This window comes from Agelaius phoeniceus, chromosome 12 (genome assembly GCF_051311805.1).
Source record: "Agelaius phoeniceus isolate bAgePho1 chromosome 12, bAgePho1.hap1, whole genome shotgun sequence".
Classification (NCBI taxonomy): domain Eukaryota; kingdom Metazoa; phylum Chordata; class Aves; order Passeriformes; family Icteridae; genus Agelaius; species Agelaius phoeniceus.
In genome coordinates, this window is record NC_135276.1 from 12,174,330 (window position 1) to 12,246,184 (window position 71,855).

General features: G+C 44.6%; 2 protein-coding genes across 2 annotated transcripts; one reads left to right on the plus strand and one right to left on the minus strand.

Moving 5' to 3' along the window:
- Positions 1-16,004: 16,004 nt before the first annotated feature.
- Positions 16,005-31,817, minus strand: LOC129125520 (uncharacterized). The gene is made up of 9 exons (XM_077185214.1): positions 31,641-31,817; positions 31,243-31,506; positions 29,645-30,340; positions 28,943-28,998; positions 28,346-28,472; positions 24,659-24,763; positions 23,771-23,935; positions 23,438-23,569; positions 16,005-16,215 (listed from the first exon to the last, which is right to left on the minus strand). Exons 1-5 carry the CDS (start codon positions 31,815-31,817, stop codon positions 28,397-28,399), a joined length of 1,269 nt encoding a protein of 422 aa, XP_077041329.1. The 3' UTR covers positions 16,005-16,215; positions 23,438-23,569; positions 23,771-23,935; positions 24,659-24,763; positions 28,346-28,396.
- On the plus strand, positions 31,636-34,883 carry IRX5 (iroquois homeobox 5). Its single transcript, XM_054640960.2, has 3 exons — positions 31,636-32,064; positions 33,290-33,695; positions 33,943-34,883. The coding sequence occupies exons 1-3, from the start codon at positions 31,816-31,818 to the stop codon at positions 34,707-34,709; spliced, it is 1,422 nt and encodes a 473-aa protein (XP_054496935.2). The 5' UTR covers positions 31,636-31,815; the 3' UTR covers positions 34,710-34,883.
- The last annotated feature ends 36,972 nt before the right edge of the window (positions 34,884-71,855 follow it).

Consider the following 71,855-nt stretch of genomic DNA (forward strand, 5'->3'; position numbering starts at 1 on the left):
CTTCAGTGTTTAGAAATTAATATTTTCAAGGTCTAGATAACATTTATTTGTACAGTTCTCTCTGGCTTCAGCTCTGAATTTCTATAGAGAATAATCTGTGTATTTCACCCTTGCACAAGTAACGTGCCTCCCCTCTTCCACCCCAAAAGAAATGTAACAGCAACCTCAATCACCCAAAGAAGTTTGTAACATTTCCATTACAAACTTATTTCAACCTACAATTACCAAATTATTTAATTATCATAATTAGATACGAAGCTTTACTGTAAATCAAGATTAAACCGGGTTGTTGAAATAAATGCTACTATATTTAATTGTGGTAATTATTTTGGCTTCACTGCTATTCCTCAACAGCAAGTCTTCCAAGTCAGTATGACTGAATGATGTCTTTACATGGAGTTACCCAAGCTCACCATGCAGCAAACAGCAGCAGCTCAGTGTCTGAAGCAGAGGGCACTTTTCCCTGTGTACCTTGACTTCCAGGGAACAGATATTGATTTCCACTGGAAGCTAACAGCTCTTCATTTTTACCTTCAAGGTTTCAAATTAATCTGATAATGGTTGGAACCTATTCTCTTCCAAGGCATTACTGGTAGACACAAGGAGTTCCTCCCAGAAACGTGGACTGAAGCCAAGAGATGGGAAGTGAGCAGGTCTGCTCACACTGTGTGTGGCTGATGAGGAGAAGGCACAGCCCTAACAAAGCAAAAGGCAGCAAGGGACTGTTATCAAATGCACTTCTACCTCTGCCCTGTCCTGTCCAAATCTGCATCATGCTGCTTGTTTCAGCACTTACCTTTGAACTGAAGCACAATCCTAATTGTAGATAATAAAGGGTATTGCAAGGCTCACAGGAAGAGGTAACAAACTGCCTGGCCCTCACAACCTGTAGCAACATTTGAGGCCAGATCTCTGCTGCTGCAGCGGCCACACTGTATTAGCCAGATCCATGCTGTTAGCTTGTTTAATATATACTAAAGGCAGGTACAATAAATTTGATTTGCAACCCGTCTCATTTACATGATGAAGGCAGTGCAATAAAATACTTCTGACACATTACACTGGCCTATGACATGATGCCAATGGAAAATTACATGTCCCACCATGCTGAATATGATAACATTTATCTGAATATGTATGCTGCTTTTTTAAAATCTCTGAACAATTCTAAACTTAGCCAGAAAACATAAGATAAAGCATGGATTGAAAAAAAAAACTTCTTTTCTCACCATCTCACCTGACTCTTCAAAATTAGCACAAGGCTCAGCAGATGGGGTCAAGCCACTTTCAAAAGGCATTAAGAAGCCTTTAGAGATATTTTTAAAGTAAACATACAAAATTAATCATAAAATAGAAACATTTCAATATTTATTTTCAATATTCTTTGGGAATTTCTTTTATGCAAGTCCTGGAAGAGCACAGAGAAGATTTAGGTTCATGCTAAAAATGAACTCATCAGCCACAGTCTTTACCCAGGGCTGGGGAGCCAAGGCCTGACCTCAGAATCTGCACATGAATCAACATTAAGCCTTCATGGGCACGCAGCATTTCCCTCTAAAGGCCTGAGAACGCTTTATAAGCACTAATGAATTAAGTGTCCAGCACTTGTGTGAGATAGGGAAACACCATCCTTCTTTGTAGGGACTGTGGGCAGAAGGAGGTTAAGTGATTTGTACAGGGTCACCAAATAAATCTGTGTAAGGCACAGCAAAACTCGTGTATTCTGTCTCCAAGCCACCAGGCTTGGGGTGAGGCCATTCCTCATCTGCACCCCAGGCACACGAGGGCTGGTGCTGGAGTCACCAGGTGTGGGAGACAGAGCCTCTCACACATACATTTCCCATCTCCCCCTAATTACTGGTACTTTAGAAATACTCACATTTTTACTGCTTTCTTCCATGACAAAGTCTCACTAGGCTTGGAAAGGTCAAAGTAATTACATGTGAATGTGTCATATGTGTTATAACACCCTGCAGAAACCAGTCAGGACTCTTGAAGGCCAAAGAGATGAGGAGTGTGTAGGGGACTGGAAGAGGGTCCATCTGAGCCTGTCCTACCTGGCTGTCACCTGCAGACAATTCCCCTGGAGACACACAGGGTTTCAGGCTGCTGAGAGCATTCTGAGAAACCAGCAAACCCCTGCTCTGAAAAATATTTTGTTTTTCTCGCCAGCTTCAGTAATGAGATTAAATTAAAGAAAATTTTAAATTGAATACCCAGGGCAAGAAACCAACTTCCTGGTACTCTGATGTATTAAGCAAGGTAATCTCCCAGAGGAAGTGGCAGAGCCCAGATTGCTCAGAGCCAGACAGGGCCAAACAATCAGTTCCCTTGTCCTGAGACAGACAATTTCTCACCTGCAAATGGGCATTTTTCCAGCAGACAAGCTCAGCCTTTAACAAGATAGGATTTTTTTTTTCCCTTTTGTACACTTACAAAGATGAAAAGGCACAGCCAGGGGAAGGGAGACAGAGCAGCCAAGAAGGATCCTCTGAGCTTTCCCAGCACACCCACCCCAGCCCTCACCGGGGCAGGTGGGCTCACGCACAGGAGATGGCACAAATTGGTCAGTAACAGAACTGACTAAAGAAGTACAAGAAATCCACATAACCTCAAGTGAAAAAGATCATCTGTTAACTGCTTCTGTGACTGCATGCACGCAGCCAAGTGAGATTATTTTACACAACTTTTATTTACTATTCTTGCCGTATTTAATTAAAAATGCTTTCATTCATCCAGTTTCATTAAATTATCCATTACCTCAGAAAGGCCAGTTTAGACTTACATTTCAGTTTGAAAGCTCAGAAATCTACTTGTGATCTGCTAGAGCAAGCAAACCAGCAGGAAAAGTTGCAAAATCAGAAGGAATAAAACCCCAGTGCTGCTTATTCTCACTGATGGCAAACCCAATTTATTTAAAACACATGCAGAAATTCAGAACTACTCACAAAGTGGGTTTGAGCTGATGCTGGTGAATATCAAATGAATGGTTTTGCAATATGTAAAAGATGTACTGGGAGCCTGGTCTGGTCTGCCAAAGGCAGCCTTGGTAAGCTGATCTCCAGAATGTCAGTGACCCAGCTGCAGCACTAAACCCCACCAGGCACTGTGGGTCCTGTTACACCCAGCTGAAAGGCTGGGGCTTCAGAGGTTTGCTCTTGCACAGGGTTTTGGAAACCTGAAAGAATTTCTCAGATGCCTTTTCCAACAAAAGTTTTCACTGGAAAGGAAGAGAAGGCGAAGCAATTGACGTGATGCTACGTGGTTGTTTGTATTTATAAAAACAGTCTCTGTGCATTATTTTCCTCCACTTTTTAATCATCAGGTTTTGTCACACCCCTTATTCCCCAGCCACAAGGACCAAAGCAAGCCTTTGCTGGAGAAGCATGGATTGCCTGCACTCCCATGGGCAAGCTCCTGCAGAGATAAGGCTTTTCTGGGCACTGTAAGGAGAGGAAACAGTGCAAAGAGACCAGCTGTGAGACTTAGAATGATTTTCTACCATTTGTTCTTGATCATATTCCACAGATTACTTATTCAATCATTATTTTACATTAAAAAACATATAAAATCACTGTTAAATGACAGATAAGTTCAGAAACTAAAGCTAAGAAGTGTAGGGCATCCTGTGCTGTTGGTGTCCAGCCCAACTGGCAGGTCCTCCCAGAAAAATATCCCCATTTCTTCTGGCTAAACAATACTGACTACATAAAGCCAAATAAAATGTGGGACCAGAACCTGTGACTACAAATAACTTCAGTCAGTCTGGGAAGGGCAACCATCAGGCTTGGCAGCACAGGCTGTAAATATGTCCTTCACACACAGGCTGTCCAAAACCAGCAGGTTGTAGCAGCACTCTTAGTGGCACTGGGGACACCTAAGTGCAGCAAATTCCCAAGGGAGGTGGTTCTTCCCCTCTACAGGTTCTCATGAGAGCCCACCTGAAGCACTGTGCCCACCTTTGAGACCCACAGCATCGGAAGGACATGGACCTGTTGGACTGAGTCCAGATGAGGGCCATGAGGATGATCAGAGGGCTGGAACACACCTGTGAGAGCTGTGGCTGCTCAGACTGGAGCAGAGACAGGTCTAGGGAAGCCTCATAGCACCTTCCAGTACCTAAAGGGGCTCCAAGAGAGGTGGAGAGGGGCTTCAGGGGCATGGAGTGATGGAACAAGAAGGAACGGCTTCAAACTGACAGAGGGCAGGGTTAAATTAGATATGAGGAAAAAAGTACATAGAGATGTTTAGATGAGATATTAGGAAAAATTACCACAAGTGTGGTGAGGCCCTGGCCCAGGGTGCCCAGAGAAGCTGTGGCTGCCCCATCCCTGGAAGTGTTCCAGGCCAGGTTGGATGGGTCTTTGAGCAAACTGATCTAGTGGAAGGTGTCCCTGCCCATGGCAGAACAGGATGGTCTTTGAGATCTCTTCCAACCCAAACCATCCCAGGATTACTCGTGAGCTGCTCAAAGCTGCACATTTATCTGGAAGATCAGCCCAAATGGTCACATTGTCTCCTTTCCCCCACGGGCACCTAAACCACTGCCAAATCCAGCAGACAGAGCTCTGAAGCTCCTCCCTTTCTTTCTCACCTTCCTGACAATGACAACAGGCTCCATCCACGGTGTCTGCACAAAGGCCAAGGGGGTGCAGCCCCTCTTGCAGCACTGTCCTGCCTCAGCCATTCCCCCACGGTGGCACCTGCACCATCCCCAGCTGGGGCAGATCTGCCTGGCCACAGGCTGCACCTGAGGCACGGGGTCCTGCAGTGTCAGGGTCACAAATGCAGCTCAAATTAAGGGGTCTTGTCGAAATTTAGACTTTTGTCCTCCAGAGAGCTCAGCACATGTCCCAGCTGCTCCAGCTTCTCTTCACCATGGAGCTCACTGCAGGGTTTATGCCTATCCAAACCACAGGTTAACAAAACCCTACACCTCCTTCCTTTGCCTTACCCCAAAAGAAACCAACATCAGAGAGTGATTCTGCTTGGCTTCAGCAGGCAACCCAGATGCAAAAGCCCAGCCAAGCCTTCCTTGCAGTTTGCCAAATTTCATCCATTTCACTGCCTTAATCCAGGCTGGTTACAAGATTTCAGCTTTTTCAAAGTTCAGCAACAAATGTGTAATGTTTCTGTCTATCAAGAATGTTAAGTTCCTTTGCTGTATTGTGTCTGATGGGTCAAACCCCTACTAAATCAAGCTCATCGTAAAGCAATACTAGCACACATAAATTTGAGCCTTTTAGTGCAGGCCTTTCATCAAGTCATAATGCTGTCCATGCAGCAAAATCTAGACACTTTGGAAAGCCTAATTATAAGTTGAGGCTATGAAATGCTCATTTTCCTATTTAAACCTCTTTTTATCACCACTCCTTGTTGCCCTATGCTGTATATTGATTATATATATTATACAGCAAGAGATAATTGTGTGAAAAGAGCTGTGTGTCATTTGAGAAAAAGGGAAATAAATAAGTCTATTGGCAAGACTGAGACACACTGGGTGAGTACATGTCACTCTTCCTACAAAAACACACAGTGATTGCAGGCTCTGCTGTAACCTAAATTGTAACAATTACAAAAGTAATTGTTAAATTACAAAAAGACATCAAACTCTCAGACCTCCCGGGGACCCTGTGCATTTGGCCATCCTCAGCAGTAAAATGAAAGGTGGGTGTCCCCTTTGTCACCATATCATGAAAACCAGACCAGGTGGCTAATCCTCCTCAGGGAACTTGAACCTTGGCAAAGCATCTACCAGAGGCTGAACAGATGCTCAGGCACTCATTAACCAATTCATTTCACCGTCACGCACACAAATGGGAGTGTAACACTGAGAGCCTCCCAACTCTGCTTCCACCCCCACCAGTGAGACCCAAAGCCTGCCCCTTGCTCATTTAACATGGCCCAGGTCAGTGACAGGAGTTTAACTTTTCCAGCCATCTGGGAACACGCTGGGCAGCAGCACAACACAGCAGGAACCCAATTTCAGAGCTTTTGGAGCAGTTGGACGTAAGTTTTTGGATTATTTCAGGGACTAGCTGCTGTATTTATAACAAAACAGCAGCAAAGCCCTGAGATGCCAGCCTGCAAGCACTGTTAGATGAGTGCCACTGCCACAGCACTGGCAGGGGCACTGCTGCAAGCAGGACAGTGGCAGCTCCCACCCACACAGCACTGGCAGCTCTTGGGTTCAGCAGGAGAACCCAGCAGCAGCATCAGAACTGGGTCCTGAAGACTGCACAAAGCCTGAGGATGACTTGAAGCATCACATTACAGTGGCAGGGTGGCTCTAATACCTCTAGCAACTACCTGAGGATGGGATTGTTAAAAAGAAAAGGAACAACAGAAAAAACAATCAAACAAAAACACTCAACAGCAACAAGAAACCTTCCCACCTCCAAAAAAAACCACTGCAGGGGTGTGTTTACAAAATATAATTTCAATAATATAAATACAATAGGGGATATGAGCAGCAAGTCACAAAAAGCAAAGCAGATTTTTTTTTCCTAAGAGTAGTTTTAGAAGTTTAAGTCATTAAATAAGAGGCAATATCTAAAAGGGACAGAGAAAAGAAGTTAACCCGGCCTCAAAATATAGTTAGAAACAGAAAAACTCTTATCCAGATACTTAACTTTCATGTTAGACAATGACTGAAAGAAGAGCATCAGTATCAGCAGAAGAAACAAAAAGAGCAGGACTCCTGTACACAGTTCTACTTCACTTTCAGCTGATTTGCTTTCTCCTAGCATAACACCAACAGAGAGCTGCTCCATCACCTTGGTAAAACCAACAAGCCACTGGAGAGTCATTCAGCCAGGGCTGCAGGAAAACTTCCAGCGCTGCCCAGATATTTTTGCAGGTAAATCTCATTTTTTTACACTAGGTTCACTTGTTTAAACAACAGAAACATCCATCAGTACAATTCTGGATGTTTGGTCAGTTAGATGTTTTCAAAAAACGTGGCTATGACCAACACCACACCACTACCAACACCACTGCAGCTGCTTTGAAGGTGTTAGCCTGAGTTCATATTAAAAACCACACTTTGAACATTTTTTACTTCCTGAAATATTATCTTAATTGGTGAAGTGCAATGAAATGTGCTAAAACTAAACCCTGCCTTAGGCATCAGGGACTGTCAGAACAGCCAAGGCTGGACTGGAAGGAGGTCCCAAGGAAAAGTTTTGGTTTGTCTCTGCCTACCAGAGAGCTCAGAGCACAGTCATACCCACCAGGCAGCAGCCAAGGCTATGGAGAACCTTAGAAGCAATTTTAATGGTCTTTCACAGAACAAAACTTCTCTAAAGTTTGTATTTTTAGTCTATTTTTTTAAGGTAGAAGTTGGCGATGGAGTAGCTTGTAAAAATGGCTCTGAAGAGGCAATGCTGGTGGATTTTGGAGCCAAATAGGGGATTTTATCCTCAAAGGATGAGAAACCAGCAAAAGTCTGAGACTGCCTTTGTGTGTTTTACAGCACCGGGCACAGGGGGTACAGAGACTGGAAGAAGAGACTCCAAAGAACAAAAATAAAGCAGAAGGGAGAAACGCCTTTCCAGCTGTCAATCTCCAGGCAACTGAAGCCCACAGCCCCCCTCCCTCCCCATCCTCAGGGAGAGACAGACCAACTGCTGCAGGACTTACAGGAACTGATCCTGCCAATGACAGACACGACCCAAGCCTCAAAAACCTTAGGAAAGAGCAGCTCTGTAGACACACACTTTAAATAAATAAATTAATATCTCATCCCAGGCCAGAATAGAGACTTAGACCACAGATCACTGACAAGACAGGCAGCAGTGGTGCTACTGTCACGTCAGTGCAGCTGTTGGCTCATCCACAGGAGAGGCTCAGCACAGCTCCCAGATGCCAGCACAGAAAGCTCAGTCCAGGTGCAGCTCGTCCTGCTGCGAGTCAGGGCTGCTGGCAAGACCCAGCTCTATTCCCAGGCCTCCTAATTGCATCAAAGGCAAGGAGAGTGGGAAAATGCCACCATTTCATTTCTGAAAGCAAGAGCTGATGAGGATTATTTACACACAGCAGTAATTCACAATTACATCAAACCCTTGGGTACCTTAATTCTGTGCATCACACAAATTACTGAGCACGAAGGGTTTCTAATTGCAAGTCTCTGGGAAAAAGCTCTGAGAGCTGGATCAAAGTAGGTGGGATGGAAGCACCCAGGAAAGCTCAGAGATACTCCACAAGGTGTCAATGTACTCAAAAAATGCTCCTTCCTACACTCTGAGCCCATAATTCATAAACCTCTTCGACAAAAGCTGATTTTCTCAGGATTCTTCACTTCCCAGGGAACAAAACTGAAGCTCCTGATTGTCTACAGAGTGACCTGCAGCAGAAAAAAGTGCTTGCAAAGCAGGAGAGCAGCAGCTGGGGCATTGCTGCTGCTGGCAGTGGTGCTGGGCAGTCCCTGCTTGCCTTTCCCAATAAACAGGCTGTCCTGGGCCAGGGCCATCCACACACAGCAGCACATCCCTGCTGCGTGCTCAGCCCCAACACGAGCTCTGTCCTGCAGGCAGGTGCCAATGGAACAAAAACACCTTCAAGAACAAGTAGTCCATTCCTCTGCTCAATTGTCCTATTTCTGAGGAACAAATCAGTGCTTTAAGAAGGCCAAAGCATGCTGTGCCCAAGTACAGCTTTTTTTTCTCCTATTTAGAAGGTACACAAATGCCTTCAAGCTTTCCTCCTTCCCCTGCCATTCCAGGGGAAAAAGGCCCAGCAAAACAGAAGAGAAATGAAGTCAAATGTGCTTTATTACTTATTAGTTGGTAACATAATACTTGTGACAAGCTGAACAGTTGTAGCAGGCGGCTGTGGAAGTCACTACAGTGTTTAGAACAAAAACAGGAATGAGAGACAGCTCTGAAAGTGAGATTTTAAGCGCAGTTCAGCCATCCTACCGTGCCCAAACCAAGCACTGTTATTCAGTTAATTTAGTGAATGAATCCCTCAGGGTCTCCAGCCATCTACCACTACAGCTCATTAGAGCCCAATATCCGACTTTTCATGTTGTATCACTGAAAGCACTTATGCTTAAAACGTAATTAAAACAAACAAGGGCTGGTTCCCCCCCTCAGCTGCCCTGGGACGTGCCCCAGCCCTGCCCCACGGCCAAAGGCACCCATCTCTGCTGGGTTATTTGGGAAAACACCCCCTGCTTCCCACCCCACAGGCTGACATTTGCCCCAGCGTTCATCCTGTGAGCAATTAGAAATCTAAATACTGGGTGTAATGCTTGGCTGTTGGGATTTAGACTCTTACAAACGAGTAATGCAGTAAGACTTGCTGTCCAACGAGGTGTCTTATTGAAATATCCCAGGCTGGTTTGCTTGTCACAGCTGTCGTTTCAGCCATTTGCACTTACACTGTATTGCTTTCATTACAAAAATAGAAATTTGTGTCCTAAGTGCTGTTACATTACTAATGCTAAATATTTAATTCCCCGGGGTTCTAATTATGGTTGAGCACTGGCAACACTGATTCTACTTTTTAATAACAACTGTAAAAGCAGTTTGAGCATTTTTCAATTAATTAAATACATAGTGTACGAGTAACCTCTTGTCATTTTGCCCTCCAGGACCCGAGCTAATTTGCGTGGAATAAAATGTTTTGAAAATTAACTGATATCCTGGTCTGATCATTGTTGTTCTATTAAATTATAGTCTGCCAAATGAGTGGTGGATAATAGTTACATACTGTACCGCTCCCTTATTTATGATGGCATGGTGGTTTTGTGAAAAAAAACTTCTCCAGCACATTTCTGTAGAGCACACTGGAGAGGCCTAATTAGCAGGCAGGAGATGGTCTATGCACCACGGGCATCAGTAGACTTACAGTGCAGAGAGACTTCAGCAATGAAAAACAAAGCCTCTCTCCATTCTCCAGACCTCATTTTCACCTTCTTTCATAGCTGAAATTAAAAGTGTTAATTAAATGACTTTCTGCTGCATAAACTCCCATGGATTAGTTAGTAGTTTACACTTTAACACATGGGAATTGCCTCACGGTATTAAAACCCACGAGTAGCTTAGAAATGTTTGTCTTCAACTTGCAGAACCCAATGTGAAAAGACTTGTCCATAAAATGAGTTTTTTGGACTACAGACACTTAAAAATACCTAGCCTGCTCATGCAAACAACCAGGCATAAAACTAACTTCTCCTGCATACCTAACACAATGCTAAAATTATAAAGTGTATTTTCCATTTACACAGTCCTGGAAGTTTAGAACACTGACACACAACAGCACCTTCTGTATCCTGGTAAGGGAAACCTCTTGTCCAAGTCCCACACTGAAGACAGGGACTCAACCAGGAACAACTTCACAAAAAACCCTGAAATTTTGAAAATGTCTTTTCCACATGTTTATTCATAGCTGATGAAGAATGCTCTTTCAGCATGTATTTTAATAGTGTATTTTATTTTACAGTGTGCAACAACGGTAAGTTGAACATATTGCTTGAAAAATGCTTAAGGTCCAAACATTACAAAATACACAGGCAAAAGTCTGCTAGTTTTTGCCAAATAATCCAATAGTAATGACAACATCCTACTCTGAAATCATACGAAATACAGATGATAGATAAACAAGTCTATTTTTTCACAACTTGCAAAAGTATCACATGTAGAACATTGCACTCATCATAATGGTTAAAATGAAACCCAGCCTCAGTTTATGCTGAGTAAGATTCCTTGCTTGCTACCACAGCACTCACACAGTAAGAACAGCAACCCAAACTAAGCAGGGAGGTGTTCCAGTTTAAGAAGTAAATTAATTAAAAAGCCCCACAATATACTGCAGATTACTTTTCGTACCAAGAAAATTAAGATTCTTAGTCAGTATTAAAACACTTTTTGCCCCCCAAATAAATACTAAATAAAATATACAATCACTGTCAAATGAAAGTGCCCAGGTCAACCATTTGTTTGTAGGTGTACAAGTACATACATAAAACATACACATAGACAAAATACAGAGAACACGAGCAACGTATTGCAGTAACAGCTCTCTTCTTAAAGACAGATTTATATAACAGCATAAAACTTGGAAGTTATCTTTACTACTATTAAAAGCTCCCCAGTATCTCTAGAGGCCTGCCTTCAATAAATCCTGGAAACATTCTGCTCACATACTGAGTTTTAAGGAATGTGCAGCATATGTCAGCTTCAATAAAATCAGTACAGTTCTTTAATTACTCCATTCACCCAGCAGCTACTTTAACAAAGTATTTCTCTGAACTTGTAAAAATGTAAAATACCCAAAAAACCAGTCATCTATGTACAATAACCACTCAGCATCTAACAATAATGGATATACTGAAGGACAAAACCGTGAGTTGTGCCAAGCCCATATTTCTCAGTGACTGACTGTAAAGCACTTTGAGTCAGCGCTAAGCTTTTAAAACTCTAGCCCTAATCAATTGTAAACAAAGAAATAAAGATCTTGTCACAATATACATTGCAGTTGAGATGGCCACAATACACAGAGTATCACCATACCATTTCAGAAAGCTCTAAGCATTCCCCCAAACAGAGTAACACCTTACCTCATCAGAAGGCTTAAAGCATCTACCCATACACCACTTCAGAAGGCTGCAAACTTCTGTCCTTCTTGCTCTTTAGCCCAAACTTTTATACCCCTCATGTTGATGCCCTGCACCTGTGTGCCCCTAATGGTTCATGCACTGCACCTGAGTGCCCCTCACTGTTAATGCATTTCACCTGTGTGCCCCTCACTGTTAATGCATTTCACCTGTGTGCCCCTCATGGTTCATGCCCTGCACCTGTGTGCCCCTAATGGTTCATGCACTGCACCTGAGTGCCCCTCACTGTTAATGCCCTGCCCCTGTGTGCCCCTCACTGTTAATGCATTTCACGTGTGCCCCTCACTGTTAATGCCTGCACCTGTGTGCCCCTCATTGTTAATGCCCTGCACCTGTGTGCCCCTCATTGTTAATGCCCTGCACCTGTGTGCCCCTCATTGTTAATGCCCTGCACCTGTGTGCCCCTAATGGCTCATGCCCTGCCCCTGTGTGCCCCTCACTGTCCATGCCCTGCCCCTGTGTGCCCTCTGCTCCCTTTGGTGTTGCTCAGTGCCCCTGGGCACTCCATGGCTCATTGCTGTCAGTGCTGCTCACCTGCTGCTCACAGCTGCAGCTCATTGGGGATGAGGCTCAGCCCAGTCCCATCCCAATTGTCACAAACTGGGCACCTACAAGATCTCACAGTTATTTCTAAAATCTTAAACACTAGCACATAACTTAAAATACTTTTTCTGATTTGCACAGCATTCTTCCCAAGTAAAATATGGACTTCTGCATGAAAACAGGCTTGTATATACAAGCTGAAAAATAACAACACCTATTTAAACACATGAGCCAGTTATACCTGGCATTTTGGACTTTTTGGTGGTAATGTATTGATTGCCATAGAGCAGAACACATCCCTGCTGGCCAAAACCAAAGGTGCACAAGATTCAGAAATCTACATGGAGACAACCTCTCCCCTTCTCCAAACACTTCTGCCCAAAAGTCTTTGTGGTACAGGACAGCAAACACCATCTCCCCAGGCTGTAGGGCACTTGGAAAAGTACAACTTGCACTCATTTGGTGACAGCATGGCAACAAAAAGCCTATTAAACAGAAAAAAGGCAGATAACTGGATACAATCAACTTGCAATCATTTTCTTGTAATGCGTTAGTGAATGGATGCCAGCTAACTAATCTTAGTAGAGAGCAAACTTAATTTATCCACAGCAGGAAGTTGTCAGATTATTTTCAACCTAATAATTATTTCTAGCAGAAAGGCAATACTACACTTTGTAGAAGTAGACACTCTGTAGAAGACACTTGTCCTGAAAAAGATGTCCATGTGCTGTTATTAATGTGGATGGGGCAAGGATGGAGGAACCGTAAGAACCCACCTCAGCCAATGAAACACCCTTTAGTGGCAAGCAGTCAGGTGAAAGGGGATCTTTGAAAAAGGCATTGCACTAGGAGACAGGAACATTCCCAATGCCCCTCCCAGTCTTTTTTTGAAGGTAAGCTTAATTACCTTTGAGCAGCTTTTCAGTGGAAGCTGCTATTCTATAAAGATGTTTGCTACACTGAGACTTCTCACTCCCTTCCAAGCCACAAGGATGTCTAAGATGACCCAGTCTGGCCCCAGGTGTTGCAAAAGCCACAGAAGCCAGTGAGGAATTCCTCTACCACCCCCAGCCATTTGTTCAAGCATATACCTCTATAAAAATATTTCATCCTCGTTCAAAAGACAGAAAATCTAATATTCCCTTTCTCATAATTTCTAATGATTCATTGGTCTTATTAAAAGTTTGCTCCTTGTCATAAACTGATTTTTATCTCTGTGTATTGTCAACACATATTGCTGTAAAAATGTTGTGTTATGTCTGGAGTATGCAAACATATATATATATGCGAACATATAAAATCTAGTGCTCCATTACAGATGTAAAGATTATTGTCAGGAATGCACCTTTTATTCAATCAAGTTAGAACTGAAATTAAAGGAGTTAGAAAGTAACCATATAGTACCAGTTAAGAAGGTAAACTATGTTTTGTCCAACATATTTGTGGAGAACTTATATAGAAGTCATGTGTTTATAATAATAAACACACCATTATGATTGGGATTCCTGATAGATTCAGACCAAATTCAGCAATCACCAAAGAGCCAGGAAGTCTACTTGGAACCAACTTCTTATTTGGAATATTTATAAGAAGAAACTCTGCCTTCCCTGAAGTTTTACTTGGTTGGTTTTTTAGCACTACATAAACAGTATGGCAGTTTAACTATAGTATTTGATGGTTTTAAGTGCTTGGATGTAAAATTTTACTCATCAGCTTAACATCCATGACAGTGCTCTATGTAAGATGTTATTTTGCAGTACTGGTTCACCTGTGTATTACCACTTAGGCAGGCAAATAGATTCCTAGGCAATCACAAGTATTTCCTTAAACATTTCAATCTCTTTAATAATCCATTTTAAGATAAAAAGAGTAATATGGATTATGGGCTGTCTCAGAGAGCTGGGGAGGCCATTTGCACTTAGCTCATGGTCAGGGGAGACGTGTGCCATCACTCCTGAACCCAGCACTGAGAGCTCAGCCACGGCTCAACCCTGGGCTGCTGGAACAGGGCACAGCTCTCACACCTGGAACCACACCTGCCCCTTCCTCACACACCTGGCACTTTATTTTCTTCCCTTCCATGTGTGCAGTATGGCCACTGCATATTCCTCACTCTTTACCTTAAGGACAAATAAAAGATAATGGATAACTCACAACCTGAGCTGGAGGCTCAGTCCTTTCTGTGACTGTGTTCTTTTGACCTGGCAGTGCCCCAGGAGGAGACACAAGCAGTGCTGCTGCTCTCAGCTTTCTCTTGCTCTTTGTATGCCCAGGCTGGCTCTAGGAAGGCACCTACACTCCACAGCCTTTGCACAAGAAGGGTCAGTGTGGAAGGAGCTGTTCAGTGCACTGCTTTTACTCACTATGTCTCTGAGTACTAAAGATTATCCATACCATTCTAATTTTGGCACAGAGAACAGCAAGAGCTTGGATGCCTCACCAGACTCCAGCATCTACTGATTTAACACTGTAAAGAAGCAACAGCAGCCACTCGTGCTGGAGCTGTTCTCTCTCCTCCACTCAAGGCAGCTGATGTATCAAAAGCAGTTCTCCTGAGGCATGTGCTGGCTGAGGCAGCCTCTTTGATGAGTAAAGTAAAAAGTGTGCTCTCTAGATAATGCAAACACTTGTACCATTCCCACACCTTGACCAGATACATTTTCCTGAAATAGGTGCCTGGCATGTACACACACACACACACACCAGTTCTCTCCCCTCATACTAGCACACACAAGGACTAAGTCAAAGAGCACAGGTTTATTCTGCATTCTCCAGGGTGTCCCTGGAATGTGAATATTATGTGTGACAGATCTGCACAGCTTTCTAACACGTCCAATTTTTACCACATCTGAGAGATGTAACTGCACCTGCTGAAAAGGCGACACAGCAGGGCCAGCCCTCAGCAACTCTTGTCAACACAGCACCCTTCCCAGACATGACGTCTGCACAGCTGGTCTGTGCATGCCCTGTCCTTTCATCAGACTGACCCAGGGCACTGATAACTAATATTTGATAACAGGATTCACTTTGGCTGAAGTCAGTCTGCGTGTGCTCAGGGAAACGGCTCCGTCTGCTTCCCTAGCAGGGAGAGAATGAGCAAGCAAGCGTGCACGAAGCCTCCTTCTTTAAGCAGCACAGCTGCTGACAAAGGAGCCTGTATCTCTCGCCTTCTCTGAAGTTAATCCCAGCAGTTTAAAGCAGACTTGTGAAAAAGCATGAATCTGAAGTTACTCTGAAATGCTACTCCAAGGACACATTAGTTCCACTAGAGTCAAAGTATATGCCAGACGCAATAGGTCGAGTTCTAGTCGAAGAGATTGCACAGAAAGTAAGAGCTAATAATTCTTAATTTGGCATAACATGACATTCCCACCAGCTTCTCTCTCTCCTTCCAGTAATTGTATCTTGGCAGTATACATATTAAAAAATCATTGCACAAAAGACATATGATGTTGGGAAAAAAAACCCAAAAACCAAAACACCTTTCTTTGTGTTGTGTCATTCCAAAAAATGAAGACACTTTCACTGAAAGGGAAAATATGCTGATCAAAACAAAAAGGGGACAAAACCTCATTCATTCCTTATTTGTTTAAGAATTACTAAAAAGAAACATTTTTGTAGGAGGCTAGGGCAACAATAATTTAGACATTAATAAATTGAGCATTGTAACAATAACTATTCAATTGAATAAAAGAATTCTGGCAAGAAACTTTTCACATGGCATTCAACAGATATTAAAATAAATGAACAAAGTATGCAAGTTAAATTACTTCAAAAATAATGACTTTACAGCATTTTACCATAATGACAACATCCAATAAAAAGATACAATAGCACTGTGTAGCCTAAAAATTGTCAGTTTTATTTTACAAAGATGACTTCCAAAAGCATCTTGTCATGACAATTGAGTTTTGAGGAAAGACAACCTGAAAAATAGAAGAAATTAACTGTCATTAAAGTCACTTAAGCACTCCTCCTTCCTGTTATCCTTCTCATCTTGGCAGTAAATGATAAGAAGATTTTCAGGGAGGCTCAGTCATTGATGGCAGGATCTAGAAAAGAAACAATTTTACATACAGTTATTCCCAGGTTCCAGTTATTGCATTTCACTAACCTGCACTCAATTGGCTTCCTTCTGCCCCTGGCATGGGCACAGTGGGCCATGTACTTCATACAAATCACTGCTCCCTGTTACACCTTACCCCATGAAAATATCCAGGTGGCTGCAATCCTGTGGCGTTAATATCACATACAAAGGTAACAGTAACAAAGGTAACAAAGTCCCAGTAACAGAGCCCTGTTATCCACCAACTGTGAATTGCAAATACCAGCCAGTGCTTTAGCCAATAGGGACCAGACATTGCTCATTATCATGCAGTTCATTGCTTATGGGACATGGTTGAACTTGAGCCTGTAACTTCTGGAAAATGCACCACTCATCCACAGGAACATACCAACAAAATAAATGAAGGACCAGATGCAATGGTTACAGGAGAATTAGTGAATAGGCAAACTACAACAGCACATTTCCTTCCCCTGTTCCCTCCCAAAAAACATTACCCAAGATTTTTTCTGACTAAGCAAGCAGCTTCAAGAGGAAAGGAGGGCACGGATTGGGCAAAGAAAAAAAGCTCTGAGCCTTGCATATCCAGGCTAAGTCCCGTGCAACCCAGGAGGTTGTGTGCATGGCAACCCCACTTCCAACACACAGAGTAATTAATTGTATTCCCACATTAAAGCTACCATGGCACACCTCCACCTTGGCAGATTTCTAGCTGGCTTTAATCCTTTCCACCCTCCACATGCCAGGTTCCTCACACCAACTGGCCCTCAGTGACAGCTGAGTTTTCAATGCCATACAGTACCTTGATGCAAATGGGTTTTGCCCTTTTTTCCACCTTTTGCTAGGCTACACTGCCACTTAGTCACTGCACTGACATAACAACTCCACCTTCTCTGCTGCAGTGCAGCTGTACATCCACTGATGTGACAATGGAAGTGAGGGCTTCATCCCTACAGGAACAGAGCTGCCTTTCAGTTTGCAACTTGCATCATTTTCATGCTGAGGACAGAGCATATGGTCCTTCGAAGGGACATCAAAATAAATATGACAGGTCAGTGCAATCATCATACTGAATGAATTCAAATGATGCCGTATCTAAAATGAAGTGTGTGCACATAATAAAGATTCAAATGACAAAAAAATTCTCCTACCCTTTATCCCTCTCTGAATTATTTATGAATTCTGCAACTCCAGCTGTTGCCACCAGCCCAAGGACACTACTTCATTTTGGGAATGACACTTCATATTAAAAGATAAGTTAACAAAAGAAAACAAAAAGAAGGAAAAAAAGGACACTGGGGGCCTTTAAAGACCACAGAAAAGCACAATACATCTCTTCCCAGCTCTTACAAAGGAAAATAATCAACAATCAATTCTGTTCATGTTTCTCAACTTGTTTCCATAATTCCAGACACAGATTTCAACACTCATGCATTAAGTCAGCCATGCCTTTTTAACCATTGCAGTTAAGCAAGACTCTCACAGCATCTTGGATCCCTCACATATTTTTATAGGGTTATCTCAGTCTTACAGTTCACCATAAGCCATATGCCAACACATCAAAGACTGTGATACTATCTGCACTACTGACACCTTTTAATACATAAAATGGTCATTCCAAAAGAATAAAATATTTGCATATATGGAATTGCTTTTGGGAAAGCAATAATTTGTCCACAAATTTAAACAAAAAGAACCAACACCTTCAAAGTGAAGTTTAGGGCACAAAGAATTGGTTTCAAGTAATCATGACATTTAGATGAGCAAATTCTACACAGTGCTGTCTGCCTACTTGTAGACTGCTCTGATTTGGATTCCATCACACACTAGTTCTTAGATTTCAAATAAGTAATTTGGCAATGGGAAGGAGGCAGCATGGAGAAGGCTTAGCCAGTAAGCACAATTTCCATCACCTACATCAACATGCTCTCCTCTCTCACTTTAAACTAAACTTGTTTTAGTTGGCTGGTCTGTAGAGCAGATAGATAACACAGAGGCTCAGTAAACAGGAAAAAAAAAATATAAATCTACCATTGGTTTTGGTTGCTACTTTATTCACCATGGAATCAAGATCTGAATTGTTACACAAAACCACCCACTACAAGAACATACTGATGTATTGTGTTCACTGTGAAATTAACTGAGTCAAAATCTGCAAGTTGCTCAGTGCTGAGGGACATAGCCCCTAAACAGGAGCCCCTCATGAGTGACCAATAGTTTCATCTCTGCCACAAATTATATCATTCTGTTCTCTACCCATGATCTTAATTTCACAGTGTTTTCTACTTTTACCTTTACCTAACTGAACAGCAATTGGGCTTATGTTCTGTTCCTGGGAGATCCCAAATGCCACAAGAACTTTTAACCACTTTCAACAAATTAATTATTTAGGATTTTTTTCTTGTCTGAGGTTTTTATTTTCTCCTCCATAAAAATGGACTAACAATTGTCACAGTTCTAACACAGAAAGATGTATGAATAAACTGCAGAGCTTCCAAGGCACCATCATCAGACAACTCCAGTATCACCCACAAATTAAAATAAAAAGCCAAAAATGCACCATTTGCCTTTAGTGCCAAGCACACGGTTCAGGCCTGAGCTGGAATGTCAGATATTCAATAAATAAACTCATCTTTGGGAAAGGCAGCAAAGCCAGAGTTGTTGCCTGTCTCACAAGTGAAAAATGCCAATGGCTTGCAAGCAGAGATCTGCTGTTACTCAGTTTGGTACCATGAGCTCATGCAGTGTTATCCAGGAAAAGGAGATGTTGTTAAAACAAACATTTATTTGCCCTTCAGTCTACAGCAGAGCTGGCACCCAGCCCTGAACAGTCTCCCTCTTCCTCGCTACTGTGGGAAAGCTACTGAACAAGAATCCTCCCCTTCCATCTCCTGCTGTTGGCCAAAGAAACAAAAAGGCACAGAAACAAAGAACAGGCAGAGAACCTGAGGTGTGTAAAATGTCACTGAGCAGGAAGTTAAGGTTCTACACTGGAACATTTGTAGATCTCTTGTAACATTTACAAGAGCCCCAAATTCTCCTCTTGTCACAGCTATATATTTCAGTTTATTAATAATGATTAATATTCTCCAATATTTTGGAAATATGCACAAATCCTCTCAAAACTACAATTATTTAGTTGTAACCCACTCAAACGTACATCATACTTTTTTTTGAAAAGTAGCAAATTAAAAACAGGAACATATCTCACATTCCAGGGTTGCCATTTAACTCTCAATGCCACAGGTTCTCAAGTGCCTCCTGAAATAGTTTCTAGCTGTGCTAAAGGAATGACATTTGGAAAAAAATCACCTGTGTGCTGATAGGAAAACATCCTTCTGAAGATTTTCACAAGCTAGTTGGATGCAATTGAAGTTAGTCCTCAGAAAATAAGAAAAGTCGTCTTCATGCCCAAACATGCTCACTAAATGCTTCTGGCTATGACATTATTTCATAATTGACACATTACACACAAACAGCCCAAGAAAATATCTTTTTGTCTATGTCTGGATTACACGGCTATTTATACCCAGTGCTTCTGCAGAGCCTTCCCCATGTTGCTCGATGCTCTTGAATACAAATGACCAATTGATCCTTTCACATGATAGGGTGGGGGTTTTTTTAGTGTTCAATACTTCTAATGTTTAAAAAAATTGTACCTCAACATGGTCTTTAATCCTTACCCTGAACAATTTGAGTACATTCGTATTAATCTATTAGATGCTTTTCCACACCACACCTATGGCACTGCATAAATTACTGTAATTTAAATGAATTACTGCTTGAGAATTCTCATGTGGTAAGAAACATGCAGTATTATATGTTATGGAAAGAAAAATGTGCATTATGGTAACTAAGTTTTATACCACAGTATATCTAGGTGCTCATAAACCAGCCATTCTAAACTGCTGAAGGACAAGAATATTAGACTGATCACACAGAACACACATCAGTATGTCAAGAAGTCAATAATAGGAAATTAAATCTACAGTTTCTTTAGATATATTCCAATGCCCATATTGAGATTCCACATTAAAAATGCCATTAGGCTAGCTGAAGAATATTACTGCAAAAGATATTTACACCTATAGTAGTTCTATCTCTGCCCTGGATAACTTGCATTTTCCTGTGTTTAATCTACTGAAACATATTGAAGAAAAAACAACTTGGAGAAAAGAAAAAATAAACAGGAAAAAACCCCGAAGTTCTTTTGTTACATTACTCCACATATTACCAATGTTTAAGGATGACTTGTTTAAGACTGCACATTTCAACTACCTAACACTAAAGAATGAAAAGCTTCTTGCTACAAGCTAAAAAGAAAGTCTTTACCATGCTCCTTGAAGAGCTCATTTTCACATTACTCAGGCTTCATTATGCTGAATCAATATTCGTTTAGTCACTGGGTTATTGACATATTTTAAAATAAAAGTATACCCTTCAGCTACTGCACTCATTACGGGTAATTTGTCTTGTCAGGGAGCAGGGAATATTATCCCAGTCTTTCAGGGGCTGACAGCCCATGGAAATACCTCCCCTTGGTTACAACTGTAAATAATTTTAAGGTAAAATATTGAAAAATCAATGACTGTTTCCTGCAATCTGTCACAAACAAATCAATCATAATCTGCACAGCCAGAGAGTATGATTTGAAGGAGATGAGAGCAGATGTAATTCTTGGCTGGAATCTCTCATTTCAAAATCACCTCACATAATGGTGTCATCATTTAAACACTTAGCAGTCACTGCAACTGCCACTCATAACATCTAGTTGGACAAAACCACAAGGAAGAGGAGGAGAAATGCCACTGCTGTTATGTAAACAAACACTTTATTTCAATGGTTGCAACATTAGCGAATTTCACAGATATAACAACAAGGCTTGCCCCTCCACAAACATCCAAGGTGCTTTTCCTTCTCAGTGGAAGACTGACTATAAATGAGCTCTCAAAATGCAAAGCATTTTAAATTTTAAAACCAAACTATGCTTCATAAAAAGTGAGAAATAATATCTGGTACTAATACTACCTCTAAAAATATTTTATTCACTTCAAATTGCTCATAACAGAATTATGCATCAAATTCTTAAGAGATTAAGAAAGGAGAATTATCTGAGGTACCTTTGTCTTTTTAAGAGCAATAAGGATTTCAATGCTTCTTTGTCCTCTACATATTACATTTCACATCTAATTTTCATTAAGCACACACTGACTCAACTTTTGGGTAGGAACCACTGCAAAGTATATGCGAAAGAAAGTCATAACCTCCATAAATTAATTGCTAATATATTTTCAACTTGCATTCAAAGATTAAATGTTGTATATGGAATTACATCTATATAAAGGATCAATTTATACATAAAGAATTAACTACTGCACTCAGAATGCTATAAACTGACCTTTGTAAATGTGAATAAATTGTGCAAAACTAATCTATTTTTACAGAGAAACACTAATGCTTAGACTAAAATTATTTCCTCATTTGTCCCCCCACCTCACTACATTTTCACCCCAATACTACAGTGTTTAAAAGAATTCTCTGCAGATAAAACAGGATAAAACTGTTGTAAAACTGCAAAATGCCTAAGCCTGCATTTTTTGCACAAACAAAATTTACAAATGCTCATGGAGTGTTTCCCTCTGGAGTCTATAATTTGAGCTCTTAATCTTTAATGTGCAGAGCCCGTTATCACATACTCATTTTAATCACATTAACCTTAGCAACTCCTAATTCTGAATATTTATCATACAACTGTGAGACTAAGAAAAAAATGCAACCAAAAAGATGAAATTATTTCCTCTTTTCTTGAAAAAAATCCCTTAATACTGTTTTAAAAAATCAAAGAATAGGGCATATTGTACATCTAAGTAAACCTCTCCAAGGTTTGCCTTCCTTTAAAGCAGGCTTTAAGTCTCTTTATCTTCTACTTGGAAAACATACATCTCTAACTCTATTGATATACATCAAAACCACTATTGTTTGTAGCAGCTGGACAGATTCCCTTTCTCAGCAAAATAAATTATTAAAAAAAAAAAAAAAAAAAGAAACTGAAGTCTTAAAGAAGCAGTTAGTGCCTTAGAGGCTAACTAAGTGTAAATACCAGCCATGAAGAAAATCAGCTTATTGTGGGGAAAGGCCCCTCCACAGTGAAAGGAAGCGGGAGGAGGCAGTGGCTGAGCAATTGCTAAAAACCAAAGTAGCTCCTAGAAATGAGTTGCAGTTGCCCACTTTTTCCCTGGATGAGATCTATAATGAAGCTATCCAATAGACAGCCCCAGGCTCCTCAGCCCCCTCACATGTCCTCCTGGCCCAGGGACAGTGACAGAGGGAAGCCCTGCTCCCCAGGCTAAGCCATTGTGCGAGGGGGAAGCGCAGCACGCACAGAACGCGCCGGCAGCTTCCCCCTGTGCCATTCCCCTGAGCCAGCTTCTCATTTCTTGTGACAATCACCTAATTAGGTGGGTCAAGAATTGCAGAAGATAGAAGAGATTCATTCTTCCTTACATGCCAGCTTTCCTATTTGTAAAAAGGAAGGCAATGGCTCTTCCACTCCATTGTAAGGCACTTAATAAATGTTAATAATAATTAAGTCAGTCACATCTCCCAGACAACACTGTCAGATCTTTTTTTGCAGTATTTCAGAACTATCTGGCTCAGGAGGGAGCTCCCACAAGCTCCAGACAGAAAAGGACTCACAGATTCCATCCTTCAATGCAAGAGGTCACAGAGGGCTGTGCCACAGCAGACATTTCACAAGCCCTGAGGAGCAAGAGCAGCACATGCTGCTGCACTACAGATGTTAATAGGTCAGCACTGTGAGTGCAATTTCCTGCTGGACAAAGCATTAAGATGCTCTAACAGCTAGTAGGACTGTGAAGTCTTTCTGGTTAAGAAGTTGAACTAGATTCAATTTCTTGAATGAAAAGATGGTTTGGGTTTATTGTTTTTTTTTTTTTTTTTTATATCTCAATCAAGAAACAAAAGCACTACTGGTTATGCAAAGAGCTGAAAAAAGAAAGACACTGAAGAACCTACGAGCATTTCCTCTAGTACCCACCTTCTCCATTTACTGCTCTCACTCATAATGTTAATTTAAATCACTGGCATATGTTCATTTATTTAATGCAGCTCCACATGATCACTAAACAATATAGCAATGCCATATTACATCATGCAACATTACTGACATGACACTATTAGCAATACTATACCTAATGAAGTTTATAAAGTCTTCGTGTTTGGGCATTACAGAAAGATGAAGAATCCTGCTTTGAAATAGCTCCTGCCTTCCAATTCTGTCCTTCCCTTCTTCAGCATTGCTGAGACCATCTCACTGAGCTCATCTGGAGAGAACAAAAATAGAAAACAACATACTTATTACATGCACTGTGCAATTTTCTCAACAGAAATGGAATAAAGTTGATGTATCTGGAAACATTAATTCTGCATTCTAGAAGTGACTAAACCCAGCATGACAAAGGGAAGTGCCCCAGCTCTAATGCTTTGCTTAATGAATCATATCATACTCATAGCAGATTACTTACCATTAACTCTGAACAGGACTTAATATGGTTAAAAATACTGCAAGCCCAGGTGTATTCTGGCTTTGTACTAGGTCTCTTCCCATATTCAGGCAGGTACAGGATAGGATGGACTGCTGGGTTCATTTTCCCCACTGTGCATCTCACTGCTTCTTTCTTGGGTGCAATCTGGAAGGGCAAAAAAAAAGGGATGTATGGAGAATGGGGGCTGGAACAAAAATACAGTATTTGTCACTAATTCAGACAGCATGTTTCTCTGACAAACAAGGATTATAGACTGAGCAATGCAAGGGTTTCTTCACTCATTGATCCTGTATGTTTGTTAAATCCCACAAACACTATGTTAGTGTCACATCCCACTGGATGGTGTTCAATCCTGCATGTTCCAAGAGGTGCACCACAAACAGGTGCCTATGGAAGTCCAAGATCTTAGGAACAGGGCAGTTTAATGGCATTTTGCTAATGAAACAGTGATAGAATTAATCATTTGCTCAAAAGCACAGGAGTCTAACAATTATATGAGCATGGACACCAATTTACATCTGAACATTTCTGAGACAAGCAGAGTTCCTGTTAGGTAAACTGAGGCCAAGGTTACAGGAACAAATCTAGGTCATAGGATGTGCCAGAAATGCAAGGAGAAAACAAACCCAGGTCTAGCCCTTTGCGTGCTATTAAGTTTTCCAATCCCTTCTCAGCCAGCCTAAAAGTCTCTCCACCCTACTGCAGCCTCCTCCCAAAGAATGGATGACCTGGATGACCTCAGCTTAAGTTTTACTTAGGGCCACAGCAGCACAGTGTATATTACAGGGAATATCAGCTGAACTTTAACTGATGCAAGAAATTAAATACTGAAATAAACTTAAGAAAAAGCATAAAGGAAAAAAAAACCTTTAAAATTACTTCTGAAACTTAGGCTCTACAGAGCTGTCCTCTTCCCAAGAGACATTCAGGAAACATAATGCCCACAGGAGCTGGGAGACAGCAAGGTCCTTCCTAGATAAAAGCCAGAAAGTCAGCACAAACAAAGCAATTCTCACACTGCCAATATCATAAAGAAGTCATAGGCACCTTTTTATAATGACAGAGTATTCTTAATAAAAGCTTCAAGCAGGTTTTACAGCTGCATATTATCCAATGAAACCAGTAATAAACAGCACTGTAGAATTATTTAGTGCAACTCCAATACGCCGAGAGTCTCAACCTGGGTTTTATTTATCACACAGGCTAAAATGTTTGTTCTTGGCTTTACAGTAGCAGCCAAGCCTGTAGCTATCTTTTATCCCAGCACACTGCCATCTGGATATTGATACTTTGCTATGGGATATGAAAGAAGAGCATAGTTACCTAATACAGCTTAATTGAAAACACAGGACCTACATATTATACCATGCATTATTTTACACAAAATTAAATCTGAAGGGCATGAAAATTTCTGTAGATGTCAGCAGAGAATATTTCAGAGGTAAATGCTGTGTTCGTCATCTGCGCTAGAAATGCTAAAAAATACTGTGAAAAATATGTGCTTACAAGAAGAAAAAGCTTGTTTTTGCTCTGTTGGGAAAAAGGAAATTGCTCAGAAAGGTGCATCTCCTTCAGCAAGAGCAAGAGAGTAATCAGTCACATGTTTATTAGTACATTAAACTCTGATATGGTGATCCATATTCACCTTGAATGGTCCAACTGGTTTGTTTTTCTCCTCAAGCAATGATTTAATAATAAAAAAGAAAAAAATATGCTGGTTCTACCAATACATTCACTTTAATCTGCAAAAAACAGCTTTAAGAATCATCTACATCTGCACCACTCACATTAAGGAATACAGACTAAAAAGCTCTAATAAAATCCCAGAAATTAGGAACTGTTAAAAAGAATTCCTTGGGTGTAAGGCCAGAAAGGCTACCTGGCTTTATGCTTCTCCTCAGAGAGGTACTGCTGAGCTCTTTCAAACACCAGTCATAAGGACTGCAAATATATGGAAGTAAAGTAGATAAAGCACAAAATCTTTGGAACACAACACTGCTATTAAGACACTCATCTCTAACACCCACACTGAAGGCCAGATTCCAGCTGCAGGAGCTCCCACAACGCTGCAGAACCTGCAGGCAAAAGGGAATTTGCCACCATGAGGGAAGCTATGGGCTCATGTAGATCCCATAAAGCAGCACAGGGAGCCACAGCCATCCTTCCCACTGAGCTGCTCCTCATTTGCTGTAAGAGCCAACTAACAGGAGATGTGGCTTGCTTTAAGTGAAAAACTTGCTCTAGACATGAAAGAAAGCAGTTTTTCATTTTTCACTCAGAGTCTATTTTCTGCATGTGTCCATGGAACTGTAAGTAAAATAAACCCTAAAGACATTCTTAACTTAGTCCATACTATGCCAACAAATTCAAGCAAATAATGCCATTTAAGTTAATTACAGGAAACTTCAAGGAAACTGAAATGCAGTTTCAGGTTCTCCCATGATACTGTCAAGATCTTTGGAGTTACATGCTCAGTACAATAACTAGGTGCTTGAAAGACTTGTCAGCTGCACTTTTCTATTTTATTCCACACACTAAAAAGGCTGCTGAAGCGATTAAAAAAAAAAAAAAGACTGGAACTGATAATCAGGCTTCTTTTAGCAGACAAGAAATGATCTAAAATAGAAAGGCTTGGAGAGAAAAGCAAAACTACCTAATACCCAAATGCTAGGCACAGAAGAGTAATTCTAGGTGTTCACGAGTTTACACCTCACTCTCAGACCACAAACACACAGAGTGTGAACAACGAGAATCTTGGGCAGAGGAAGTGCAGGAAGAAGAAACAACAGAGCAGCTGAGGGTGTCTTGCTCCGAGAGCTCCTCCTTTATCCAGGCTGAGAGCCACAAAACACCAGCACTTCCACGGCACCTGGAAGTCCCAGCACTGCACCTGAGGGAAGCAGCAGCAGTGTCTGCAGGAAAGGGCCTCTAAGTTTTATAGCCAATATTTTACACGCATTTTTTTAGCTCTTGCCCAGTTAATAATGTTTTGATTTAAGATAGAAAGACACAGGCCCCTCCCTCCCCTTTGCACACTAATTAGTTTTACTTCTATGGTAGTGCAAAGATGAGAAAGAAAATTTTCTCTTCATGCCTAATTAAAAGAATGAATATTCACGTGTATTTATTTTTCTCTTATGAGTTGTTAATACTTTAAAATATACTGTATGAAACATCTCTTATCAGATGTTTCCAGCAGCAATTTCCCCTACCATCTGAGTCTCACAGATTTTTTTTTTAATAGGACAGCTTTAACTGAAACAGGGTCTCTTGTAGGAGAATTACTATTTAATTCTTTTTGCTTTAAGAGGATTCCCTTTAGCATCATGTACATAATTGTTGGGTAATATTGTCCCAAATTGAACTGGAGAAACAAATTCAGTGTCTAAGGTCAGGTATTCTGATAAAGAAATATCAAAAAGGTTTTGAGAAAACAGCCTCCTTCTCATCTACCCCTGTAAAAAGAAAAAAAAAAAGAAAAAAAAAAAGTTGAAATGATCTCCTAATGCATCTCCCTTCATAATTCATGCCGAAAGATGACATTTTCTCAGGATCTTAATTAAGATAATGATGAACACCTGTGTCGGCATTCTTTGGCAAGACAGCATTATCCATCATAATCTTTTAAGTACTCTCAAAAAAACCCAACAAAATCGTATGACGGAACCAATCTGTTGCCTCTCCTTGCACTAAGTTTTACATCTCAGACACACAGAAGAATGATTAGATCTTTAAGGACTGCAATAAAAACAGGATCGTTAGATTTTAAAGTTTCAACAGAAAGTAGCTATTAAATTAATTAAATTAAGGTGTATCATATCCAAGATAGCCAAGTTTAACTGCATTCACTATAAGCCACCTGGAACCAAACCACTTACAGTTAGAGCCTACCAAGAGCTCTACTTTTAAACTATAGTTTGCTGTTACTTCCAGGATCATTCTGCCTCTTTCCATTTGTTTCTCCCAGAAACAAAATATTCTCAGCTGATCCCTACTGTACATTCATGCCCTGATTTATTAAGCCATTTTATGCTGTACCCCATTTGCACAATCTAAATGAAACCATGCAAAAGAAACCAGTGTAGAAAAAACAAATATGCAAATCCAAGTTTTGCTATATTTTGGGTCACCTTTTGTGCAGTCATCTCAGATCCAAGCTCCTCTCATCCCAAAAACCCTACTGGAGTCCAACTACTAAACTAACCAATGACCCTTTCAACAGCTTTGCAGGACCAACCGAACAGACTGAAGGCTATAAAAATAGGGATTTTAATTATTTATTTATAGAAGCTGAATCTAAATTCACATGCCTAAATTTAAATAATGTGAACAGTGCACAGCCAGACTGTAAATCTTTCCCACTATTAAATAAGACTTTAAGGGCAAGCATTTTTTCTATTGCATTAACAATTTATCTTCAAAAAAATTATGAGAAAAATATAAACAGTCCAGAATTTTAATATCAATCTTCACTGTTATAGTTTCATTGGCAGCTGCAAAATACACAAAAACTCCTAATACCAAGAACTCATCCATACCTTCAAATGCATGTACCTCCAGCAAAATGCAGAGAAGCAGCAAATGTATCCTCAAGCCACACGTTTGTTAACAGCACTGATGAACAACATAAGAGTCTTGAAACAAACTTCTTATTTCCCTTCCATCAAGTGGTTGAAAAGTCCTGCAAAGCAGATTAGTCTTAGGCTTTCACATTTTAATATGCTGCTATCACAGGAAAAAGTTGCTGTGACTAGTCATTCAGTAAAGCTATCAATGTGCAAATAAAGCAGAAAATAGAGACATCCTTAAGAAATGAGTCTCAAATTTGATATAAAGTGAAGGTGACAACCACAGCAATAGAACTATAAACTAAATGTTTCAATATCTTGAATAATTATCTACAGTTCTTTTAAAACTGCAAAGAATATAATAGTGGCATAATGTAGTGAGAATGTCAGTTTGATAGGCACTTACAATCCTGACGGCATAAGAGTCCTATCACTACCGTTTATTAATCAGCTCTGGTATTATGTTTGCAAGGCATGAAAGTATGCATGAACTCACCACAGTTTCCAAAATGTATGCCTACAGAAGAAAGATTAGTGGAACATCAGAAATAAAGAGGGTAATTTTACATGACGTTAACCTTACCTCCTCTTCAAAAAAGTCAGATGCCATGGGAAGATGGTTAAAACTTCTGCTTCTTCCTACAAAGAAAGGAGCACGGAAAAGCAGTTAGTTATTCTACTCACATATAAAATGAATGTTAAATGTATAAAACTTGACCAGATGATATCTCACTCCCCGAACAAGGGGGATTGTCAGAGGATTATGACAGAAGAGCTTTCGAGTGGAGAAAGAAATGCAGTGCTCCAGAGCGATCGCTATAATGAAGCCGGGGACAAATACCGGTGACACCGTGCAGTCGAAAACTGATGAAAGTGCACACCTGTGTGGATTGAGCATGTAAAGGAGCGTGCGAGCCGAGGATGGACCTGTCCCGTTTACCGAGGCAGAACCACATGGAGTTTAAGGAGATGAAATTCCGCACACCGCACATTAAAAAATTAAATTAAAAAACAAAAACAAAACAAACAAACAAAAAAAACCCCAAAAAAAACCAAAACGGGGGGAGGGAAACGCAAGAGGATAGAGGCAGGAACGGCCAGATCGAGCGCGGCTCGGCAGCAGCCGAGGAAGAGCCGAGCCCGGTGCGGCCCCGCCAGTCCCGCCCGGCGCTGCCGGGACCAGCGCGGGGCCGGGGCCGAACCGCGCCGCCCGTCAGGGGGCGCCCCGCGGCGGGGCAGCGCCGGCACCGAGCGCCAGAGCGGCCCCCGGGCCCCGCTCCCTCACCTCGGGCCGGGCCGGACTCGGCGCAGCCGGGCTGCTCCGGGCCGGACCGGACTCAGCGCAGCCGGGCTGCTCCGGACCGGGCCGAGCCGGGCTCAGCGCAGCCGCGCTGCCCCGGGCCGAGCCGGGCCGGGCCAGGCCAGGCTCAGCGCAGCCGGGCTGCTCCGGGCCGGGGGCGGCAGCCGCGGCCCGCAGCGCCTCCGCGCGCCGTCCTGTCAGCGCCGCCTCCGGACTCCGCCGCAACCGCGCCCGTGCTGCCGCCGCCCCTCCACACCCCGCGCTGAGGGACAGCTCCGCGGGCCCGTGGAAGAAGCGGAGCGCCCGCCGCCGGCGGGGGAGCAGCCAGTCATGCGCCGGGACGGCCGGGGGCGGGCCTGGCGGGGCCGCGGCCTGATGGGTACTGTAGTGCAGGGTAGGGTACGGGGGTGACGCTGCTGTACGGCGGGCAGCGCCCGCCCCGCCGGCCTCGGTCCTGCCGCGTCCCCCCCGAAGGCAGCGCGGACAGCGCGCCCTTCCCGCCCAGCCCCGGCCCTGCAGCGCGGCCGCTTGGCGAGTCCCAGCCTGCGCCCGGCTGGGGGCTGTGGATGCTGCCGCCGGGACGGAGCCCCGGAGAAGGAGGGAGGGAGGGAGGGAGGGACGGAGAAAGCGGGGCGGCGTCGGTGTCGCCTCCACGGCGACACGGGGAGCTCCTGCCCCGGCCTGCCCGTTTTAAAACACAGCCCTGCTCCTCGCGTCTCCGCGTTCGTCCCGCGGGGGAGCGCGGCGAGAGCATTAGGGTCGGGAAATGCAAAAGTTACAAAATAAAATAAATTCTGAAAATATAAGTCTTATGCTATCTTCCCCCTTCCCTCAACCGAGAAAGGCACGGCGGATCCTTATGGCCAGGGGTCCGCGGCCGCCGGAGCAGCTCCTTTCCTCAACCGCAAGGGAAAAAATATGCGAGGAGGGAATAAATCGGGATATGTTTCTATTGAGAAATATATCTGGTGGAATCACAGGAGATTACATCTTCTGATCGGCAGGGATTTATCCCGGTTCATATGGTTTTAATCTGCTTTCGCCTCGACCCTTCATGGAGCCGAGGGCGGGGGGACGATACCCGGTGTGTTCCTTAGATCCGCGGGCAAACCCTCGCTCTGAGCGGTGTTTGCGGACCCATCTCAGCCCCCTCCGCTCCCCTCCGGATCGCCCTTGTCCTGCGGCCGGCGCTGGGAGTCTAAATCCGAGCCCTCCGCGCGGCTGATTCCCGCTCCTGGCCGGACCCCGCCGCCGCTCCGCCCGCACAGCCGCCGCAACAGGTCCGGTGGCGGGGTGGCCCCTGCCCGCGGGAGTGACCAGCCGAGCAGCCCAGGGACAGGGCTGGCTGCGGCTCTTCCCCAACGAAAACCTCCTTTTTTGTTAAGAAAATCAAAACTAACAGCACCAGCAGTCCGCCGTATATCCCACCTCCAATGATTTAGCAGAGGGAGGGGCAGGGGCAGAGAGCACGAGGAGGGGTGGCTGTGAAGAGGGGGAGCCGGGCGGCTAATAAATCTTATTAAAGATCTATTTTTTTTTCATATACTGATTGGCTTGCATTCCGGCGCAACGCGGCTCCGCACGGTATTTAGCACATGCAGAAAGTTGGAGCTGATCTTAAATGGCTCGGAGGTGACTGCAATCCAGGAGCCGGCGCACTTGAGCCTCTGAGCGCTGGGGAGGGCCAGGGAAGCGCGGAGCCCTCCCGCTGGTTGGGCCCGGCCGCGGCAGCCCAGCGGGGTCCTGCCAGTCCTTCCACTGACAACACCCCGCGAAGGAGGAGCCTCGCCGGGCCGTGCTGAAGGCGTCAGGAGCTGCAATTTCCAACTTAGCATCTTGGCAGGACCCTTCGGAAAGCGAGAGCGAGGAGGAAGGGGGAAAAAAAAATCCCCCCAGTGCAAGGGGGAGAGAGAGAGAAAGAGAGGAGGGGGGGAGGGAAAGAGGGGAAAGCAAGGGGGGGAGAAAAAGGAGGAAGCGGTGCCCGGCTGCAGGCGAAAGCGGAGCAGCAGCCCCGGCGCAGAGCAAGGTGCCGCCTCTGCCCAGCTGGCGAGGGCGGAGAGGCGCCCGCGAAGCCCCGGCCGCAGCCGCCCCAGCCCGGCAGCGCGGCGGCTCCCTCCCGGCGCCTTGGGCTCCCGGGTATATGTGCGCGCCTGGCCATGTCGTATCCTCAGGGTTACTTGTACCAGCCGTCAGCGTCCTTGGCTCTCTATTCCTGCCCGGCGTACAGCACCAGCGTGATCTCCGGACCCAGGACCGATGAACTTGGGAGATCTTCTTCGGGCTCCGCTTTTTCCCCTTATGCCGGATCTACCGCCTTTACCGCCCCTTCTCCGGGTTACAACTCCCACCTCCAGTACGGCACCGACCCGGCCGCCGCCGCCGCCGCCGCCTTCACTTCCTACGTGGTAAGAGCAGCCGCGGGCAGCCGACACCGCGCCGGGCACGACGGCATCCCGTGGGCGCCTGTCCCCCCCCTCCCGGGCCTGCTTTTTGTTCCCATTTTATTTTTGAGATCTCGGGGACAAAAGGGAGCGCGGCTCCCCGCCTCGCCGCCCAACTTTCCCGCATCGCCGCCGTGCCCTGCCTCACACTGTTGCTGGCGGCAGCGGCGGGCAGGGCCGGGCGGGGGGGAGCCGCCGGCGCGGCCCGGGTGAGCAGGACCATGGCAGGCAGGGACTGGTTTCATTCCCTAAAAAAAAAAAAATCAAATGTATAAAAAACACCGACCATAGTTCTGCAACAATTAGCTTGTTGTGATTGAAAAGGGAATGAATTCAGGACGGGTCGGCGATGGGAGAAATCCGGGTGATAAATCCAGGCAACTTTCCCCTGCCCGGCGATAATTAGGCTTAAATATTGCAGAGCTCTAATCCCATGGCCGCGAGCTGCTCCGCGGGGCTGCGCGGCGAAGGGAAGGGGAAGGGAAGGGGAAGGCAGGCACTGCGCCGCCGTGCGCGCCCGCGGGGCACCGCGGGGCCAGTCCGAGTGCGGGACATCCACACCGCAGAGCTGCGGTCACAGCCAACGCCCCTCAGTTCCCCCCAAAAATCGGCGACTTTGGCTCAGCTTCTCCTCTATGTTTAGGGCAGAGTTTCTTTCCTTTTTCTGTGACATTTTCTTTTCTTTAGGATTTTATTTTTGCCCTTCTCCCTCCTTTTTTGTTTCTCTTTTATCTTCTTTTCTTCTCTCTTTTCTTCTTCCTTTTATTTTTTCCCCCACCCGTCCCTGGGCAGGGAGGAGCGGCCCAGCCCGCCCGGCCGCCTGAGCCCGGCAGGTTGTCTGCCGCGATCGCAGCGCAGGGGGGAAGGCTCCGGTCCCCCTCCCGCTGTCCGCCCCCACACCGCGCTGCCCACTTGCTTTTCCGCTCCTGCATTTGGGGGAGAATCGCTGGATTGCTGCAAGCAGCCGGCGGTCTCCTGGGGTCGGAGACTACGGGCCCCGGAGAGCCCCCAGGGCCCTTCCTCCCGGGAAAGAACCGGGGGACAAGCCGGGCAGGGCCCGGCGCTGGGGGAGAGGCGGCGGGGCGCGGGCAGGGGCTGCGGGCAGGCCCTGGTGTTGCCTTTGCCCTGTCATTGCCGCCCCGCGGCCGCTGACCTCGCCCCGCCGGGCCGCTGTCCCCTCTCTCCCCAGGGCTCGCCCTACGACCACACGCCGGGCATGGCCGGTTCCCTGGGGTACCACCCGTACGCGGCGCCGCTCGGCTCCTACCCCTACGGGGACCCCGCGTACCGCAAGAACGCGACGCGGGACGCCACGGCCACCCTCAAGGCCTGGCTCAACGAGCACCGGAAAAATCCCTACCCCACCAAGGGCGAGAAGATCATGCTGGCCATCATCACCAAAATGACCCTCACCCAGGTCTCCACCTGGTTCGCCAACGCCCGGCGGCGGCTCAAGAAGGAGAACAAAATGACCTGGACCCCACGAAACCGGAGCGAGGACGAGGAGGAAGAGGAGAACATCGACCTGGAGAAAAACGACGAGGACGAGCCCCAGAAACTGGAGGAGAAAGGGGACCCCGGGACTCCGGACACAGGTAGGACAGCGGGCCCGGCCGGGTCACCGCGGCCGCGCCCTCGGGGCTGCCCGGGCCCGGTGCGGCGGTGGCGGGGCGGCCTGTTCCCCCGAGCATGCAGCCGGGGCGGGGGGAGCCGGCGGGCAGCGGAGCGGGCCTGGCCACGGCGGGGACCGAAGGGTGGGCGGCGAAGTGGGTGGGCGGGTTTGGGGGCGCAGGGCGAGACCGAGAGCTGCCCCCCCACCCCTGTCCTTTCTCCCCCTACCAGGAGCGGCGGATCCCAAGGCAGCGCCGGGCTGCGAGCGCCTCCAGGAGTCCCCCGGCCCCCGGGAGGCCGAGAGCGGCCTCAGCGACTCGGATTGCAAGGAGCTAGCGGAGGAGCGGCTCGACGGGCCGCCCGTCCCCCACAAGGCGCCCGGCGCTTCCCCGCTGGGACCGTGTCCGGCGGGCCGCGGGCCGCCGCCGGCGGGCGGCGAGGAGCCCCCGCCGTACCGCCCGCCCTCCGCCGCCGCCGGGCCGCCGCACGCCGCCGACCTGCACCCGCTGCTGCCCGCCGCCACCGGCGCCTCTGTCATCCACTCGCCGCAGCAGGCGGCCCTCGCCAAGCCCAAGCTCTGGTCGCTGGCCGAGATCGCCACCTCGGCGGACAAGGCGAAGGAGGCCGGCGGCGAGGCGGCGCCCCCCGGCCCCGCCGTGCTGGGCGGCAGCGGCCCGTCCCGCTCGCCGCCGCGGCCGCGCTCGCCCGCCGCGCAGTGCCCCTTCCCCAACGGGGCGGTCCTGCCCCGGCCGCTCTACTACACGGCGCCCTTCTACCCCGGCTACACGAACTACGGCTCCTTCGGGGCCCTGCACGGGCACCCCGCCGGCGGCCCCGCCGCCGCCGCCCCCGGCGCCCACTTCAATGGATTAAATCAGACTGTCCTCAGCAGAGCCGAGAGCCTGGCTAAAGACACTAAAATGATCAGGAGCCAGTCCCAAGTAGACCTTTGCAAAGACTCACCTTACGAACTGAAGAAAGGTATGTCCAACATTTAATATCGGCTTCTCCTCCCTAACCCCTCCTGGGACTGTGGTTTTGTTCCTTTTTTTTTTTCCCTTTTTTAATTTATTTGAGAGAAATAATAAATTGCTTTGGCAGTTATTTTTCCAGTACCAAAAGAAAAACAAAACAAACAGAAAAAGACCAGCTCCCCCCTCCCTCCCAGCCCCTCTTCAAAAGTTTATAGAGTCTATTTGAAATGGCTGGTGGAAACCGCCCAGAAATGTCTTAAGCAAGTGAAAAGCAAACGAGTGACATGCTCTCTCTCACACACACAAAGAAGAAAGATTTGTATTAAATCTTATTCTGTATATTTAATGTAGCTTTTTTGTATTTAAATTGATAATACAGTATCTTTGAAGTAAATTATGAAATCAAGACAACTGTACAGGCATTAATGTTGTTTTCGTAATATAAATATATACATTTCTGTGTCTTTTTCCGAATTGTTTCATAGTTTTAAAATATATATATACAAGTTTAATTTAATTTTTTATGCCTATTGTTTTTTTTTTCCTTGGGTGTGAGTTAAACTATAATGCAAAAACGAGACAAAAAAAGGAAATAGGTTATACGTATTAGATTTAAAAAAACCCAAACCTGCAGCCGCCTTTGTAAAATGCAAATATTTAATTAAAAGAGATTTTTAACAGAATCAAAACCACTCTCTTTTTGCAACGGGCAGATACGTGCATAGCTGCGGAAAAATAAAAGCATGTCTTAAAAGAGACGCGGGGCTCCATTTAGGACCTCAGAGTAGTACCTGAAGCCTTTTTGGAAGTGGCAGGAAATTTTTAGAGGTCAGGGGGCTCCGGAGGCGAGAGCCGCCCGCGGGGCCGGGAGAGGCGAGCGGCGGCGGGACGGGGCCGGGTGCGGGAGGGACGCTATTCCCAGAGGTGAAGGCTTAAATCAGGCCACGCACAAAAGCACTTGTTAGAAACACCAAATCGAAGCGCAGTCCCATCTTTTAACCTAATTACTTCCAATCAGTGTCGTGTTTTATGCAAAGCAATCAGCTGGTGAACTTTGCTAATGAGTTCGATTTTCTGCCAGATTTAGCCCGCGTCGCTGCAGCGGCGGTGCTGCGGCGGCAGCCGGGGCCGCCGGCTGCCCGGGCGAAGGCGCTCGGTGCGGCGGGGGCGGCCGCAGCCCCTTTGCCTTTACCTTTGCCCGCAGTCCGGCCCCGGCGCGCAGCCCCGCGCTGCCCGGCCCGCGCTGCCCGGCCCGCGGTCTGGGGCGGTCCCGGCGGGGCCCGCGGGCGCGCAGCCCCGCGCAGGGCCGGCCGCGGGCGCGGTGCTCCCGGCGCTGGCAGGTAGGTGTCACACTCGGCCCGGCTTTGGCTCCCGCCGCCCGCTCGGCCGTGCGGGAGTCCCGCGGGGCCGCGCTCCGCTCCGCGCTAAGGCCGCAGAGCCGCGGCCGGTGCGGGACAGGGGCCGCGATCCCGGGGCAATCCCACCACAAGTCCCTGGGGTGCGGGGACAGAGAGCGCCCCGAGCCCCCTCCGCGCCGTTCTGGGGCTCCACAGCCCGAGGCAGGGGGAAGCGGGTCCCCGAGCGGATTAGGGGCTCCCCAGCGCAGAACCCCCAACCAAAACCCGGCTCCCGCTCGCGGGGCTGCCCGAGCAGCCCGGGTCCCCTGCAAAGGAATAACGGCGAGGACTGCTCCAGCACCCGGCTGCGGGAACGGGTCCCTCCTTGTTCCGTGTGGATTTTGGGGTGTCAGCTGTACGCTGACATCGACACTGCTGATGTGATGGGAGTATGACTGGGACCTCTGGGGCTGGTGCCGAGACACCTCTCCGTTTGCTTGGATTTTTTTTTCTTTACGAGCCAGATAATTATTTTGTAATCTCCTCAACTTTGTCAGAGCCATTTATATTAGCTGTAACAGGTTTATTCATGCATATTTACATTTTACGGGAATTTAAATAGTAGTTTGTATTTTGAGTTTTAAAGATGCAGTCTATATTCGTTTGGTTATACGATTTTTGGTAGATAATTTGGTTTAAAATCAAAATTGTTTCAACTGAACGTGCAAAGAATCAAATACTCCTGGGATAATAGTATGTTATTTTGTCATTCTACTAACGATAAATGGTTTTTTTAAAAAACGCTCGAATTCCTCCGTTGGATATTTCATTTCCAGTCAGTGAGACCTGCAGGAAGGAGTATTTTTCGCGCAGCAATGAGCTTTACTGGACTCACCTGCCTTGTTTAAAAGGGGATAAAGTTCTGGCGGCGAGGGGCAGGGTAGCGCTGGCCCGGGTAGGACCAGCCCCGATGTGCGGGCTGGAGGCAAAGCGCCGCGGGCCGCCCCTCGCCCGGGCTGTGCCGGCCCCGTCCCCGTCCCCCGGCGGAGATCGCCTGCGGGGAACTCGGGGAAACTCCCTGGCGCCCTGAGCTAGAGGGAGCGACAAAGCCCCTCAGGACCGCGCTCCCGAGACAACAGGTTCCGCAGAGGAACGACTAACCTCAAAATAAATAGGTTTCAATTATTCATCTAGCTATGGTTTTTTTTTTTTAATTGTCGTGCTACCTTTCCACAGCTGATCTTCCGATCTCTGAAAAAGCTATTTTGCAAAGCAGCTTAGGAGCTTCGCTCGTTCAAAAGCCTTATTCCTTATACTCAGGGCTATTCTGAATAGGTCTATTAGCGATCTCAATACGGTTTTCGTTTGATGTATAAATTCCTAAGGGAATTAACCGTTTCCTTTAGGTTGCAGCCTGTCGCCTATTTTAAACCATAACTATTATTGTAACCCAAACGATTTCATACAACAATTTTATCCATCACCCTTTTCCCCTGCCACAGGAGATATACTGTATAGCCATTCTTTAACATAAGCACGAATTTACCAGTTTCTTTCCCGTAACAGAGTAGGGGGGAGGGGGCAGCGTTCGCCTTTTTTGCCTCTGGCATGTTAATTTGTTGTTAAGAAAAAAAAAAAAAAAAGACGTGAGGATATCTTAAAATAAAAATAACGCCTGCTGCCAGTTAGAGCTGCCGTAGGTTACTCGGGAGCAGCCCTCGGAGCAGCCGGGAGCGACTCTCCCGCTGGGAACGGAGCCCTCCCGGGCCGCGGGCTGCCCCGCGGAGCTTTGGGGAGCGAGGGCTTCGCTGCCGCTCCGAAGCGCTTTTTGGGCAGGTGAGGGGGAAGAGAGGGGATGGAGGTGGGTTCGTCCAGCCTGGGCTTTCATCAGCTCGCCTGGCAGCAGGTGCTTGCCCAGGGGTGCAGGTGGGAACGGCCCAGCTCCGCTCCCGGAAGAAAGCGCTGGCCCCTTTCCGTGCCCGCTCCCTCCCCTTTCCGTCCCGGGCCCTACGGCACGGCCCTTGCTGGGGCGGGGGCGCCGCGACCCCTACGCCGCCCGCCTGGACGGCGCGGGTGGAGCGGCGCAGGTGGCAGCGGGGCCGCCCTCTCCCGCAGGTGACAGTCCGACATCCCCCACCAGCCCCCAGCGCGGCCGACAAGCCTGGTGGCGTGGCTGCTCCGGCGGGGCACACGCGTGGGGCCGCAGGAACAGCTCAGCCTCCAGGTCCCGTCCGCGGACCGAGGATCCGGGACCCCAGAGGAGACAAGGGGGGCTCCCGGCGGCAAGAGGCAGCTCGCCGGGCAGGGAGCGCAGCTCGCCTCGGGGAGCCGGGGCGACGTTCCCCTCCTCTCCCGGCCCAGCCAAGCGCCCTGACCCCGGGGAAGGATGAGGCTTCCCCGGAGAAAGCCGGGCAAGTGTCCCGAGGTCAGCCGTGCCCGTTCCGATGGGCCTACCGACACCTCAGAGCGCCCGGGATGAAGGACCGACCCCAGGTGGACTGCGAGCCCAGGGCTGCAGCCACCGGTCCCATCCATCCCAGCCACGGCAAAATTCTCTCAGTCCTGGAAGCAAAGAGACAGAGCTGGGGGTGCGGTCCAGCACAGCCCCCGAGCTCCGGCAGGGAGCCCCCTGTACTTCCAGCCCCGATTCTCAATCGCGGGGACGGAGGGCGAGAGAGGCGGGGAGCCTGGCGCAGCCCTGCTGCTTCCTCCTTCACGCTTAAAAACAAAACAAATCCTAATTTAGACCCTCAACACCCCGGACCGTGTTTACATCCCCCCCGCTGCTCTCCCCGCGAGTGTTGCCTTTCCAATTGTCACGATTAACCTACGGGGCTCCCGCTCGGCGCGGAGCCTCCGCCGCGGCCGGGACGGCGCGGTCGCGTCTAATTGGCTTATTGGACCTCCCCCGCACACCTCCCCCGCCCCGGCAAGAGGTTCTGAACAGCATCTTCTCTTGCCGTGCCTAGGAAGTACGTGAAAGCCCCTCCGCCAAGAAAACACGGGAAATTACACGGTCAGCAAGTTTAAAGGAGACGAATAAAAAATGTCACAGGGGTTTGCAGAAGGGAAAAGTACAAGAACTTCAACCAAAAACTGAGACGAGTTTAGGAAAAAAACAAAAACGAAAGAAAACAAAAGAAAATTCGTCCCCACGGCCCGGTCCGGCCGGCGCCCAGCGCCGGTGCGCAGCCGCGGGTATTCCTCAGCCGGAGTGCGGTGCGCCCGGCTCCGCAGCGTTCCGCCGGGCTCCGCAGCGTTCCGCCCGCCCCAGCAGCAGCAGCCTGGCTCGGGGCAGGCTTGGAGCCGCACGGGAGTGCCGGGGAGCCCGCCCGCCCCCCCCCCCCCCAACATCCCCCTCCCGCTCCCCTCTTTCTGTGACCTGCCACGATTATTAGTAAGGACATCTGTGGCTGGCAAGGGAACAAGTGTTACCAAAACCAGAACCGGCTGTTTTTCCAAATGAGCAATATGTTAATTCCTCATCCCCCCTCTGGTTTCTTTAAAACCTGGCACAAATACATCAATGGCGGAGAATAAGGAGCCTTTGCAGAGAACAAGTGGCAGTTTTGAATTTACCTTTTGTGTGCGCCTCAGATGCAATCTTGAGGCATTTTTTCCCTTCTCTCCCACAGAAAAAGAGTGTTAATCTGCCCTATCTTGGGACCCAAAAGGATTGGAGTGGAGTAGATATTCACTGGAATCACATAGGGGAATAAGGGTCTTGCTTTATTGAATCATCAAATCCCAGGAATGAAGCTCTTAATTAATTATGGGTGCTAAAAATTCAGGCCAGCTGTTTCTTTTTACTTGGCTCTGACAGAGAAAGACAAAGTCTACATCGAGATCTTCTAAGGCGCATTCAGCATAAATCAGCGCCCTCGGCGGCGCTCCCGGCCGCGGCGCGACCCGGCGGTGACAGATGGCGCATTGTCCCCGCATTCCTCCACCGCGCCTCCGCGGGCGCGGAAGCGGCCGCCCGGCGGCGCGGCCCGACTCAAACCGGGGACCTTTCTCTGCCACGGGAAAGGGCTCGCCCGGGACCGGGAGGGATGAACGGGCCGCGCCTGGCCGAGGTGCCGGCCCTGCCCGACGGGGCGGCCGTGGCGGAGGCTCCTGCGCAGGCTCTGCCTTTTCTTGCCCGAGAGCGCTCCGCAGGCGCCTCCTCCGCCCCGGCAGTCCCAAAGGGCCATTCCCAGTCCCTGCCCCTGCTCCGAGGCTGCGGCTGGAACCCCGGCACCAAAGGCTTCCTCGGCTTCCCTCGCTGCACCCAGCACCCTCGGCGATGCCTCTGCGGAACCACCTAACGCTGGAGCGAGGGACACGGGGCCCCCCAACATGGGCCCTTCTGCTTTTCTCCCGAAGGCAGAAGCGTTTCCCTGCGCGGCCACGGAGTCCCCCGGGAGGGCTGCGGCGGGCCCCGCAAGGGGCAGGAGGCAGCGGGGGTCGCAAAGGCGCGGAGAGCCGCGCAGGAGGTGCGGCCGCGGCCCGCCGGGTCACCTGCATCCCGCTCCCGTCCCCTCTTTTGGGAGTGACCGCGTTCCCTAAATGCCCAGTACTCAACGGGAGCAACCCGCGCTATTTCCATGGCCAGTTTGCGGGCGAGGGGCTCCCGTGGCGGGCGGGGCTGCCCGAGCCCCTCTCGCCTCCTCCCGCACTTTTGTGTCAGGGAAATCTCTGCGGGTTCACCTCGGCGGGGCCCAGCTCGGGAGGCCGGTGCGGGGGTGCTCAGCGACCTCCCGGGGTCGTACCCCGCCAGGCGCTTCCAGCCTCCTCAGCCGAGGATCCCTTCACCTCCAACTACCAGAAAATAAATGTCCTCCGCACGGCGTTACTCATCTGTTATAATTAGAGCATGTGCGAACTCGCAGCGTGCCGGGAGCCCGGCTCGGGTTGATGCAGGCACTTGTGCAATAACCACCTCTTTCTGCCGTGGCGCGGGCAGCCCGGCAAGGGCCGGCTGGGGCCGCATCCTGCCCCGAGCCCGTCCTGGCTCGGCTCGCCCCTGCGTCCGCGACGGGAAGGGAGCGGCATCGTCCTGATACCTCTTTTTCCCCAAAATTGGCTCTTATTTGCCTAAAGCTAACCACAGACCTCTCCACGCTCACGGCTGATGGATGCAAATGTAAATGTGCACTTATTTAATTGGATCAGGTCCCAAGATAAAAGAGATAAACGGCTCCCAGTTTGCCAAGTTATTTTCAGAGGCATGCAGTGATGTGTGGAGGGAAAGTTAATGAAGAGGAGAAGAGACACACTGTACTTAAAATACCTCAGGTCTAGACTCGGGGAGAGGGAAGCATCGAACTCCGCCGCTGCGGACCGGCGGGGGGCTCCGCGCCCCGGTCCCGCGCAGCCCCGCGCAGCCCCGCGCAGCCCGGCTCGGCGGGGCCGCAGGTACCGCACGTAGCCCCTCGCCCAAGCCGCAGCGGGCGGGGGGAGGCTGCGCCCTGCGTGGCAATCAATGCTCTTCCCCTCTTCCCTCCACCAAAATTGTTCTCCGTTCCTGCCCGTCTCCCCTTGTTCCTCCCCGTGTTCTACATCCGTATGCATGAGACATTAACAGACGGTTATTGATACAAACATAGTTTTTGTTGCTAAAGGCCTTCCAAAACAAATTCTCCGGCTGAATGCCAATGTATGCATGTTGGCTGGTGACAGCTGATTAGTGAAATGATTTACGGCCAAGTTAAAAAAAATGATACTGTCAAAGGCAGCAATTTGAAAAAAAGATAAGACAGTACAGCCTCAAGGCTTCCCACTGTAAAGCCACCCAACAAATCTAAACCTACACTACAAATACCTGAAACACTCAAGGAATCAATTGGTTGCAGATTAAATACAGTCTGTATTCTGACTCGCCCTGGTAATCTGTTACTCTCCACAGGAGCAGCCCCTCGATTTATGCCTCCAGCCTCACCTGCGGCAGGGCTGGCTCCTGCCCGAGCTGCCCTGCCGGCCTCCCAGCATCCCTGCAATCGGAGACTTAGGCCTCCTTTTTGTTTCAAGACTTTTTCTCTCATTAATTGATTAAAAAAATCCCCCTTCCCTCATTTCTCTGTAGCTCTTCTTCATAAAGAAAGCTTTTGCTCTGCAATAAAGTAAGAGACTTTGATCCCAGATCATCCTCTTAGGCCTTCCAGCTGAAATCAGCGGAGAAACTATGTGGAGTTATTGTTCGCACTTGCTGCACTTCTGATTCAGAAAGGGCTGATTTATTAGCTTGTCAAGGGAAGCATTGTTCAGGAAGGCAATCAAAAAGCACTTACCTAGCTAAACTAAAATTACTGCCTTTTCAGTGGCTAATTTGTATAACTCCCATGGAGGAACTTGGGTAGTGTTTGATGAGGCATAAAATGATGATTAATGAATTTATTGGCCTGCTGCTCATCAAATAGGAGTAGTATATCTTTCCCCTATTGGGCGTTGGGTCTAATGCTACATGTCTGTGTAAAGCAAGTCCAATATGATCTCCTTTTTAGCCCCCTTTTAACCTGACCTGAAGAATATCACCGTGTAACAGAGGCAACATCAGGGGACTGCAAAGACAAAGAGCCCGTTTGATAAAACGCTAAATGAGAAACGCGAGGAAAGTTGCTGCAGGGACAGATCTGCTCAGTTTTCAGCTTTCAATCACTTTGACTACTGAAGTGGGAAGAATGTAGAAACTAGATAAGGTGTGAGAAGCGAAAAGAAAATGATAAACCAATTTTAACTTTCATAAAGGATCCAGCCAAACAACTTCATTGCTACTTGAAAGAACGAGCGAGTGCGGGAAGTGCTGGGATTCCCGAGCAATCAGGCATGCTGCAGCACCTCACCACCCAGCTGTGCATGGAGACACAGGGAAGATGCCTCCAAACTGGCCATATCCAGGGACAGCATGTAACCTGGTTGGCATTCTGATCAGATTTGGTGCAACCATTTGGAGCTCATACATTTAATGTCCTTTTTTCTCCACTAAAACACGTTTCTCCTCTGCTCGGTGTTTAATGCTCAAATCATTGTTTTGGGGCTAAAGGCTTCTAAGAGAAATTACTGACTTTCTCCCTTTTAAAAGCCCTAAATACTGGGGCCCTAATACTAAATTAGTTGTGATTCAGTGCCCACCTGGATACACATGTGACTTACAGGGTATGTTATGCTCTACACATTGCTGCTTTGAACAGGTTGAGACCCCCAGAAATGTTGCTGACATTTCAAAAACTTGTTAAAATAAGTTTGTCTGAGATTTGGAGATCTTCACAGGAATGAATCAATTTAGCTCTTAGCTTCCATGCACAATTCCCCCTTCCTGCAGCTCTGAAGCTTGTCGAGAGATCTGCAGCTTGCACGTCTCCCAGTGAAGATGCACATGCCTTATCTGGAGCCTGTTGCCAAAAAGGCAGCATGTCTCATTACCTTTTGAGGTTTCTCAGAAGTACCCTCAGGCCTGTGTGTCAGCAGCCCACCGTGCTGAAGACTGAGAAGGTGCAAGAACATTTTGCAGAACTGCTGATGTGATCAACACTTGCTGGATGATGTGATGTTTCAGGCTCCAATAAGGCTTGGAGGAGCAGGAAATGGTAACGTGGAGGTACCTGGCAATCCCAGCAGCCTGTCTTCCCTCTCTGCACCTTCCCTTTGTGCCTCTGGAGAGCCAGAGCACAGCCTGCTCTGCACTCCTTCAGAGGTGAGTCAAGAACTGAAAGCAGGCTGTAGATGATCCTTCCTTTTGCTCTCTTGTGTTACAATGCAGTCTTTTCTGTATTTTTTTTTCTTTCCATGACCTGTTCTGTTATGGGCTGTATTAGATTATGTTTCTGGAAAGCTGCTTGGGAATTGACTGAGTCAAGTCTAGATCTCAGCCTAGGAAGGCAGGAAAATTGCTCTCCTTAATTTTAAGGGACTTTAGCACATATTTTCTGAGAAATTCTTAAATTTGGCTGTTCCATATTAGATAAGAACTGTGATTTCAAACATTCTTGTTTGCAAAATACAAGGTATGTAGCAAACCAAGAATTGTTCATTTTTCAGATCTGTTTAGAAATAGTTTCTGAAATGGTAAAAGGAATATACTCCTGACCAATCTTTAGTTCATCAAAACAAAACTTTCCTGTGACAACACACTGGCTTCCTTCACAAAATGAAAAAGGCACCCACCTTATGTTAACAAGATCAGAAAACATTTATTTCAATTCTACCAATTGGTATTTGTCTGAGACACTTTTAGCTGAAATGATCCTCTGGAAAATAATGTTTATAAACATCCTTGAACAAATAGCACTCTCCTGACACAAGCCTACCATCAATGTACCTCTCAACAAGCTTTATCTACAAGTCCTTGACTTGTGACTGCTTTTACAAAGGCTCTCTGTTCATTAGCAATTTAAGGTCACTTTAAGTACTTGTGTCATGAACACACAGCACAGCCATAAAATATATGTATTAAATGCCAGCTGCATTAATATAGGGGTTTATTTTCCTCCACTTGGCTCCCCAAAGCAACACGATCTTACACATTGATGAAAAAAGACGTAGTTATATTTGCATAATTACAGCAATATTGTAAGTCTTTAGTGCAATAGACCTAAGAGGCTGATTTATGATTAAATATGTATAGCTAAAAGTTACCATGCTGGGTAGTGTGCATAGCATTAGACAATGACAGTTTTGGGACATAATTGCTTTAATGTGGGCAATTAAGACTAAGTGCATGTGATTTTAGTGTCTGCCCTACATTCCTCTGAATGATTACAATGATCAATACACATGATTTGTAAGTCGCTTCCTATTGATCGAATGGTAAAATGTTTGACCTTCCTTTGAGGAAGTAATTTGCTAAATTATGACACCACGTAAAGTCTTTCTTGGTTCAGAGGTGAGGGGTAATGGTGCTCAGAATTAGAAAAAAATAAAATAATTTTCCCCCCTTTTCCTGAAAATCAGTCTCTGTAATGTCTCCACCAATTTTCTGACTTCACTTGTGGAGGGAGGAGTTTGGCAAATTCATCTTTGAAAATAGGCAAAAAAAAGCGAAAAATTGAATTGCAAACTCATTCCATCTTTGCAAGAAATCCTCTTCATGAACTTTATCTGTTTACTCTATGCCAAATCATGAGGACGTTCTTGACCACAAGATCTCTGTTGCTTGCAAGCAGCTTGTGAAAAATGTGCAGCAGCAAAGCTGGGGGAGCGGAGCACACGGTGAGTGCCGTGAGCGGCTGGGACTCGTGGCACGGCTCCCTGGGCTGCCTGCCAGGCCTAATTTAGCTTTGCATGCACAGGACCAAACAGCCTTCACTATATCACATTAGCAGGTACGAAAAGCAAACCAACAGTGCTCATGAAAACACTTTAGCCAATGAACAGTAACTTAGTTACAGCTGAGGACCTTCCTTCCATGCTAGCATTGCCATCCTAAATGCACACAGTTGCAAATTAGATCAAAATTAGTAGATACCAATGCAGTGAGATGTGTCCTGTTCCAGGGTTCACAGAATCACAGGCTCAACTAGGTTGGAACAGACCTTTGAGATCATGGAGTCCAACCTATGACCTAACACCACCTTGTCAGCCAGACCATGGCACTGAGTGCCACATCCAGTCTTTTACTAAACACCTCCGGGCACAGTGACTCCACCATTCCCTGGGCAGCCCATTCCAATGCTCAATCACTCATTTTATGAAGAACTTCTTCCTAATGTCCTAAAGCTTAAACCTCCCCTGGAGCAGCTTAAGGCTGTGTCCTCTTTTCCTGTCGTTGTTTTCCTAGGAGAAGAGGCTGCCCCCCACCTGGGGGCACCCTCCTGTAGAGAGTGATGAGGTCTCCCCTGAGCCTCCTCTTCTTCAGGATGAACACCCCAGCTCCCTCGGCCACTCCTCATAGGACTTGTGTTCCAGACCCTTCACCAGCCTTGCTGCCCTTCTCTGCATGTGTTTGAGCAGCTCAATGTCCCTCCTGAACTGAGGGACCCAGAACCGGACACAGGACTCAAGAGACAGCCCGACCAGCACCCAGCACAGGGGAGAAATCTCTGCCCTGATCCTGCTGGCCACACCATTCCTGGTACAGGCCAGGAGCCATTGGCCTTCTTGGCCACATAGGCACCCTGCTGGCTCCTGTTCAGTCTGCTGTCTAGTCTCCACACTCCACCTCAGAGACAAGCCTTCCCAATACAATCCACTCTTCCTGCACTAAAGTTCCAGCATCAACACATTGCCCTCACCATGGCCAGAATGCTTCAGCAGCCTGTGCAAAGTTGCAGTTGCCCATGCAGATCAGGCTTCAAACTTCAGTTCTTCTCCACCTTACCCAGAACTGGGGCATCCCCAACCTCGAATGCTGTGCTCAGCCTCCCCCTTCCCCCAGCTCCTGCCTTCCTAGTCCACCCTAGGTGAGGAAAGTAGCTGGAACACAGCTACAACATGCTCACTTCCACACTGCTGGCAAAGGCAGTGTAATGGACTAGAAGGACAGAGACACTTAAAATGATGATGAAGATGAAAACATACCACAAATCATGTAGCTAGCAAGAAACAACCTATTTACTGGCTGTTGTGCCAAGCACACACGCCGTAACACAAGGTCCCACTCTTAAATCCTTTCTGTAAGGAGAAGACAGCATCAAAGAGTTCATAAATTTCCTAAAACAGCCGCACTGAACAATGAATTAAACTACAAAGCAGTTGGAATTCCTGGTTAGAAAAAAGTTCAGTCAGACAAAGGGCTGACTTGTTGGAAAACTGAAGGTAAATCTGCTTGCCAGACCTAAGAGGACAGGCCCTCCTGGAGCTCACCAACCACTGCTGAAGCATCCTGGGATCCTGGTGTCCAAACATCATCATGAACAGATGATGCTTGGACAGCAGGTACAGACAGACTTTCTGGGATGAACAGGACTGCTCTGAACGTCCACCCTTTCCCACCCCTAACTCTGTGCCAGTCCTATGCCAGGAGTGAAGTGTATGACTCCAAACAATAATCATCTTGTATCTAGATTTTGAACATTCCTTTTAGGTTTCTCCCAGGGTTTAATGACCCTCACAGAGACTTAGATGTTTCATTTTTAAGAACACTTACAGACCAAAGTTGTTAAGGCTATGCAGTATATTATAGTCACTCTTAGTTGCGATTAAAAAACCCAAACATAAGACACAGCCATGGATAAAGACTAAATAGATAATTTTACACTCAAATTTCCATTTTCTTATTCATGGTATCATTCCCTTGGCAGTAATCCATTCCAAACAGCTTCCCACGCAACAAGTGCTCTAGCCTTTGGTCCCATTTCTGGATGGCCCAAGTTGAGCTAGCTGATGATTATCACTGGATAAGAGGACAAGAGGATGGAAAACTGGTAGTGGCAGTACTAACCAAATGTTAAACATGAGAAGCCCCAGGTAGGGTAACTTGGTGCTGAGAAAGTTGTTTATGCTTCATTTTGGAAATTTTCCTAGCACAATGTACTCAGATATGTTTCCATTACTTTTAATTTAAACAAATTCTTCTTTACTCATGAACACTTCCCTTGCTTTTCCATTGAAATATTTATGGAATAAGATAAAAACCCATGACCCTTACCCAGGAATGCTCATAGTCACTTAGCTTTAAACATAGAGCCATTGAACTTGATGAGACTTCAACACATAATTAAACTGCACACTTCAGCCTGGTCTGGTTCCTCACACAGCACTTTATGTAGGAGATTCAGGTTCAAAAATCTGTTTTTTTCAGGTGTGAAATAACATCAAATATATGATTAATCAAATGACTACATCAAAACTAGTTTTTCCCCAACTAAATTACTAGATAAGATGAGAAGAGAAAAAGGGAAATATTAAAATGTGTCAACATAGGAATGGAAAAAGAGAAACTTTAAAAGCAAAACTAGTAGCAGGATTTGTGGTATTCTGCAAGTTCAAAATGCAACTGACACATTTCTTTGTTGCTGTTAATTTTGTTTTGCCTTCGTATTAACTGCATCTCTTTGATGAATATTTTTAAAAATAAAATAATGGTTATCACTCAGGCTGCTTTGAAGTACTTCTGAGTTGAATGACTGGTAGCATTTATTGATTTCATAGTGTGACACTAGAAGTTTTGATATGGGATTTTAAAAAACGATATTTGAAGTTAAAAGAAGACATCTTGATTAAAGCCAGAACAAATTGTTTGGCTGAGATTCAAACTCTGGTTCACATGCCTTTCCAAGTTTGTAGATTCACTTGCTCGCTAGGAAAAGCCCATATGCTTTCAATGGACGAGTTCAAAATTCATGCCATGGAAAGGCAGGAAACTGCTTCAAAGTTGGGAACCAACAGTCCAGCTTAAACCCTAAGGGAAAATACACTCATAGACATTAGATATAAGAATGAGGTAGAAAGGTCTTGTGTTTAAGGGGTTCAGTTCTGAGGCACAGACAGCGTGACCTTGAACCAAATCCCGTAGTCTTCTGTGCATCCGGTGCCCATATGCAAAGTGCTGATAACATCATCCTCATCTTCTCCTGGGCAGGAAGCTGTGAGGATGAACAGCAGCTCTGTGGGGCTGTAAGTCATAGGGCTGGCTGGACAGATGATCTGTTGGGTTATCACTTCAGGTCTCAGACTGCAATGAATGCTACAGATCTGGTGGGTACAGTCCCTCCCTGCCAGCAGCCTGGGTAATTCTGGTTCAAAAGGTACCTCAGACTCCACCACACAGGGCACTGAGTTTCTGTGCTGGCCACTTCTACTGAGATACCTGATGTGTTTCTCCAGGTAAGGGGGGAACATTTAACCAAGGACTCCATGCCTGAGGGCTGCTCAGTACTTCAGGGTGAGCAGAGCCCTGCAGCTGTCTTCTCCTACATTGGGTACTGTCCTGTGTGGCTTAAAGAACAAGAGTGGAACTAGTTCTTCAGAAAGGACCAAAAGCACTAAACCTTTACAGAGATCATCTGCTCAAAAGCCACGTGGGTCCTTATTCTTTAAATAACTGACCTAAAGCACCTGCTCATAAAGCAGTTTCTGCATCTTGGGAGATGATCACCACTTCTTTTCCTGACCTTCTTCCATTGCTGGTTTCACGAGGGATGAGACTGACTTTTAAAGGAAAAATTTGCCAGTGCCATTTGGGAAGGTTATGAAGAAAAAAAGGAAGTTGTCAGTTTTAGCAGTGGAAACTGCAGTAAGTCACCAGCAGGCTACTGACCGAGTTGTTAAACTCAGGGGGAAAAAAACTGTTAGGTGAGCTGGTTAATATCAAGGCTCACCACTGACTTCTGCATACTACAGACCATGTCAAAAGCTTTCCAGTAATCAGTAGAGCTTAAGAAAAGTCTCTGATTAACTTTTCTTTCATCTTTCTCTTTTCCATCTGGTGTTAAAGATCAAACCTTCAGTTCCTCTACTCTTTTAAGCCTTGCCTGTTTGACAGAAAACCTCTCATCCATCTTAAATCTAGTGTGGGCTAGAATGTCTTTCAGCAGTGGCTAGAGGGTAGATATATTATCAGATAGTAACCATATTGCTCTCTCTGCTTTTACTTTAGCTCTGTATTTGTTATTATAGGATATATCTGGGGTTTGTGAGTGTTCAGCCTCTATCCCTCTACTGCAGGGATAGTGCTGCTAATGCTTTGCAAATCACTGCACTATTTATTTCCAGTTTAGTAATGTTCTATCTGTGCTTTGCATAACTTCTTCCAATTTTACCAGCAGCCCAGAATACTTGTCTCCTAGGACTTGCAGCATCTGCACTCTTAAAGACACTGTGATGTGGGAATGATGGTGACTTTGAGAGTGCTGGGGCTGTAACTGTTTCAAAATGCACCACTGCTGATTGTCAGCTGGGTAAAAGCAGCATCTTCCCCTTCCACATAGACTCCAGGAGGATGGGGATGCTCAGCCACCCCTTGGAAATCATTGCCTGCTTGGTGGGATATGGGTAAAGACTTCTGGAACTGCTGGGATTGATTTACACCTGCCATGGCATCTTCCATGACACTCTTAGAGGTATTTCTTAGCAGCAGAGGAAAAGCAGCTCTAAGTGTTTGCTGTGTGACTTACCCAAAACAGAAAAAGAGGTCACATCTCCCCAGCACATTGAGGCCACCAGTTAATATAATAGAGTACTTGGATAATGGTAAATATAGATAATTACACGATAATTACATTTCTCATTATTTGAAAATGAGGCATCTTTTTAGGAAGAGAAATTCCATTTACTTCCTGGCTCTACCACCTAACATCACTTTTAAGCTATGACTTCATAGTCCATGTGAATTATCAGATCTACTCAAAATATCATTTTCAGGCTAGTTATTGTACCAGAGATTCATAAAATGTCTTAATGACTTTGCAGAGGGAGGCAAAACACTTGAAAATGAAAGATGCTAAAAGATGTGGGAAAAAGAGGAAAGCTGCCTCATGCAATTTACAGTGGAGTGGTGATGACCATTCTGTAAAACAGCAAGCAGTCTGTGAAGCCAAGTTGTTTTTAGAGGACAGTGCAGCCAGCAGTAGCCAATCTACAGACACTTGAAGTGCACAATACCAGGGCATCTATTCTGGTTAGCTCTACTCTGGTCCTGTGAACTGAATTAACATATCAGGGGTAGCCCAGAACAGCATTATCTCCTGTGGTTTAAACAAAGGGAGCACATGCAGTCTGTGTGCCATCAGATCTCTCCGTGATATAAACATTGAATAGCAACTGGTAATAATCAAGAATTTTTCTTCAGTGGTGCTCAAATTAAACACTTTTTTTTGTCATACCTATCACAGGATTTTTTTGGTTAAGTATCTGTGCTCCATAAGCATGACACAGTATTGGGTCAAAAGCTTTTTCATGCAGCCTACCCTCTCTCTCAAAGGTGTTGGCCTGCAACTCCATGGGTCCATAAATCAGAGTGATGTAAACCTGCTCTGCAGACCAGTTTCAAATCTTAAATTTCCAAAAGAAGTAGTCAGACTGATCTTGAATCCTTCCTGTCTGTAAGGAAAGTTAACTGGGACCTTTGGAGGGAAAATGGTATGATGCTGTATGTTTGAAGGTCTTTCTGCCTTGCTTTTCTGAGCCTGGACTAAAGAACTGGGGTGCAACTCTTCCTGCTCAGAAGAGTAGAAGAAAGCACTTTTGGAAACAGTTGGTTCTGTGTCTGAACCAAAGCAGCAGCTCTTGCCTGGTGCTGATCAGTACTTAATATTTCAGGAGATATGCAAAAGCTTATTATTGGGCAGATGTAAGCAGCTTGCTTTCATATCCTGCTCCCTAGCAGTTAGAGACTGATTTACATCCTAGAACACATGGTTCAATTCCTTTTCACTATGTGTTGTATTATATATAACATTAGGTATTTCTGATTTCAATATAAACATCTAAATCTGAATCCTAAATCTCAGTCTGAACAATTTGCTGTGGCAGACAGGCCCACAGTTAAATCATGTGTTGTGTAAAAAAAGCATTTCCATTTATCAGTGCTGAATTTCATACCTTTAACTATCAATTTAGGTGACACTGGAATTCACTTAAAACATTTCTTCTCAGTGTAATAGACCCTATATGTGAAGTTCATGCTCATATGGCAATCAATTGTATTTACAGTTATAAACACAATTATTCTGCAGCACCATGCTACAGTTCCTGCAGCTCATCTTAATGTGGATGCAAGGGTTATTATTATTGAGGACTGAGAAATGGGTTGAAATAATAATAAATACAAACATTCTGGTTAAATAGGAGGAGAATGTGAAGCATTAAACCAGCTTTGGAAAGGAGCAACTCCTTTCAGTTTTCATTGGTTCATATCATTAAACTGGGGGCATGACTCATCCATCACTACAATATTTCAGATTTAAAGCAGCACAACTTTGATTGCAGGACAATTCTGATAGAAAAGCCAAAGAGATATGATTGTGGGACAGATTTCTCATTTTTAAAAATTTCTTTGTTCTATGTTACATGCAGATTACAGAAATGTTTCATGTTACAGTTTGCCAGACTGCATTTTATTTGCTGAAGGGAACTAATGGTGGAATTAAATGAGCTGTTCTGAAGTTGAAAGTGTGCACAGGCTCCTGGGTAAATGCTTGGAGAATACACTACCTTCCCATACTAATTTCAATTCTCTAGATAATATTTGGATAGCAAAATATGTATTTTAAATGTATATTTATCATCTTAGGAAATTTAAATGAGAGCACATACCTCCTCTTTTGGTCATAGGGTAAGTACTCATTTTGATAAATCTAAATTTCCTGTAACTGGCTAGCAGAGTAGCCAACATATTTGTCTCACAAAAGTGTTTTCAAGATTAATGTGTAAATAGTTTGCACTTCTGTGATATGTGCAGTCCACATAGTTATTACAACTTATTTCACACATTAAATTAAAGGTTAAAATACTCTTTTTCCCCACCAGTCATACAAAATTCAAATTCTTTGGTTGTTTTTTTTTTTTTTATTCTTATTTTAAAATTTCTAAACTATAGTTTAAGTCTAGGGAAAATTCACTCCATTCCTGCCTCTCCAAAAGCATGGAAAGATGTCAAGCTTTCCAGAGCTGCTGTTGATAGCAGGAAAACCAACACAATCTGGGCAGAATCATCATCATCATAAATAAAAGAGTAATGTTTTGATTTTGTGTTCACTATAAATAATGAAATAAGCACCTGATTTTTATCCAAAAAATTAAGAGGCATAATTAATTCAGGCATGCTTCAGGGTAATTCTAACATGCACTCTTTGTTCTTGTGTTTTATGTTCTATTTGCCTCCGTTGCTAGGATGTTACTGCAGAATGGTGCATCCTGAGATGGGCACTGCTGGGTGCTGTGGGTGTGACAGGGTATCCCTGTGAACTTCACTTCTCCTTCAGAACCTGAGAATTTTGCCAAGCTTGGTGTGATCCCAGCCTCCCACACCAACCTGCTTTTATGAGGTGAAATGAATGAATGAATGAATGAATGAATGAATGAATGAATGAGGCTGAAGGAGCAGAGATATCTCCCTGACACCCTGAAGCTCTTGTGAAGGTCTGCCCTGTGGAGAAGATGCTACAATACAGCCCAGAGGAGGATGAGAAAGTTCCTCAGTCACCTTCAGTCCTTTCTGAAATAAAAATACTCCACTGTCCTCCTGGAAGAAAGCAGTTCTGCTCCAAGAACTCTGTTTCCTAAAAGCTTCATAATCCCTCCACCATAGAGCTGTCACCTTTAGGTCAGTAGGAGCAGATGAGTCTCCAATTCCAGCCAACAAATTTCATTAATCTGTTCCTTTCCTTTTTTGCCAAGTGAAGACTCATTATTTTATCAACTTCTGCTTGTTGCTAGCACTCATGAAGCTGATGAATCAGTTGCAATCTACTTTGACTTGTGCTTACTGGCACTGCACACCAAGTCCTGAGGAGCAGGAGGGATGTGAAGCCTCCTACAGTCTCTACAATTATGGCTCTCTTAGCTCATGAGTTAGGAGGGAAAAAAATAATGTCACACAAAGGCAGTTCTTTTATGGCTCTTACAACTAATAATGCCAACTCAGATTCACACAGGCAACAGCAAACTGTAACAGTGGCTGATTTTAACTGCGTATCAAGGAAACTGCTCTTAATGTAATAATAGTCCTCACTTCCAAAGCCCACATGAAGCAAATTAAGTCCAGAGAATCTACATAACTGATTATATTAGATGGTTTATCCTAGTATCAAAGTGCATCAGGTAGGAAACAGACACAATTTGTGTGATAAAATTAGCAGCAAAATTTAATCTCTTGTTCCCACACATGCACAGCTAGAACTGGTCTGCATGAAAGCAAACAGAAGCAGCCAGGGATTTTGGGGCAAAGCCTTTGGCAATCAGGTGTAGCTGTGTTGTGTCCATGAGAGAAAACCCAAGTGCTCAGGAGGCACTCAGCCTTGCAGCTTCAAGAATAACCACTGAATACTGCAGGTTAGAGCACTCCAGTCAGTCCATAGTGCCTGAATTTATTATCATCCAACAGCATGAAATCAGTCACAGAGTCTACTCCTCACCACACACCTGCTACAGCATCCCCACCAGTCCTGTCACAGGAAGAGCAAACCCCTCTGATTTAATGCTCAGAGTTAATGCAGAGCACCCTGCCGTTCTGAGCAAGTCTCTTTACCCTACCTTTGTCTCACTATCTCTACTTTTAGGGTAACTTTTCAGAGCCAGAAAAGCTGAAAGCAGTGCCTTGCATAGATGGCCATGCTCAGACCTCTCTGGTAGCTTTGCCCTGCAGAGCAGCTAAACTGATCAAGCAGGGCCTCATGCCTCTGGAGCTCACTTCTGTGCAGTAGGAATCAATGGTAAAGATGGCCTTATGTCAAAAATTGGATATATTTCTTCCCATGTCTCTAGTCCTCTTTAATTTACTAAATCTATTTTCCATACTGAGCTCAAGCCAATTGCAGGAACTCTATCTTAAAGTTTAACCATTCATTCCTGTGTCTGCAAAAGATGCTCTTTTCCATGACTGGAAATCTCTCATTTATTCTGTTTAGTTTCCCCTTTAACTCATGTTTTGTCTGTCATCCCAGTTTCTCTCTGCATACAGAAAACAGCCTGGCACGGAGGCTCTGCTCTTCAGATATGCCCATGGAGGGTGTGCTGTCCTTCTGTGAGCATCCCTTTGCAGCTCTGGGCAAGTGGGCACAGTAAGAACACCCTCTGCCAACATCCTGGGAGCCAACCCCCCAAAAATGTGCCCCTGACTCTCAGATTTGTCTCTGAGAGGGCTTTGCCCTAAACTCAGTCACCCAGTTCAAGGCTAAAACTTCTCACTCAAAGAAATGAATCTACTACTTTAGCCTAACTTTTCCTTGATTGGGTTGAAAGGTTAAGTGGCAACTGAGCAGGAGTTTAACCTGAGAGACATATTATGTACTGAAAGGTACCTATTATATTTCATTTTAGATATCATGTAAGAGATACTTTGCGTTTGCTGAAGTCACCTCCTTCCTTCTCTGTGCTGTCAGCCAATATTTTGAGCAGTCCAGAAATGGTTTAGCCAAAACACAGTCTTTAAATTGCAAAACATACTTTTTATGCATATTCCACTTTCCATTTTGAAATGACAATATAAATCTCTTTCATGTAGCTGAAACCTACCCTTTTGTCTCTATACTTAACTCACCCAAATTATACCTGAATGCTTGCAAAGAACTTTAGGAAGAATATTGGTCTATTCTAAGACTTGAAGGAAATAAATATTGTGAAATATGTTTTTCATTCCCTTTGTTCTGAAGTTTTATGACTAAGTGCTGTGCTGGTAACAGAGGTTTATCAGGAATGCCTGACTTGTCCAGATCTTGAACTCTAATAAAATAATTCAACAGAGCAAGAAAAGAAAAGAGGGGAAGGGGGTAGAAAAGGGAAAAAAAAATAAGAAAGAGTAAGCCAACTACAATACATGAAAAGTCTAATTGTTACTTGTAACATACGGTCAGTGTTTCCATCACAGCTGTAAAATAAAAAAAGCTGATGTTGAGCTGGTAACATCTGCTCTGTATCCCATGATTTCTATATTCCTGTTCACACTAGCTAGAGCTCTGGCCTTAATTATTTAGGCTTGGATCCTACTGGTTTTGGGTTTTTTTTTTCTCTAAAGACAGATGCTCTTATTGAAAAATACATCTTGCAGAGTTGATTGACATGGACAAATAAGGTCCCTAAGACTGCTACAACAAACATGGTCCTTGGTTCCTATTCTACAAAGTACACAAAAAGAGGTAATTTGCAGTTGAAATTCAGTAGGGTATTTCTGATAATATGATAGTAAGTAATTAATTGGAATGGTTTGCAAAAAATCTAGAATGATGGAAGCCTAATGCAACCTGGAGCTTTATTGAAAGAACACCCTGTTAGTGACCAAGCACGTCAAAACCTTCCCTGCATGCTCCACTGGCAGGAGTGTTCCCAAAGGACACAGTACTCACTTCTGAAATCTCAACATAAGAGAGGCAGGAATAATTTTAAAGCAGCTCAAGAAATAATACTGCAGGCAACTAGGCTGTACATAAATAAATATTTAGCATAAGCAGATTCAACTGCAGTAATAACAAAATTAACTAAATTCAAAAGTGACTTCCCAGGATCTTCTGTGTGGATAGAGAAATGCCATGCCTTGAAGACCTAATGCACTCTCTCTTTTCCTTGTTGGCAGGAAGTAGCTAACAATTAGGATGTGTTCACCAAGCCTGTCTGGTACCCTACCTGAAAAGCTGCTCACCCCATCCACCATCTGCTCACCACTTCCCTCTGCTGCAGGTTGCTATCCCTTCTCATCTGCTTGCTCAGCTGCTCACATAATTGCTCCTCACCTCATTTCAGGCACAAGGAACCACATTAATAAGGATCTAGTACTGGCATTGTTAAAATAACCTGCCTTGCTCCAACTGAAAGAGGTCAAGGCAGAAGACAAAATGTTAGAGGTGACAAGAACTTGTGGAGGGGGTGAGGGAGCATGAACAGGACAGCAGCTGAAGACCATGTGTGCACACATTGATTAGAAACAAAGAGATATATAGCTTTGGGTACATAAACAAACATCTCCCACTGTCCTTGGCAGAGCAGAAATGAAAAAGAGTGAATATATGGGTCACTGAACACTCATAAGTCTGTTTATATATGGTAATTTGGAAAATGTATCAAGCCTGGGTACCTATGTTAAAATGAAACAAAACAGTATCTTTGCCATCCCTCACTGACCTGTCTTTCTTACTTGATGAGCTGTTACTGGAACAATCAGTGCATCTTTCAGTGCATCCATTCTGCAAGTAATCCTGCACCCTCCTCTGAATTTCTAAATTGGTTGAACTGAATGCCAGCAGAACACCAGCCAAGAGTGCTACACATCATAAGGTCACCATATCATAAAAATAACATTCAGTGGGGATAGATTGTGAAACCTAAATTTACAGCTGGGCTGTGCTTTGGTTAACATAACACTCTAAAATCTAAAAAACTGCTAAAATATAAACAATATGGATTTTATTTTTAATTTTATTTTATTCCAAGTGTAAGCATCCAGTTGCTGAGGAAGCTGACCTGAACAACTCCAAGTAATAAGAACATCTTCTTCTGAGATGCTACTGATGTATCACAAATTGCTTTAGAAACCTGCTACCTTTTATATTGTATGAGACATCCAGGGCATTTTATGAACACACCTCGAAGAAACTTGGCAGAGGCTTTGAGAAGCAAACAGAACGTTACTTGGAAAACATTAATGACCTTTATAACATCTGGTGTTTGATCCCAAGATAAACTTTGGCAGCATCCCCCCTTCCACTGTTCTAGTGCTGTCAGGAGAAGACAGGGAGGGTTTTCTCAGGTGGGAGTGCCAGGTGGTCCAGGTGCACTCAGGGAGAAGAAGGGCTGGCCTGCACCCACCATACTGCCAGTGCCAAGCCTTCAACAGCTGAGCAGGTCGTGGCAGGATGCACAAACCAAGGCTGCTGGGACTGTGCTGGGATGGCTGCTGCAACTGAGGTGTCTCCTTTAGGGTGTGGCCACGAGTCCAGCCATGTCTGACCTGGTGCAGTTTCACTCCAGGAAAGAAATGACAGTGTCTCCTTCTTGCCTGAGGCTGAAGCTATATTTCATGGGACTCTACCTTACAGACCCCATTCTGCATGGTTCACAAGGCACAGGCATGGAAACAAAAACTTTAGCTGTGTAGAAAAGTCTAGAGAGCTTATGGGAAAAAATGCAAAACTTGGGCGAGCACTTTGTACCTGTGGCTCAGGTGTACTGGAGCTAGACCAACATTTAAAGAGAAAAAGATTGACAGTAGCAGCTTCCCTGTCACTTTCTGCCATCCAAAGCCCATGTACAAACAAGAAATCTGCCTTAATGAACAAATCTTAGATGGAATAAATGAATGAATAAACAAATGAATAAATCTTAAATCTTATCTGGTTCAGGCTGGCTCTTCACCTTCCTAGGCCAATGATCTGCTGGTGAGCTACACCAGCATTGTTCCAACTCCCAAGTTCCACCATGAAAGTACTGTCCTACAGAAGAGGGGGAAATGCTAGGGAAATTGGGTGGAAGCCACATGTTCAATTGCCTTCTGCAACTCCTCTTCAAGGATCTCAGTTCTTGCTGTGAAGTGGAGGAATCTTCCCCATGCAATCAGAGGTACCATTCCCAACAGATAATTGTCTCAGCTCATTACTCAAAGGCCTGTGTGCTGTCTCACATGCCTGATACTCTTCAGCTCAGGAGCTGCCTCTTACACCATGGACTGTCTCTCACAGCTTTCAGGAAAGGTGCAGGCCTGAAAAATCCACCTAAACTAACATAGCAGAAGCCACCCCAGAAATGTGCATACATTGGATTTCCAAAATGATCTTACAGAAGTACAGAGCTGGTTTAAAGCAAACCTGTTTTGCTTCTGCAAAGCTAATCAGTGGATAATAAGTCAGTGTATTTCCATTGCCACTTGGTGTCCCCAAACCTATTAGCAGCTCACACAAACTTGGCAGGACAGGTACAAGCTGATGAATACATGTGATTTGATGCTTATATTTTGTTTTGCCAAAAGACTGTGCTGACACCAGCTAATCTCACAGTGCGTGCCAGGCTCAGCCTACACCTCCTGCAGAGGTTGCTAACTGCAAGAGTTACACAATGCCTGTGCACTGCACAGTCTGTTCTCAGGCCCACCAGGCCTCCAGAGGATGGGGAAATCCCTAAATGCCAGGAATGCCTGGGCTTTTGTGTTACAGGCCCAAATAGAAAGCTCAGTCCTCCAGCACTCCTTCCTCCTTGCCCATCCATACTGCAGAGCTAATTAAAGCAGTTTTATCATCTCTGTGAGTAGCCCTTAGCAGGTCTATGCATTTCATGGCAGGGATGACTGCTGCTCGAAACTCCTGAGCTTCCCCTTTCCTACCATTCTCCAGGCTCTGCACTTGCTCTGTGCACAGCTTCCCAGCACTGCAGTGTCAGTGTGCTCAGTGCTCTGAACACCAGGGAGCCGTGCAGCAGGGCCAGTGCTCCTGCTCTTAACGAGCATTTGGGCTCCAAATTCCACGACAAGTCTCACGTATCACACTTCCCTCAAGAATGTGAGCAGGCAAGTTGGCCAGACAGCTCTGGCATTTGGACATGGGTATGGCCTGATCAACAGCTGAGTGGAGTCAGAGAGACTCCTTCTGTTCATTACAACCAGTTGTAGAATGGGGCCTGTGCAGCACAGACTGGATGCCATCCTTGCAGAGACAATCCCTGCTGGCCTTACCATTCATCACCCTCAGTGACTAATTAATTACGTATTCTGTAAAACACCACTGAGTGTGCATCTCATCCTGGGGAATTACTGAAGCTCCCCTGTACTGACCAATGTTCTCCCACCCCAAACCCCCCCAGACCAGCTGGAGTACCTGGTGGCTGGGACAGGGAGGCACCAGCCAGCCCTTCAGGCTCTCCCTCCTCCACTGACTTTCTAAAGGGCCACACTCTTCCTCCATTTCTCATCAGAGGCATGCACCTCTCTGTGTAAATGGAAGCACTAAGTATCAGCCATAAAGGAAAAGAGAGCAGGAGGGAAGATTTCCTTCTGGTGGGTTATTTTGTGCAGCTGGCAGGTTCACTTTTGTATTTTCAGTCTGCCTTCACTTTGGTTTTAGTCCTTCTCTCTCTCTTGCTTCTCCCCTATACAAAGTGACAGAAAAGCCTTAAAGAATAATTTGTGACTGTAAATGATCAGGAAGCCTACAGGTAACATGCTTTTGTAAGATTGCAAGTTGTTCTTTTAATACAGTAAACTGCAAAACAAAATCACAGGTGCTGTAAGAGCCTATAGATTGTTTCCTATAAGGCCATATTAATATTTTATACCACTGTCATCTCTGAGCATTCTTGGCTGACTTGTTACCCTGCACAATCTGGAAGGAGCAGTTTGGCAATAAGACAGATCAGTGGGGACAATGTGGAACAGCACTTCAGCAAGAGGTGTTGCACTCACGATGCAAATGAGTCTCTTGACCTTGAGCTTCCCCAAGTGTGAGGTGTCACTGAGCAGGTTCGTGACAGTGCAACACCACACACACAGCAGGGATGGGACGGGGCTGAACAGAAATAATCCTTCCTTAAATTTCCTTTAATTCTTGAAGAACAAAACCCTATCTTATAATTACTAAGCATATGGCATTTTTAAGGCAGCCCTGGTTCCAAAATATGTTATTCAAAGATAACACAATATGACTCAACACAGCAGCATGAGACAGAGCTGACATGTGCAGGTAAGTTGTCAAAACAGGTGACAGATGGAGTTGTGCTTAAAAACATTCAAGATATTTGCTTCTTAGCTTTTCCCCAACATGCATCACCCACACAGTTTTAAAAATTTACCTTGAAGTGCCTCTACATAATCTAATGTGATGGAAGAGAGAGAACACGAGTGAAAGAACGAATTGCAAAGTTGTTACAGATAATATGAGACATACAGCAGATACCAGCACACAGCAAATAGCCCTGTTTGCTGACAACCTATATTGCTTTGGAATAGTTTGGCACAAATTGCCTATATGTGTATGATGTGTATTTTCTTCTTCTTGCAGCTCTAGTGATTTGAAATGCAAACTCCTCAGTGATCAAGGCAAATTAAATATAGCAGTTCATTACAAAAGGACGAGATTTAGCACAAATAATCAGTGCATGTTTTCTTGTAGGACACAGTGTTCTTCTCCCTTTTAAAAGGAAGTGACATGACCCTCTGTTTATCTGATTGACATGGTTTTGATATATATATATATGTATTTCATGAATACTGTACTACGCTATTCTAATACACACATCACAAGGATGATTTTCTACATTTCTTCATATCTGGAAAATAAATACTTTGAAATGGAATGTAACTTCACCCAGATCTGTTTGTTGCTGTAATAGACCATTATTTGTTCTGCAGAAGCACCTGGTATTGTAACAAAATCCACCCAGAGAGGAGTTCAACTGGCATCAGGGAAGCAATTACCACAGGATCAAGGTCCCAGATAGTCCAAAATACTTAAGTGAGAGAAATTTAAAGGGTTTAACTAAAGCTCTGTTTCATTATGCATTCTTTTCATTTATTACTTTATTTATGACTATTAAAAAAAGATACCTAGCTCAGAATATTTATGCATTTCAGTACAGATTTGCATCTAATAGCATCTCCTCCAGTTGCAAATTTGAAAGTGGGGATTGGGGAAGGTGGTATGTGCCTTTAAATAATCCAGCAGCTCTTTCCTGATTCTCACAATGACATTTTGGGGATCTCAGTTACACACCATTAGTGGCTGCATTTATGCTATTTGAAGCCTGTTTGTATATAAAGAAAAAGCAGCAACAAAGATGACACCCTAACTTAGAAACATGGCAAAATGGAAAGTTGATTGCCATTCAGGAGATGAAACTCAAAATCTGTAAGTTTAGTGAGCAAAAGAGATTGACTTTGTAAAGAAGCACTGCACCTCAGGGAAACATCCTTGGCAATAAAAGAAACAAAGAGCCAAAAGAAGGGATCTCAGTAAAGTCTGTGTGTTTGTCTCCAGGTGGATGTGTGTCTGCTCTGCTCATCCTCATGCCACCCCATCTAATGCAAACACTCTGTAGACATGCTAATGCAGAACAGCCTAGGCAGGGTTGAGGAGCTCTTGCTCAATTTTATGCTGACCATGGATTCCTGCACAGTGCTGGGGCATCTGCTGGATCACGGGATCCTGGAACCATCCAGCCATTTCCCCTTCAATGAGCAGTCAGAAAAGGCAAAATACTGTATGGTTTGATGAATCCTGTCTTAACTTATAAAATCCCCAGGTGGGATTTTGTAGGTTGTGAAAAATCACCTGTTCCCAAAGGCATTGGCAATAGTTGTTGTCAGTGAACTCGTGCCACTAAAAACAGAAGCAGTGGGGACAATACTGCAATGTAATTTCTGGTATGTGGCTGAATTATGGAAGATATCAAACATGGCAGAGACCTGTGAGTGTGCAATGGGCAAAATGGAGCAATGTCAGAGCAGCTGCTGCAGGGTTGATATGATCCTGCTCCTGCATGCTTCCATGACAGAGCCTATGACTGATGCAAATCCAGGAAGCAGGAAGGAAAAGGCCATTTGTGCAACATCTGCCAGGCTCCCATATGGCAAGTTCCAAAGTCACTATTGCCTGATGACAGCATGCAGATTAGGGCATCAGTGTGGCCTGAACTGGAGCTGATCTTTCACTGACTTTTGAATAACTTCATGGCGTGGATTAAGAGGGGCATAAAGTTCATCTTCACATCACTCTTGGTCCCTTGCCCATAAAAGTTATTCCAAACTCAAGAGCATTAAGGAAGGGTATTTTGAAAACACACATCAAGAATTGAAACTATTTTGAGCTTTTATTTATACAATCCACACTCAGCATAGTGCTAGATGCTTAATTCAGCTCTTTGGTAGCTATGGATCCTTTTTGTACATTGTATAAAGATATATGTCAAGCCTTGGATAAGACTATCAGTAGCATTTCTCAACCCTTGTAGCATTAAATCCTTAGCTCCCAAACAATTATTTCCATTTGTTCAGCTCAGAGCACTCAAAAAGGCAGGGAAATGTTCACCACCTCACTCAGGGAAACCAAAGTGCACAAAGGTGATTGGGAAACCAAGTCCCCTGCCTTCCACACCACGTCTACAAAACCATTCTTTTTATGGACAGTCTGAGGTACTGACCCCAAACACTGATAATGTAAAAGCTATTTACATCTCATGTTACATCTGCACTTTTAGTATGACTGAGCAACCTGCAGCACCCAAGAGGGGCGTGCAAAGCTCGTCTGTCATCATGCACGTTCCCCTCAATGTTTCATTTAACTTCACCTTGCCTGGGAGATTGATAACTGGAGTTTGTGCTGCTCCCAGGGACTGCAGTGGCACAGTGCTATGTCAGCCAGAGACAGGAAAGCTTGCTTGGCATCATTTGGTACTCAATGAAACTTTGTAAGTTGGAAAGTTTCATTTGAACTAGAGCATAACTGAGGTTGTCTTCCCTTAAATAGAGGCTGATAGAGAGAGTAAATGGAGGGAGAAGTGGGGGAGGGAAAAAGACAAGAAAGAACCCACCGAGTCTGCAGACCTGATAGTCCTGTTTGGGGATTTTTTTCAAGAGTCTCCTGTCAAGGCTTGCTGACACATGAGCTCTGTTGAGTCTTACAGTGGTGATTTAAGATGTTACTACATCCCTTGCTCTCCCCCCACTTCTGCTAAAGGTTATACTCCACAAATCAGGATCGGCAGAAAAGAATATTTTCCAGACTTGGCTATTCCAGTTAAAATCTGGCATACTAGTTAAAATATTTTGATGAAAGGCAAAGAAGGATGGCACTGGAAGGACTGTGGAGGTCACCTGGTTCATGCTTCTGCCTGTAGGCTGGATCAACTGTTGTGTCCCACATGACAGGTTTGTCTCACATTGTCTTAAACACCCCCAGTGCTGGAGATACTGCAGCCTACATGATCCACACAGCCAATGAAAATACTGAGAAGTACAGGGCCTGCAGCAGGCTTCCACAAATGCCCACTAATGCTTTTTTGGTAGCAACTACAGCTTTTCAACATTTTTCAACCAATTCCTTAGATTTCAGATGCAAATAGCACATTGGATGATGTCAAAAGCCTTCCTAAAGCACTCCATGCCTAGTCCTCTGGAGAAAGACACCATATTTGCTATGCTGTAGCCCAGCATGATCTTCATTCCCACAAGCCCTGTGACTACTCCAGCTTCTTACAGGAGCTACAAGAAAATTTGTTAGGCCACTGATGTCCCAGCTGTATTGCATTTTCTGCATTGGTTTGTCTAACTGCATCCCATTCCACTTGCAAATCATAAATCTTTGATCTTAAGGCTATTTCCCCTCCTTTTCCCAGTGTCTGAATGAAACATTTGTGATTTGTTAAACTGGATTTTTATTACCCTTCCTCCCTTTTGTTTGCACAGGAACTCCGCACTTGTGCACTTCATACTGTTCTTCAAGGAGCTCCTAGATCTGTTTGACTTTTTCCTTGGACAAGATTTCATGACCACATTGGAACTTTACTTTGAGGCTACATGAAGAGAAGACAACTCCTGTCCTTCAGCTACAACATATGTACCAGTTCTATTGCATGTCTTACACACAGAAAATTTAGAAAATTTATAGCATATTTCAGTGCCAGCCTAACCCATCTGCTTCCTTTATTTTCCAGTGACTGGCTAAGTGAGGCTTCTCTAACAGAGCCTGTGCTCCAGAGGTGTTAATTGGTTGTTCACGTAGAACCTTATATCCTGGATCTTCCTGGTTGCCATTGCAAGCTCACATGGCAACTGCATTCAGATTATTTTCCCCCTGGTAATTTTTACAGGTCTGTCACTGTCTCTAACCTGGCCCTGAGGGCAGCTGTGCACATCCTTGAGACCAACACACCCCATCTCCATGTGCTCCCCTTGCTGGCTCTCTGAGTACCCTGGAACAGCCACAGGGGCTCACAGGTGGGGAGGTGAGCCAGGGGACTCACACCCCTTGCTCTGTAAAAAACACAGGGCTCTTTGAAATTAAATCTTCCTTGACAGAGTTTGGGCTAAATTACAGGAGCGAGATCTTGACAAGAGCTGGGTTCCCCAGCAGCGCTCTGTGCCTGTGCTTCTAAAGCCCGTGGAGAAAGCAGGGGGTCGCTGGGTGGGGACTGGCAGAGCTGGGTGTGTCCCTTTCCAGGGACATGTCCCCCCTCTGTGAGACCCCTACCCAGTCCTGCACTCAGCCCCCTGCCTTTCAGAGGTGTCTGTTTGGGCTCACACTGAGAACCTTCCCTTGTCTCCATAAGACCTTTAATTGTCACAGGAGGCATCCTCTCCCTGGGGTGACTTTCCAACTAATATGCAGATGTGGCAGTCCATGTTTATTTCCCAGGCTCTGGGAGCTGCTCAGGTGATTCCTGGGTGTTTTGTGTGCTGCCACATTGAGGGTTTTCATTAAATGCCAAACAGAATTTGCCTTCCCTGGGAGATGAACTAAAATGATCTCTAGAAGTATTGGTATGCACAACAAAACTTTTACATCACCATTAGCAAAGCAGAATATTTCTGTTCCTATTATTTCAAGTTGAATAATTTAATGCTCACCCTTTTTAAATTTACCACTTTTAAATTAAAAACTCATTAAAATGTTTCAATAACAGTTAATATTAGCATAGCAATAAGACATACCAAGTGGGCATTACCAGGAGATAATTGACCTGATCTGTAAATTGGTGCCCTTGGCTTTACCTCTGGATGTCAATCAATTAAAGCAGTCAATCATCCCCGAGTAGTGCCTGCCTCAGCACGTCTTATTGCTTAATCATATAACTGTTGAGCTAATACCATTCATATTTCTGGACAAAAAATTCCACTAGGAATTCCCATTTATTATCACATCAAAATTAACAAGATCTTGAAATGCATATTATATTATTCATAGCATAATACTCTCCCAAATGGAAAACATAAAAATATATCTCCCCTTCTTTTTTCCCTTTTTTTTAAAGCCTGCCGTTGTTAATTAGCCATTCTTTAGGATGATCAAGTAATTGAGATACAGGTTTTAGATCAGGTTCACAGGGAGTATGTGGTCAAGTTAATGAGTCATGAAGAGACTAAAATGTCACTGTATAGAAAACTGACTTGTGCTCAGCTGATATTAATTGCAGTGGCACCGGTGAAGTCAATAGCTCTATGCCAATTTACTGCAGGTGAAGATCAGGCCTTATGTTTACAAGAGTGTGGAATTTAGTGAATGACATTTAATCTTCTATATAATGAAATTTAGTGCATGTAATTTTTTTAACTCTTCGGATTCTGCCTAAAAGCCTTTGCTTGGATGAATTGTTCTACTTAAGCTAATGACTTGGCAAAATATCATATCATAATATGAACAGAGAATGAAATGGATCTGCCTGTGCCAGTTAAAGCTAACAGTTTCAGACCCTGTGTGAGTTGAAAGCTGACTATATACATTAGAAAAATCCTTGCCTTCAGGACAGCCATGCAATCAAATGGAGCACAGGACCTCAGTCCTGCACATATTTATTTATGCATATTGTTTACTGGAAGGGGCTTGTGAGTGTTGAGCTAACATACACACACATAACCAGGATGAGGGCCTAGCTTCCTTTTTAAATTCAGAGATGTAAATGTGTCTCATTTTGAACATTAAATAGGGTGTAAATCAAATAGGTTTGATCATTATTGAAGTGCTGAAAAGCTATCATTCTGAAAAGAAGCATCTTGCTATTTTCTCCATAATGAAGCAGCAGACACAACATTATTAATGATAACTGTGTCTGGATTGTGCATTCAACCAAGATAAGAGTCAACATGTTTGGTAACATCAAAGAAAACCTGATACCTCAAGTATAAGAAGATTAGTATTTACAGTGATCTGTAGGGTTGGCAGTTCCAAGAAGTTGAACAGACAATGCCAGGAGGGACAATTAGTAATAAATTGGCACTGGGATTCTTTCCTGTGTTTGAAATCTGGCACTGAGCATAAACACACGTTTGAAGGTTTTGTTCAGAGCTTCCTGCTGCAGCCAGAGCGGGGCTCAGCAGAGTGAGAGTTGTTCCAACACGCTGGGAAAACCAAGACAGTTCTCTCATTGGCACTGAAAGGTGTCAGGTATTTTGTACAAAGGCTTCAAGGACAACATCTCCATCACATTCTGGGAGACTCACCCAATTCTTTTTGACATGCCACAGCAAAGCTATCGTGTGAAAGTTCAGGGATCCAGGGATTATTCTGCAGAACACACGGCTGGGCCATAAACCGTCCTGGAATCACATGGTACATGCCCACAGAATGAAGGGCTCTTTATGTTAATCCAAATTAATTTTTTAAAAGGCAGAGTAGAATAAAAATATCCGTTTTATTGTATTTATATTTACTTCTAATACCTCTTCACTGACCTCAGCACAAAAAATATGGACAGATCCCAAGTCACCCTTATTTATGTTTAGCTGTAGTTGCTGGAATTTACAGCCCTGCTTGGAGATGGGAAATTAGCTAAATACTGCACATCAGTATTATACCAGCTGAATAGTTCACATCAGTGCATAATTTTCTTTATTTTGATTTAAGTGGCGCTAGCAATGGTGAACACAGTAAAATAATTTTAAAAGTATCCAGAAAAACAGGAAAGAGTGGAAAATTCCTACGCCTAATGCTCACCTTACTTGTGTTTGGCATAGCTCATTGTGAATGAAGCCAAATCATCCTTACACATTGATAAAGGTGAAACTAAACCACTGGAGATGGAAACCCAGGAATATTTCTGCTAAATTTGACATTTGCACCTCACATTATTATTGAATGCTTTTATTATTGGATTACTTTCACTGCATAGCTCACTGAAATCAATAGGAGGTATTGATGGTATCGAGCCCTGGAAATTACCTTTTGATGGAACATCTTTACAACATGAAATGGATCTTCATGATATCTCTCTACAATAGATAAAGTGTCACTGGATCCAGTTACAGATGAGAAAAAAGTTTAAGTGACCTGGACAAGGTACATGCTAGAGGTAACCAAATGCACATGCTAGAAAATTCTCTTTTCATTTAAGGCTAAAAGTCAAATAATTGGTAAATACATAGCATTGATTCTCCTTTTCATGTTCCTTCAAATATAAAAGCCGAACTATAATGACCACATGTGTCAATGTGAAACCTAGAAGCCTCTAAAAACACTGGCTGCACTATTAGCAAGCCATATTTATTTCCTAACCCCCTTTCATTTAGGCCAACATTGTCAAAGTTTTTCAGTACAAAACCCTCATAATGAAGAAACTATAAAGAAGTAGTGATGGGTTCATGATGTTACTGTAGTATGGGCCCATAAAGGATCACAGATCTCTACAACAATTCTATATTAGTGGAGGAATCATGTATGTAGCTGCTTTTAATGTGATTTGCAGACAGAAACAAGGACATTACTAGTTTGCAAAAGCATTTTAATTCAAAAATGTCCATGTTAGATAAATATTTTAAAAATACTTCATGAAGACACTATTGATGTTTCCTTTTTCATCAGCAACTGAGCATGGAGAACAGGACCAAAGTTCATTTAAACTCTGGCATAGCACTAACTTCAGAATGCTTGAAAGGTTTATATCGGGTTTCCCAGATTATATAAACTACAAAGCCACAATTACACAACTCATGGCTCTTTCCAAGATGATCCTAGTTATTACACAGTTATTACACTTTGTTTCTTTTTGGCTGAAACATATTAAATATTTGCCGGTGCAAAAGTGTGTTTATCTAGAGAAACAGCTACAAAAGAAAAGAAAAGAAAAGAAAAGAAAAGAAAAGAAAAGAAAAGAAAAGAAAAGAAAAGAAAAGAAAAGAAAAGAAAAGAAAAGAAAAGAAAAGAAAAGAAAAGAAAAGAAAAGAAAAGAAAAGAAAAGAAAAGAGAAAAGAAGAAAAAAGCAAACAACTTACAATAGCACAACTCTTTGCTTACAATTGAAATATAAGATTCTGAGTTTACATTATTAAAAAGCATTCTAAGGAATTTATTTTGAAATACTGGTATAACATATAAATTTTTGGATTTGAAACTCATGTATCATGTTGTGTCTTCATCACTGCAGCATTAAAAGCTCCTGGGAAATGCAATATTATCAGCATCACTGCACACCATAACATCTAGGTCTAGGCATTGGAGAGGGGGTGATGGGTCAAACCTTTGCCACAGCTGAGATGTTTGGGTGAACAGCCCACAAAATCAATATGAACATTTGGGCCATATCTGAACAAATCAGCTGTAGTTCATTTGCAAAACTCAGCTGAAGGATATGTTAAGAACAGCATTTCTCACATGAGGTTTCAGTAATTCTGCCTTTGTTATGGATACGTCTGTAACAGCCCTTTGGTATTTGGGTAGAAATCCAAGTAGAGTGTTCAGAAATGTGTATCATTTAATATGAATCAAAGTACTCTGATAAAAAAATAGTTTGGCCCTTTGCTGCTTCTTAGGTTTCCATCTATTAAGTGACCAGGTTTCTCCAGCTGCCAGCACAAGTTACATTGTTTAAGTACAACAGAGCATTTCTGGGGAAATCTTGTGCTGCCCATCTCAGCAGGTATTAAACTTCCTTATTGGACAGTTTAGGAGCTCATCATATTTGACCATTGGTCAAATATAAGATGGACCCAGCGTGAAAATGCGTGACTAAAAAAAGCCTTTAATTAATGATATAATACAAATCTAATTGAACTTTACTGCTTGAACCTTTCCCCATTGCAGGGTCAAACAAGAACTCAATTTAAACATCCTCAAATTTCAAGAATATTTGGATTCAGCTCCAGTTTTGGATCTAAACTGGATGGCTTTGATCCACTTGTTACAAAGTCTGATCTCATCCTGGATAAGAAGTAGCATTACTCAATAAGGAGAGTTAATACTGGAACTGTGACATTGGGAAAACCTGCTTGACAAGCAAGCTTGTTTAACCAACAGAAATAGGTTGCCAAGATCATAAGCCAGGGAACAGTTTAACAAAAATCAATGAAGAAATTACAAGTGACTAATAAATTCACACAATGAGTATAAGCAGCTGAAACTAGAGAAGAACCAGAGATAGAGACTGTAAACATTTTGCACAGAGGGTGGAACCTTGCCATTGCTGCACCTGTAAAACCACAACCTCATCACTTTCTTAAAGTGATTGGGTTCCACCTGGTTAAAACCTAGGTGATTTAACAAAATCTGCAGGAGGTGATTGTTGATGGTTTAATTGCTAGTCTACTTTTCTTTGCAAGTTTGACTTTAATCTGTTTATCATCACCTAAATAGAAGTGTCTGACAGAAGGTCCCTCTTTTTAATACCACAATTGCACCTCACAAAACCAGAGTGTGAACACAGTAAGTCACAGAAACAGCAAGGAAACAGAAATGCCCTGATCCTAAGCAGAGAGGTGATTTACTAGAAAGGTGTTGCACAGATGAAAAAAGTAAAGTTAAGTTTTCTTTTGGAGACTTTGAAATTTTTGTCTTCCCACAACATTTATGGAAATCAATGAGCAACAGCTATGGCATGAGCCAAGGTATTTTGTTCTTCTGTCCTGTTGAGAGGTCAAGGTGTGAGCAGTGGTTAAGAGTGAGCATTCTTCTGTCCTACAGGTGCTACAACTTCATAAGTTTGATTAAAGTTTGTGTTCCTGACCCTTAGGTCTCCATGCTGTAATAGATATTGCACAACATTTGCCTTGGTTGGAAGGATGGAGGTGACCACAATGGACAACTTGCTCAGTAAAAACACAGCATTCCATGCAGAACTCCATTAAATATGAGATTACTTTTTAATGTTGTTTTTGCATGCCCTACATGGATATATTTCACCCTGCACCGAGGCTGTGCCATCTACAGTTACGTGGCCTCTCTGCTGGCGTGACCCGCGGCGTGCAGGGACCTGCCCTGTGGAAACGCCGTTGTCTCACCCCACAAGGATGCAGCAGCTTGAGTGATGATCCCTGCTAACCTGTTAGGTCAGCATTATCCTACAGCAAAAGCAGGGCTGGGACAGTCAGGTACCTGTTACTCAGCAAGCCACACCACTACAATTAATACAGAACAAATCGGTGAATAAAATGGCTGCAGGCACTAAAACGCAGGATGAGGTTAAAAAAAGGACGGCACTCTGGTTGCAGCACAAGGGCAAAAGAAAAATGTTTGCTATATTTAATACATCTAAATTCATTCTGTGTATATGTCCCAGCCTCTGGAAATTCGAATAAGCCATATGTCAGCTGTTTCCTGAAACTCTTGGTAGCACTGGATATGCCCACTGCATGCTCTCCTTATCAGGACATTTCCATCTCACGTACCCAATACCATCTCTGGAAGCTTTCCCCAATTGATTTAGTAACAGTTGAAACTTGCTACCAGTCATTAGACAAGTTTGTTTGGATCATATGGCAGAGTCTCAGAGCTGTCTGGAGCATGTTCAGAGACACAAGGAGCCTGTGGGGCCTTCCCCAGACCCCAGTGAAGGGACTGGGGACCTGTGAACAGCACTGCCCACCTGAACAGCCCTGCCCACCTGAACAGCCCTGCCCAGCTCTGAACAACCCCTTGTACATGAAGAATCACTTCAGATTCAGAGAATGCTGTGATGAACACAGGCCACAGTCACTTCTCCCCTACCTTACCAAAAAGGTGTTATCAAAGGTTTCTGAATCTCACCATTGCAACAGCACTAACAAAAATGTCATTTCCTTGCATTTCTCATCAAAGGCTCATTTTCTAATAGAAGGGGAAATACTCTCTGCTTGGGATGTTACAATGACAACAGCAAGCATATACACAGCTATAAATTTGACTCTAAAACATGTTGAAAGGTTAGATTTGTAAAAATGTAGGCAATTTGACACCTCTAGATCACAGCAAACACAAGGCAGCAAAACTGAGCTTCCAGACCGTCAGTTAATTCCAGGCTCCTAAAAGTGTCTCTTGGAAACTATTTCCACAGAGAGCAAAATGACTAATGTAATTGGAAACACTGGAGAATCAATGGGGAATGAAAGAGGATAAAGAGAGGCGGAAAATACACACCAAGATGCACAAATAGACATACAGTATAATTAGCTTCAGTCTATTGTATAACAGAGTCATAACAAATGACTCAGCTCCTTAGGTGGTGTAATTAGACTTCAGTGGACCAACCCCAATTTACAGCAGCTGATAATTATGATATATAATTATATGGACTGATTCTGATCTGTATAAATTATTAGTAAACTTCAATGAGGGCAATAAGGTCAATCCAGTGAAAAAATTGTGCAAGTGAGATACAAATCAGATGT

Excerpts from the sequence above, each read along its gene's own strand:
- LOC129125520 (XM_077185214.1), bottom strand. The coding sequence starts at position 31,817 with ATGGCCAGGCGCGCACATATACCCGGGAGCCCAAGGCGCCGGGAGGGA. Across the intron at positions 31,507-31,640 it reads CCGCTTTCGCCTGCAGCCGG|GGTCCTGCCAAGATGCTAAG; the intron begins GCACCGCTTCCT and ends CGCTTTCCGAAG. Across the intron at positions 28,473-28,942 it reads CTGACTTTTTTGAAGAGGAG|GACTTTTCAACCACTTGATG; the intron begins GTAAGGTTAACG and ends TCTGCTTTGCAG.
- IRX5 (XM_054640960.2), top strand. The coding sequence starts at position 31,816 with ATGTCGTATCCTCAGGGTTACTTGTACCAGCCGTCAGCGTCCTTGGCT. Across the intron at positions 32,065-33,289 it reads CCGCCTTCACTTCCTACGTG|GGCTCGCCCTACGACCACAC; the intron begins GTAAGAGCAGCC and ends CTCTCTCCCCAG. Across the intron at positions 33,696-33,942 it reads CCCCGGGACTCCGGACACAG|GAGCGGCGGATCCCAAGGCA; the intron begins GTAGGACAGCGG and ends TCCCCCTACCAG.